At 42.3% G+C, this 72,089-nt stretch overlaps 1 protein-coding gene across 1 annotated transcript; it reads right to left on the bottom strand.

The window, feature by feature from the left end:
- Positions 1–40,371: 40,371 nt before the first annotated feature.
- LOC109880984 (transcription factor Sox-7-like) lies at positions 40,372–44,571 on the bottom strand. Its single transcript, XM_020473158.2, has 2 exons — positions 44,039–44,571; positions 40,372–42,428 (listed from the first exon to the last, which is right to left on the bottom strand). Exons 1-2 carry the CDS (start codon positions 44,268–44,270, stop codon positions 41,365–41,367), a joined length of 1,296 nt encoding a protein of 431 aa, XP_020328747.1. The 5' UTR covers positions 44,271–44,571; the 3' UTR covers positions 40,372–41,364.
- Between the last annotated feature and the right edge of the window lie 27,518 nt (positions 44,572–72,089).

Here is a 72,089-nt window from a genome sequence, read left to right as displayed (position 1 = left end):
CCTCTCTCTATGACCCTAACTAGCAGGAACACCTCTCTCTATAACCCTAACTAGCAGGAACACCCCTCTCTATAACCCTAACTAGCAGGAACACCTCTCTCTATTACCCTAACTAGCAGGAACACCTCTCTCTATAACCCTAACTAGCAGGAACACCTCTCTCTATAACACTAACTAGCAGGAATACCTCTCTCTATAACCCTAACTAGCAGGAACACCTCTCTCTATAACCCTAACTAGCAGGAACACCTTTCTCTATAACCCTAACTAGCAGGAACACCTCTCTCTATAACCCTAACCAGCAGGAACACCTCTCTCTATAACCCTAACTAGCAGGAACACCTCTCTCTATAACCCTAACTAGCAGGAACACCCCTCTCTATAACCCTAACTAGCAGGAACACCTCTCTCTATGACCCTAACTAGCAGGAACACCTCTCTCTATAACCCTAACTAGCAGGAACACCTCCCTCTATAACCCTAACTGTGCTACTGGCCTGAGACGATTGAAGTTCAACATGAAGCCTAGATGTAGCCTAGTAGGTTCACGTTAGCTAGCTAACTTAGCTTGTTCATTGTTGCCCCTGCGAGGAAGTTGGGCTAGAAATCGTTTTAGCTAAAAACCATAGACCATTTTTCCAACATGAAAGGAAGGAGGACGGCAGGAGGACGGCATTGGCGTTCAATTAGGGCGATTCCCTGATCCACCTCTATGCAGACGACACCATTCTATATACTTCTGGCCCGTCCTTGGACACTGTGCTATCTAACCTCCAAACGAGCTTCAAAGCCATACAACACTCCTTCCGTGGCCTCCAACTGCTCTTAAACGCTAGTAAAACCAAATGCATGCTTTTCAACCGTTCGCTGCCTGCACCCGCACGCCTGACTAGCATTACCACCCTGGATGGTTCCGACCTTGAATATGTGGACATCTATAAGTACCTAGGTGTCTCGCTAGACTGTAAACTCTCCTTCCAGACTCATATCAAACATCTCCAATCGAAAATCAAATCTAGAATCGGCTTTCTATTCCGCAACAAAGCCTCCTTCACTCACGCCGCCAAACGTACCCTAGTAAAACTGACTATCCTACCGATCCTCGACTTCGGTGATGTCATCTACAAAATTGCTTCCAACACTCTACTCAGCAAACTGGATGCAGTTTATCACAGTGCCATCCGTTTTGTCACTAAAGCACCTTGTCATCCGTTTTGCCATCCGTTTTGTCACTATACCACCCACCACTGCGACCTGTATGCTCTAGTCGGCTGGCCCTCGCTACATATTCGTCACCAGACCCACTGGCTCCAGGTCATCTACAAGTCCATGCTAGGTAAAGCTCCGCCTTATCTCAGTTCACTGGTCACGATGGCAACACCCACCCGTAGCACGCGCTCCAGCAGGTGTATCTCACTGATCATCCCTAAAGCCAACACCTCATTTGGCAGCCTTTCGTTCCAGTTCTCTGCTGCCTGTGACTGGAACGAATTGCAAAAATCGCTGAAGTTGGAGGCGATATGTGTAACTCTGTGTTGTCTGTTCACACTGCTATGCTTTATCTTGGCCAGGTCGCAGTTGCAAATGAGAACTTGTTCTCAACTAGCCTACCTGGTTAAATAAAGGTGTTCTCAACTAGCCTACCTGGTTAAATAAAGGTGTTCTCAACTAGCCTACCTGGTTAAATAAAGGTGTTCTCAACTAGCCTACCTGGTTAAATAAAGGTGTTCTCAACTAGCCTACCTGGTTAAATAAAGGTGTTCTCAACTAGCCTACCTGGTTAAATAAAGGTGTTCTCAACTAGCCTACCTGGTTAAATAAAGGTGTTCTCAACTAGCCTACCTGGTTAAATAAAGGTGTTCTCAACTAGCCTACCTGGTTAAATAAAGGTGTTCTCAACTAGCCTACCTGGTTAAATAAAGGTGTTCTCAACTAGCCTACCTGGTTAAATAAAGGTGTTCTCAACTAGCCTACCTGGTTAAATAAGGTGTTCTCAACTAGCCTACCTGATTAAATAAAGGTGTTCTCAACTAGCCTACCTGGTTAAATAAAGGTGTTCTCAACTAGCCTACCTGGTTAAATAAAGGTGTTCTCAACTAGCCTACCTGGTTAAATAAAGGTGTTCTCAACTAGCCTACCTGGTTAAATAAAGGTGTTCTCAACTAGCCTACCTGAGTTAAATAAAGGTGTTCTCAACTAGCCTACCTGGTTAAATAAAGGTGTTCTCAACTAGCCTACCTGGTTAATAAAGGTGTTCTCAAACTAGCCTACCTGGTTAAATAAAGGTGTTCTCAACTAGCCTACCTGTTAAATAAAGGTGTCTCAACTAGCCTACCTGGTTAAATAAAGGTGTTCTCAACTAGCCTACCTGGTTAAATAAAGGTGTTCTCACTTAGCCTACCTTTGCGTTAAATAAAAGGTGTTCTCACTAGCCTACCTGGATTAAATAAAGGTGTTCTCAACTAGCCTACCTGGTTAAATAAAGGTGTTCTCAACTAGCCTACCTGGTTAAATAAAGGTGTTCTCAACTAGCCTACCTGGTTAAATAAAGGTGTTCTCAACTAGCCTACCTGGTTAAATAAAGGTGTTTCTCAACTAGCCTAACCTGCGTTAAATAAAGGTGTTCTCAACTAGCCTACCTGGTAAATAAAGGTGTTCTTCAAACTAGCCAACCTGGTTAAATAAAGGTGTTCTCAACTAGCCTACCTGGTTAAATAAAGGTGTTCTCAACTAGCCTACCTGGTTAAATAAAGGTGTTCTCAACTAGCCTACCTGGTTAAATAAAGGTGTTCTCAACTAGCCTACCTGGTTAAATAAAGGTGTTCTCAACTAGCCTACCTGGTTAAATAAAGGTGTTCTCAACTAGCCTACCTGGTTAAATAAAGGTGTTCTCAACTAGCCTACCTGGTTAAATAAAGGTGTTCTCAACTAGCCTACCTGGTTAAATAAAGGTGTTCTCAACTAGCCTACCTGGTTAATAAAGGTGTTCTCAACTAGCCTACCTGGTTAAATAAAGGTGTTCTCAACTAGCCTACCTGGTTAAATAAAGGTGTTCTCAACTAGCCTACCTGGTTAAATAAAGGTGTTCTCAACTAGCCTACCTGGTTAAATAAAGGTGTTCTCAACTAGCCTACCTGGTTAAATAAGGTGTTGTGTTCTCAACTGGCCTACCTGGTTAAATAAAGGTGTTCTCAACTGGCCTACCTGGTTAAATAAAGGTGTTCTCAACTAGCCTACCTGGTTAAATAAAGGTGTTCTCAACTAGCCTACCTGGTTAAATAAAGGTGTTCTCAACTAGCCTACCTGGTTAAATAAAGGTGTTCTCAACTAGCCTACCTGGTTAAATAAAGGTGTTCTCAACTAGCCTACCTGGTTAAATAAAGGTGTTCTCAACTAGCCTACCTGGTTAAATAAAGGTGTTCTCAACTGGCCTACCTGGTTAAATAAAGGTGTTCTCAACTAGCCTACCTGGTTAAATAAGGTGTTCTCAACTAGCCTACCTGGTTAAATAAAGGTGTTCTCAACTAGCCTACCTGGTTAAATAAAGGTGTTCTCAACTAGCCTACCTGGTTAAATAAAGGTGTTCTCAACTAGCCTACCTGGTTAAATAAAGGTGTTCTCAACTAGCCTACCTGGTTAAATAAAGGTGTTCTCAACTGGCCTACCTGGTTAAATAAAGGTGTTCTCAACTAGCCTACCTGGTTAAATAAAGGTGTTCTCAACTAGCCTACCTGGTTAAATAAAGGTGTTCTCAACTAGCCTACCTGGTTTAAATAAAGGTGTTCTCAACTAGCCTACCTGGTTAAATAAAGGTGTTCTCAACTAGCCTACCTGGTTAAATAAAGGTGTTCTCAACTAGCCTACCTGGTTAAATAAAGGTGTTCTCAACTAGCCTACCTGGTTAAATAAAGGTGTTCTCAACTAGCCTACCTGGTTAAATAAAGGTGTTCTCAACTGGCCTACCTGGTTAAATAAAGGTGTTCTCAACTGGCCTACCTGGTTAAATAAGGTGTTCTCAACTAGCCTACCTGGTTAAATAAAGGTGTTCTCAACTAGCCTACCTGGTTAAATAAAGGTGTTCTCAACTAGCCTACCTGGTTAAATAAAGGTGTTCTCAACTAGCCTACCTGGTTAAATAAAGGTGTTCTCAACTAGCCTACCTGGTTAAATAAAGGTGTTCTCAACTAGCCTACCTGGTTAAATAAAGGTGTTCTCAACTAGCCTACCTGGTTAAATAAAGGTGTTCTCAACTAGCCAACCTGGTTAAATAAAGGTGTTCTCAACTAGCCTACCTGGTTAAATAAAGGTGTTCTCAACTAGCCTACCTGGTTAAATAAAGGTGTTCTCAACTAGCCTACCTGGTTAAATAAAGGTGTTCTCAACTAGCCTACCTGGTTAAATAAAGGTGTTCTCAACTAGCCTACCTGGTTAAATAAAGGTGTTCTCAACTAGCCTACCTGGTTAAATAAAGGTGTTCTCAACTAGCCTACCTGGTTAAATAAAGGTGTTCTCAACTGGCCTACCTGGTTAAATAAAGGTGTTCTCAACTAGCCAACCTGGTTAAATAAAGGTGTTCTCAACTAGCCAACCTGGTTAAATAAAGGTGTTCTCAACTAGCCAACCTGGTTAAATAAAGGTGTTCTCAACTAGCCTACCTGGTTAAATAAAGGTGAAACAAAAAAATATATATAAAAAAATAGTCTACAAGTCAATTGGAGGCTTCTGATAGGCTAATTGAATGAATATGAGTCAATTGGATGTGTCCCTGTGGATGTATTTTTCAAGGCCTACCTTCAAACTCAGTGCCTCTTTGCTTGACATCATGGGAAAATCTAAAGAAATCAGCCAAGACCTCAGAAAAAAAATTGCAGACCTCCACAAGTCTGGTTCATTCTTGGGAGAAATTTCCAAACGCCTGAATGTACCATGTTCATCTCTACAAACAATAGCACGCAAGTATTAACACCATGGGATCACGCAGCCATCATACTGCTCAGGAAGGAGACATGTTCTGTCTCCTAGAGATGAACGTACTTTTTCGCAAAAAGTGCAAATCAATCCCAGAACAACAGCAAAGGACCTTGTGAAGATGATGGAGGAAACAGGTACAGAAGTATCAATATCCACAGTCAAATTTGTCTTATATCGACATAACCTGAAAGATCGATCAGCAAGGAAGAAGCCACTGCTCCAAAACTGCCATAAAAAAAGCCAGACTACGTTTTGCAACTGCACATGGGGACAAATATCATACTTTTTGGATACATGTCCTCTGGTCTGATGAAACAAAAACAGAACTGTTTGGCCATAATGACCATTGTTATGTTTGGAGGAAAAAGGAAGGCTTGCAAGCTGAAGAACACCATCCCAACTGTGAAGCACTGGGGTTTGCAGCATCATGTTGTGGGGGTGCTTTGCTGCAGGAGGGACTGGTGAACTTCACAAAATAGATGGCAAATTGAGGAATGACAATTATGTGGATATACTGAAGCAACATCTCAAGACAAGGAGTTAAAGCTTGGTCGCAAATGGGTCTTCCAAATGGACAATGACCCCAAGCTTACTTCCAAAGTTGTTTCAAAATGGTTTAAGGATAACAAAGTCAAGGTATTGGAGTGGCCATCACAAAGCCCTGACCTCAACCCTATAGAAAATGTGTGGGCAGAACTGAAAAAGCGTGTACAAGCAAGGAGGAATGGGCCAAAATTCACCCAACTTATTGTGGGAAGCTTGTGGAAGGCTACCCGAAACGTTTGACCCAAGTTAAACAATTTAAAGGCAATACTACCAAATACAAATTGAGTGTATATAAACTTCTGACCCACTGGGAATTTGATGAAAGAAATAAAAGCTTAAATAAATTATTCTCTCTGCTATTATTTTGACATTTCACATTCTTAAAATAAAGTGGTGATTCTAACTGACCCTAAAATAGGCATAAGACAGGGAATTTGAGTATATCTTTTCATGTGACAACACTGAAGAAATGACACTTTGCTACAATGTAAAGTAGTGAGTGTACAGCTTGTATAAATTTGCTGTCCCCTCAAAATAACTCAACACACAGCCATTAATGTCAAAACCGCTGGCAACAAAAAGTGAGTACAGTGTAGATGAAGGGGAGGAGACGGGATAAATAATCGTTTTCAAGCCTTGAGACAAGGATTGTGTATTTTACCATTCAGAGGATGGATGAGTAAGACAAAAGATTTTGAACTGTGTATGGTAGTAGGTCCCAGGCGGTTTGAGTCGAGAACTGCAGCGCTGCTGGGTTTTTCACGCTCAACAATTTCTCATGTGTATCGAGAATGGTCTACCACCCAAAGAACATCCAGCCAACTTGACACAACTGTGGGAAGCATGGGAGCCAACATGGGCATCCCTGTGGAACGCTTTCAACACCTTTTAAGCGTCCTTGACCTGACGAATTGAAGCTGTTCTGGAGTGCAACTCAATATTAAGATGATGTTCTTAATGTTTTTGTCCGCTCAGTGTAAATATCAGGTAGAGAACCCCTCACCTCTTAATCCAATAAAACCATTTACACAATCCCACTACACAATACGGTGTTAGAGCAGTGTGCATCTTCACTGTGAGTCCTTAATAAACCCCTTAGAGTCTTAATTAACGTAATCACTAACAATCACCAGCTAAATCTGCCTGTTTAAGCTAGCTATTTTTGCAAGGGCTGCGTGTCAATCCATCGCATCTGTCGATGTTGGCCTTCAGCGTCTGCCGTGGAAAAGTGGCAGAATTACAGCATTGTTTGTCCGACCAGGAGACATCCAGAAAATTGGTTCTCTCACGAGAAGTCGGTACCGTTCAGCTTTTTGGGCTACAAACTATACTGAAAAAAATTATAAATGCAACAGGGCAATAATTTCAAAGATTTTACTGAGAGCAAGGAGCGCAGCCATGGGTGGGACTGGGAGGGCATAGGCCCACCCAGTTGGGAACCAAGCCCAGCTTTTTTATATTGTAGCAACATACCTCTATACTATAGAAGTATAGCTCTATACTGTAGCAACATAGCTCTATACTGTAGCAACATAGCTCTATATTGTAGCAATATAGCTCTATACTGTAGCAACATAGCTCTATATTGTAGCAAATTAGCTCTATACTGTAGCAACATACCTCTATACTATAGAAATATAGCTCTATACTGTAGCAACATAGCTCTATACTGTAGCAACATAGCTCTATATTGTAGCAATATAGCTCTATACTGTAGCAACATAGCTCTATATTGTAGCAAATTAGCTCTATACTGTAGCAACATACCTCTATACTATAGAAGTATAGCTCTATACTGTAGCAACATAGCTCTATACTGTAGCAACATAGCTCTATATTGTAGCAATATAGCTCTATACTGTAGCAACATAGCTCTATATTGTAGCAAATTAGCTCTATACTGTAGCAACATAGCTCCATACTGTAGCAACAAAACCATATACTGTAGCAACAAACTGTAGCTCCATGTTGTAGCAACATAGCTCTATACTGTAGCAATATAGCTCTATACTGTAGCAACATTACTCTATACTGGCGCAGCATACTGTAGCTCCATGTTGTAGCAACATAGCTCTATATTGTAGCAACAGAGCTCCATACTGTAGCAACATAGCTCTATATTGTAGCAAATTAGCTCTATATTGTAGCAATATAGCTCTATACTGTAGCAACAAACTGTAGCTCCATGTTGTAGCAACATAGCTCTATACTGTAGCAATATAGCTCTATACTGTAGCAACATAACTCTATACTGTAGCAACATTACTCTATACTGGCGCAGCATACTGTAGCTCCATGTTGTAGCAACATAGCTCTATATTGTAGAAACAGAGCTCTATACTGTAGCAACATAGCTCTATATTGTAGCCACATAGCTTTATACTGTAGCAACATAGCTCTATATTGTAGCAACATAGCTCCATACTGTAGCAACATAGCTGTATATTGTATCAACATAGCTCCATACTGTAGCAACATAGCTCCATATTGTAGCAACATAGCTCTATATTGTAGCAACATAGCTCTATATTATAGCAACATAATTCTATATTGTTTCAACATAGCTCTATATTGTAGCAACATAGCTCTAAATTGTAGCAACATAGCTCTATACTGTAGCAACATAGCTCCATATTGTAGCAACATAGCTCTATATTGTAGCAACATAACTCTATACTGTAGCAACATAGCTCTATACTGTAGCAACACAGCTCTATATTGTAGCAACATAACTCTAAACTGTAGCAACATACTGTAGCTCCATGTTGTAGCAACATAGCTCTATACTGTAGCAACATAGCTCTATATTGTAGCAACATAGCTCTATATTGTAGCAACATAGCTCTATATTGTAGCAACATAGCTCTATATTTTAGCAAAATAGCTCTATACTGTAGCAACATAGCTCCATATTGTAGCAACATAGCTCTATTTTGTAGCAACATAACTCTATACTGTAGCAATATAGCTCCATACTGTAGCAACATAGCTCTATACTGTAGCAGCATAGCTTTATACTGTAGCAATATAGCTCTATACTGTAGCAACATAGCTCTATATTGTAGCAACATAGCTCTATATTGTAGCAACATAGCTCTATATTGTAGCAACATAGCTCTATATTGTAGCAACATAGCTCCATATTGTAGCAACATAGCTCTATATTGTAGCAACATAGCTCTATATTGTAGCAACATAGCTCCATATTGTAGCAACATAACTCTATACTGTTGCAACATAGCTCCATATTGTAGCAACATAACTCAATACTGTAGCAACATAGCTCTATATTGTAGCAACATAGCTTTATACTGTAGCAACATAGCTCCATATTGTAGCAACATAACTCTATACTGTAGCAACATAGCTCCATATTGTAGCAACATAGCTCCATATTGCAGCAACATAACTCTATACTGTAGCGACATAACTCTATACTGTAGCAACATAACTATATACTGTAGCAACATAACTCTATACTGTAGCAACATAACTCTATACTGTAGCAACATAACTCTATACTGTAGCAACATAGCTCTATACTGTAGCAACATAACTCCATACTGTAGCAATATAGCTCCATACTGTAGCAACATAGCTCTATACTGTAGCAGCATAGCTTTATACTGTAGCAATATAGCTCTATACTGTAGCAACATAGCTCTATATTGTAGCAACATAGCTCCATATTGTAGCAACATAGCTCTATATTGTAGCAACATAGCTCTATATTGTAGCAACATAGCTCCATATTGTAGCAACATAACTCTATACTGTTGCAACATAACTCTATACTGTAGCAACATAACTCTATACTGTAGCAACATAACTCTATACTGTAGCAACATAGCTCTATACTGTATCAACATAACTCCATACTGTAGCAACATAGCTCTATACTGTAGCAACATAACTCCATACTGTAGCAACATAGCTCTATACTGTAGCAACATAGCTCCATGTTGTAGCAACATCTGCATTTTTGAGGACTGTGATATTTTAAGCCACATTGGTGTTTTATTTCAGTTGAAAAAACAAAACATTGAGCTAATTCTATATACAGTAATGAATGGCATCATCAGCTTTTAAAAAAAAGACTGAATTACAAAAGGTGTAGGATGGGTTTTGATCTGCTGATGCTTAAACAATGAGATACAACAGTGTGGGTAACAAGATTTGGTAGAGGAAAACTGGTGCTTATGTCTGTGTGTTTGACAAAGAAAGAGAGAGAGAGAAAGAGAGAGAGGGGTGGTGAGAGAGAGGGGCGAGAGAGAGAGAGATGGGGATGAGAGAGAGGGGAGAGAGAGAGAGAGAGAGATGGGGATGAGAGAGAGAGGAGAGATAGAGATTGAGGGGTGATGAGAGAGGGGGGGGAGTGTGAGAGAGAGGGGAGAGAGAGAGTGAAAGATAGAGATAGAGAGAGTGTGTGTTTTCTCCCAGTGATCTTGCCTGCCAACATGAAGACTTCTGACAAAGGAAGCATCTTTTGGAGGCTGACAAATCCTATTAGCAGGATCTAGAGTCTTTCTAACGGAACACGGAACACGGAACAGACTCTTCAGAGGGTTCTAGTAGTTCCATGGATTACGGATTATCATCATTCACATTCTGATGACTATTCTGTATCTGTATACCGTGCGTCAGCATTAAAACAAAAGGCCTTGCTAACAGCAGACAAATGAGGAAGAAAGTCAACGCCTCCTAATGACAATAGCTACCTACTGTATCATGTGTTGATGTAGACTCAAGGTTGTTGAAGTGTCATGTCTTAGAAAAACAAGTTGAACCCCATTGCAATTTCCTCTTGCAATGTCACGTTCAAATTGACCTGATTAGCTAAATCTTCGTGAAGGCAGCAATCCCAGCCTAACGGGATCGATATGACAACAGCCAGTGAAAGTGCAGGGCGCCAAATTCAAAACAACAGAAATCTCATAATTAAAATTCCTCAAACATCTTATACCGTCTTAAATGTATTCTTGTTGTTAATCCCACCAAAGTGTCCGATTTTCAAATGGGCTTTACAGCGAAAGCACCACAAACGATTATGTTAGGTCACCACCAAGCCAAAGAAAAACCCTGCCATTTTTCCAGCCAAAATAGAGGAGTCACAAAAAGCACAGATAGAGATAAAATGAATCACTAACCTTTGATGATCTTCATCAGATGACACTCATAGGACTTCATGTTACACAATACATGTATGTTTTTTTTGATAAAGTTTGATAAAGTTTACATTGGCACGTTCACTAGTTCCAAAAATATCCAGTGATTTTGCATAGCCACATCGATTAAACAGAAATACTCATCATAAATGTAGATGAAAATAGAAGTGTTACACATGGAATTATAGATATACCTCTCCCAAATGCAAAAGCTGTGTCAGATTTCAAAACGAAATTCTGGAAAAAGCAATCCAAAAACATTTCTGCAAAAAGCAATCCATAATCTGAGAACAGCGCTCAGAAATTTTATTTTTTATTCGCCATGTAGGAGTCAACAGAAATCAGAAATAACATTAAAAATATTCCCTTACCTTTGATGATCTTCATCAGAATGCACTCCCAGGAATCCCAGTTCCACCATAAAATGTTTGATTTGTTCGATAATGTCCATTATTTATGTCCAAGTAGCAACCTTTGTTAGGGCGTTAGGTACACAAATCCAAACGCGCGTTCAGATCCAGCCGAGCATCAGACAAAAAGTTCAAAAAGTTAAATTACAGGTCGTAGAAACATTTCAAACATCATAGGTACACTTCAACTATGATAGACAAAATGAGAAAACAAATCCAGAAAATCACATTATAGGATTTGTTATGAATTTATTTGCATATTATGGTGGAAAATAAGTATTTGGTCACCGACAAACAAGCAAGATTTCTGGCTCTCACAGACCTGTAACTTCTTCTTTAAGAGGCTCCTCTGTCCTCCACTCGTTACCTGTATTAATGGCACCTGTTTGAACTTGTTATCAGTATAAAAGACACCTGTCCACAACCTCAAACAGTCACACTCCAAACTCCACTATGGCCAAGACCAAAGATCTGTCAAAGGACACCAGAAACAAAATTGTAGACCTGCACCAGGCTGGGAAGACTGAATCTACAATAGGTAACCAGCTTGGTTTGAAGAAATCAACTGAGGGAGCAATTATTAGGAAATGGAAGTCATACAAGATCACTGAAAATCTCCCTCGATCCGGGGCTCCACGCAAGATCTCACCCCGTGGGGTCAAAATGATCACAAGAACGGTGAGCAAAAATCCCAGAAACACACGGGGGGACCTAGTGAATGACCTGCAGAGAGCTGGGACCAAAGTAACAAAGCCTAACAGCAGTAACACACTACGCCGCCAGGGACTCAAATCCTGCAGTGCCAGACGTGTCCCCCTGCTTAAGCCAGTACTTGTCCAGGCCCGTCTGAAGTTTGCTAGAGAGCATTTGGATGATCCAGAAGAAGACTGGGAGAATGTCATATGGTCAGATGAAACCAGAACTTTTTGGTAAAAACTCAACTCGTCGTGTTTGGAGGACAAAGAATGCTGAGTTACATCCAAAGAACACCATACCTACTGTGAAGCATGGGGGTGGAAACATCATGCATTGGGGCTGTTTTTCTGCAAAGGACCAGGACGACTGCAAAGGAAAGAATGAATTTGGCCATGTATCGTGCGATTTTGAGTGAAAACCTCCTTCCATCAGCAAGGGCATTGAAGATGAAACGCGGCTGGGTCTTTCAGCATGACAATGATCCCAAACACACCACCCGGGCAACGAAGCAGTGGCTTCGTAAGAAGCATTTCAAGGTCTTGGAGTGGCCTAGCCCATAGAAAATCTTTGGAGGGAGATGAAAGTTCGTGCTGCCCAGCAACAGCCCCAAAACATCACTGCTCTAGAGGAGTTCTGCATGGAGGAATGGGCCAAAATACCAGCAACAGTGTGTGAAAACCTTGTGAAGACTTACAGAAAACGTTTGACCTCTGTCATTGCCAACAAAGGGTATATAACAAAGTATTGAGATAAACTTTTGTTAATGACCAAATACTTATTTTCCACCATAATTTGCAAATAAATTCATTAAAAATCCTACAATGTGATTTTCTGGATTTCTTATTCTCATTTTGTCTGTCATAGTTGAAGTGTACCTATGATGAAAATTACAGGCCTCTCTCATCTTTTTAAGTGGGAGAACTTGCACAATTGGTGGCAGCCTAAGTACTTTTTTGCCCAAATGTAACTCCAGGGACAGGCAGTATGAATCATCTGGTTGGAGTGACCTAACTCTAGAGACAGGTTGGAGTGACCTATCTCCAGGGACAGGGAGTATGAATTATCTGGTTGGAGTGGCTTAACTCTAGAGACAGAGAGTATGAATCATCTGGTGGGAGTGACCTAACTCTATGGACAGACAGTATGAATCATCTGGTTGGAGTGACCTAACTACAGGGACAGGCAATATGAATCATCTGGTTGGAGTGACCTAACTCTAGAGACAGGCAGTATGAATCATCTGGTTGGAGAGACCTAACTCTAGGGACAGGCTGGAGTGACCTAACTCTAGGGACAGGCAGTATGAATCATCTGGATGGAGTGACCTAACTCTAGGGACAGGCAGTATGAATCATCTGGTTGGAGAGTCCTAACTCTAGGGACAGGCTGGAGTGACCTAACTCTAGGGACAGGTTGGAGTGACCTAACTCTGGGGACAGGTAGTGTGAATCATCTGGTTGGAGTGACCTAACTCTAGAGACAGGCAGTATGAATCATCTGGTTGGAGTGACCTAACTCTAGAGACAGGCAGTATGAATCATCTGGTTGGAGTGACCTAACTCTAGGGACAGGCAGTATGAATCATCTGGTTGGAGTGACCTAACTCTAGGGACAGGTTGGAGTGACCTAACTCTAGGGACAGGTTGGAATGACCTAACTCTAGGGACAGGTTGGAGTGACCTAACTCTAGGGACAGGTTGGAGTGACCTAACTCTAGGGACAAGCAGTATGAATCATCTGGTTGGAGTGACCTAACTCCAGGGACAGGTTGGAGTGACCTAACTCCAGGGACAGGCAGTATGAATCATCTGGTTGAGTGACCTACTGTAACTATAGAGACAGGCAGTATGAATCATCTGGTTGGAGTGACCTAACTATAGGGACAGGTTGGAGTCACCTATCTCCAGGGACAGGCAGTATGAATCATCTGGTTTGAGTGATCTAACTCTAGGGACAGGTTGGAGTGACCTAACTCTCGGGACAGGTTGGAGTGACCTAACTCTAGGGACAGGTTGGAGTGACCTAACTCTAGGGACAGGCAGTATGAATCATCTCATGGGAGTGACCTAACTCTAGAGACAGACAGTATGAATCATCTGGTTGGAGTGACCTAACTCCAGGGACAGGCAATATGAAATATCTGGTTGGAGTGACCTAACTCTAGAGACAGGCAGTATGAATCATCTGGTTGGAGAGACCTAACTCTAGGGACAGGTTGGAGTGACCTAACTCCAGGGACAGGCAGTATGAATAATGTGGTTGGAGTGACCTAACTCTAGGGACAGGTTGGAGTGACCTAACTCCAGGGACAGGCAGTATGAATAATCTGGTTGGAGTGGCTTAACTCTAGGGACAGGTTGGAGTGACCTAACTCTAGGGACAGGCAGTATGAATCATCTCATGGGAGTGACCCAACTCTAGAGACAGACAGTATGAATCATCTGGTTGGAGTGACCTAACTCCAGGGACAGGCAATATGAATCATCTGGTTGGAGTGACCTAACTCTAGAGACAGGCAGTATGAATCATCTGGGTGGAGAGACCTAACTCTAGGGACAGGTTGGAGTGACCTAACTCCAGGGACAGGCAGTATGAATAATGTGGTTGGAGTGACCTAACTCTAGGGACAGGTTGGAGTGACCTAACTCCAGGGACAGGCAGTATGAATAATCTGGTTGGAGTGACCTAACTCTAGGGACAGGCAGTATGAATCATCTGGTTGGAGTGACCTAACTCTAGGGACAGGTCGGAATGACCTAACTCTAGGGACAGGTTGGAGTGACCTAACACTCGGGACAGGTTGGAGTGACCTAACTCTAGGCACAGGTTGGAGTTACCTAACTCTAGGGACAGGTTGGAGTGACCTAACTCTAGGGACAGGTTGGAGTTACCTAAATCCAGGGACAGGCAGTATGAATAATCTGGTTGGAATGACCTAACTCTAGGGACAGGTTGGAGTGATCTATCTCCAGGGACAGGCAATATGAATCATCTGGTTGGAGTGACCTAACTCTAGTGATAGTCAGTATGAATCATGTGGTTGGAGTGACCTAACTCTAGGGACAGGTTGGAGTGACCTAACTCCAGGGACAGGCAGTATGAATAATCTGGTTGGAATGACCTAAATCTAGGGACAGGTTGGAGTGACCTAAATCCAGGGACAGGCAGTATGAATAATGTGGTTGAAGTATGTGTACTTACGTGTACTCTAGGGACAGGTTGGAGTGACCTAACTCCAGGGACAGGCAGTATGAATCATCTGGTGCGATGTGTTACAGGACGTGAGCCTGAGCAGGAAGAGAATAGATTCCTTCAACCTCAGACATCAACAACATACGTCATGTTCCACACATACAGAGATAACCATGTTTATAAGCACACACACACACACACACACACACACACACACACACACACACACACACACACACACACACACACACACACACACACACACACACACACACACACACTAACAGACACACACACTAACAGACACACACACTAACAGACACACACACACTAACACATACACACACACACACACACTAACAGACACACACACTAACAGACACACACACACACACACACACACTAACAGACACACTAACAGACACACACACACACAGCTCTTTCTCAACCTCCCCGTTGGTGGGGTGTGGTGGTGGGAGGGAAGATGGAAACAAAAGCCAGTCCATTCGTCAAGGACACCTGCTACTGTTCCTCCCTAACGCTGCTGTAGAGTCAACACCGGGACGCGTCCCAAACAGCACCCTATTCCCGATATAGTGCACTACTTTCATGAGCAGGGACCATAGGAACTCTGATCAAAAGAAGCATATTTTGTAGGGAATAAGGAACCATTTGGGATGCATATTTAGGATGAAAGCTGAGGAAACTCTTTGTGTCTCGGGTAGCGTTAGTACATCTCCACAGGAACACTGGAGGAGATCAGTTGTTTTCTCTCCTTCTGTAGGAATTGACTTCATTCGTCAGTCATCATAGCTTTTTACGTGTACATACTTACGTGTACATACTTGCGTATACATACTTACGTGTACGTACTTATGTGTACATACTTACATGTACATACTTACGTGTACATTCTTACGTGTACATACTTGCGTGTACAGACTTACATGTACATACTTACGTGTACATACTTACGTGTACATTATTACGTGTACATACTTACGTGTACATACTTACATGTACATACTTACGTGTAAAAACTTGCGTGTACAGACTTACGTGTACATACTTACGTGTACATTCTTACGTGTACATATTTACGTGTACATACTTGTGTACATACTTACTTGTACATACTTACGTGTACATTCTTACATGTACATACTTACATGTACATACTTACGTGTACAAACTTGCGTGTACATACTTACGTGTACAGACTTACGTGTACATACTTACGTGTACATACTTACGTGTACATACTTACATGTACATACTTACGTGTACATACTTACGTGTACATACTTACGTGTACAGTCTTACGTGTGCATGTGTACATACTTACGTGTACATACTTGCCTTTGGAAACATAAAAAGCTACGATGACTGAAGAATGAAGTCGGTTCATTCATTAACATTTAGTTGTATTGTACTTCTATTAAAAAGAGGTTCCATTGTAGGACTGAGGAAATATATAGTAGTTTACGTGCACTTATGATGTATGAGGAGTGGTACAAGATAGAACACTAGCAGTGGTACAAGACAGAACACTCGTAGTGGTACGAGACAGAACACTCATAGTGGTACAAGACAGAACACTCGTAGTGGTACTACACAGAACACTAGCAGTGGTACAAGACAGAACACTAGTAGTGGTACTAGACAGAACACTCATAGTGGTACTAGACAGAACACTAGTAGTGGTACTAGACAGAACACTAGTAGTGGTACTAGACAGAACACTAACAGTGGTACTAGACAGAACACTAACAGTGGTACAGACAGAACACTAGTAGTGGTACAAGACAGAACACTAGTGGTGGTACAAGACAGAACACTAGCAGTGGTACTAGACAGAACACTAGTAGTGGTACTAGACAGAACACTAGTAGTGGTCCTAGACAGAACACTTGCAGTGGTACTAGACAGAACACTCGTAGTGGTACTAGACAGAACACTAACAGTGGTACTAGACAGAACACTAGTAGTGGTACTAGACAGACAGAACACTTGCAGTGGTACAAGACAGAACACTAGTAGTGGTACTAGACAGACAGAACACTAACAGTGGTACTAGACAGAACACTAGTAGTGGTACTAGACAGAACACTAGAATTGGTACTAGACAGACAGAACACTAACAGTGGTACTAGACAGAACACTAACAGTGGTACTAGACAGAACACTAGTAGTGGTACAAGACAGAACACTAGTAGTGGTACAAGACAGAACACTAGTAGTGGTACAAGACAGAACACTAGTAGTGGTACTAGACAGAACACTAGTAGTGGTCCTAGACAGAACACTTGCAATGGTACTAGACAGAACACTAGTAGTGGTACTAGACAGACAGAACACTAGCAGTGGTACAAGACAGAACACTCGTAGTGGTACTAGACAGAACACTAACAGTGGTACTAGACAGAACACTAGTAGTGTTACTAGACAGACAGAACACTAGCAGTGGTACTAGACAGAACACTAGTAGTGGTACTAGACAGACAGAACACTAGCAGTGGTACTAGACAGAACACTAGTAGTGGTACTAGACAGACAGAACACTAGCAGTGGTACAAGACAGAACACTCGTAGTGGTACTAGACAGAACACTAACAGTGGTACTAGACAGAACACTAGTAGTGGTACAAGACAGAACACTAGTAGTGGTACAAGACAGAGCACTCGTAGTGGTACTAGACAGAACACTCGTAGTGGTGCTGATAGAACACTAGCAGTGGTACTAGACAGAACACTTGCAGTGATACTAGACAGAACACTAGTAGTGGTACTAGACAGAACACTAGCAGTGGTACAAGACAGAACACTAACAGTGGTACAAGACAGAACACTAGCAGTGGTACTAGACAGAACACTAGTAGTGGTACAAGACAGAACACTAGCAGTGGTACTAGACAGAACACTAGTAGTGGTACTAGACAGAACACTAACAGTGGTACTAGACAGAACACTAGCAGTGGTACTAGACAGAACACTAGCAGTGGTACTAGAAGGAACACTAGCAGTGGTACTAGACAGAACACTAGTAGTGGTACAAGACAGAACACTAGCAGTGGTACTAGACAGAACACTAGCTGTGGTACTAGAAGGAACACTAGCAGTGGTACTAGACAGAACACTAGTAGTGGTAGTAGACAGAACACTAGTAGTGGTACAAGACAGAACACTAGTAGTGGTCCTAGACAGAACACTTGCAGTGGTACTAGACAGAACACTAGTAGTGGTACTAGACAGACAGAACACTAGCAGTGGTACTAGACAGAACACTAGCAGTGGTACTAGAAGGAACACTAGCAGTGGTACTAGACAGAACACTAGTAGTGGTACAAGACAGAACACTAGCAGTGGTACTAGACAGAACACTAGCTGTGGTACTAGAAGGAACACTAGCAGTGGTACTAGACAGAACACTAGTAGTGGTAGTAGACAGAACACTAGCAGTGGTACTAGACAGAACACTAGCAGCGGTACTAGACAGACAGAACACTAGCACCATTCAAGGGACTGATGATCCCCTCAGTAATAACACCATTCAACAGGGACTGATAATCCCCTCAGTAATAACACCATTCATCAGGACTGATAATCCCCTCAGTAATACCACCATTCAATAGGACTGATAATCCCCTCAGTAATAACACCATTCAACAGGACTGATAATCCCCTCAGTAATAACACCATTCAACAGGACTGATAATCCCCTCAGTAATAACACCATTCAACAGGACTGATAATCCCCTCAGTAATAACACCATTCAACAGGACTAATAATCCCCTCAGTAATAACACCATTCAAGGGACTGATAATCCCCTCAGTAATAACACCATTCAACAGGACTGATAATCCCCTCAGTAATAACACCATTCAACCGGGCTGATAATCACCTCAGTAATAACACCATTCAACAGGGCTGATAATCACCTCAGTAATAACACCATTCAACAGGACTGATAATCCCCTCAGTAATAACACCATTCATCAGGACTGATAATCCCCTCAGTAATAACACCATTCATCAGGACTGAAAATCCCCCCAGTAATAACACCATTCAACAGGACTGATAATCCCCTCAGTAATAACACCATTCAACAGGATTGATAATCCCCTCAGTAATAACAGCATTCATCAGGACTGATAATCCCCTCAGTAATAACACCATTCATCAGGACTGATACTCCCCCCAGTAATAACACCATTCAACAGGACTGATAATCCCCTCAGTAATAACACCATTCAACAGGACTGATAATCCCCTCAGTAATAACACCATTCAACAGGACTGATAATCCCCTCAGTAATAACACCATTCAACAGGGCTGATAATCACCTCAGTAATAACACCATTCAACAGGGCTGATAATCACCTCAGTAATAACACCATTCATAGTGGGGAATACAGGGGTGGGGAATACAGGGGTGGGGGGGAATACAGGGGGGGGGGGAATACAGGGGGGGGGAATACAGGGGTGGGGAATACAGGGGTGGGGATTACAGGGGGGAGGGATTACAGGGGTAAGAATACAGGGGTGGGGAATACAGGGGTGGGGAATACAGGGGTGGGGATTACAGGGGTGGGAAATACAGGGGTGGGGATTACAGGGGTGGGGAATAGTTGGGGTGGGGAATACAGGGGGTGGGGAATACAGGGGTGGGGATTACAGGGGTGGGAAATACAGGGGTGGGGATTACAGGGGTGGGGAATAGTTGTGGTGGGGAATACAGGGGTGGGGAATACAGGGGTGGGGATTACAGGGGTGGGGAATAGTTGGGGTGGGGATTACAGGGTTGGGGAATAGTTGGGGTGGGGAATACAGGGGGTGGGGAATACAGGGGTGGGGAATACAGGGGTGGGGAATACAGGGGTGGGGAATACAGGGGGTGGGGAATACAGGGGGTGGGGAATACAGGGGTGAGGAATACAGGGGTGGGGAATACAGGGTTGGCACCATACAGAGGCCGACTGATGACTATTGTATATTTAGTTAATTATAGCATCACATCTTTGAAACGTGACATTTTTTTGCAGGTGAATATGATTTCTGAATTGGTTTGGCAGACAGTATATCTATAAAATCTAATCGGTCCTGTGGTTTGTCATTTGTCAGTCACTATACTTGAGGATGGTCCACATGTTACCTCCAAAATGTCACCATTTTTGCAGGACAATGTCATTTAAATAGCTGAGAGGGAAAGTTCTGGTCATTCCACTAGGACACCAAGGTTGAGGAAACTAATTGTGGCTGCTTTGCTGTACAGGAGATGGGGCAGAGGGAGGAGAAGGTCTGTTTTGGGGCACAGCCTGCTCAGGTCACGAAAACGGCACAGGAAGTTCACCGCTTGGTTTTCGGAACTACGACGGTATGGAGAGGAGTTCAGATCCTACTTTTGGATCAACAGATGATCTGCTTCGGAATATCGTGTCAATATCGTGTCCCCTGGTCATCTTCCATAACATCATTGGTGTGTCCTCATACAATGCCTTTGTGATATGGAACAAGATCAACCCTACCTGGATGCCTGATAAGCAGAACAAGAGGAGGGTGTTCCTGAAGCAGCTGGGAAAGGAACTTGTAACCCCACACATTCATAGAAGGGAGCACCTCCCCCGTCCTGCAGCGCTTGTGAAAGCTGTTCATGTGCTGCACATGTGAGAAATACATCTGCAAAGTCCGTGCACACACACTTGCATACTGTCCTACATGTGCTAATTAGAGTTGATTGATTTATGTTCTTCACGTTTCTGTTTTGTATACATTATCTTATTCTTATTTATTATTGTTGTTTATACACCTTGTGGGATCAAAAACTGTGAGAAGACTAGTATTTTGTAGTTTAATTCCTCATTGTACAGTATATAAGAATATATCACTATGTTGCCAAAAAAGTTCAAGATTATTTTTGTTAACCTTCAATCAAATTAATTCAAAACTACTTTCTGCCCATTTCCGTTACTTTCTTAGGCATTATTTACAAGTGGTATGTCTTGCTAAAAAAGGTATGTTTACACCTATGCAACCTTTGACCTTTAACCTTTAGCAATAACAACATTAATAATGAACCTCTGCTTTAGTAAAGAAAACAGTCAGGTGTGTTGTAATAAAAACGGTGTCCGTTGATTAAATGCCGTCTTTCTGCATTTTGAAAACCCACATATTCACAAAGTTTGTGATGAATGAAAGGTTGTTTCTTCATGCAAAATAGATTTCAAAATTCAATTAAGCTGCTTTCATGTTAGGGGTTTAATAATGAAGGCAGGTCATTTTTTACAGAATGTTAAGCTTACACAAGGGTTAAACAACAACTATCCCATTACTGGGATAGATTTGACAACATCCTGTGAAATTGCAGAGCGCGAAAATCAAACTACAGAAATATAAATATTTAACATTCATGAAAATACAAGTTTAATACATTACAATAAAGATTTACTTTTTGTTATTGTTGTTGCCGCTGTGTCAGATTTCAAAAAGGATTTACGGCGAAAGCACACCATGCGATTATCTGATAAACTTCTCCAAACAAGTCAAACAACATTTATAATCAAACCTTAGGTACCCTAATACGTAAATAAATGACAACATTTAAGACGGAGAACATTATGTTCATTGCCGGAGATAAATAACAAAGAACGCTCTTCATCTACCCGCTTGGAAACACTACAGTCAAAATGGGAGCCACTTAGAAAAACTACAACTTCTAGCTCATTTAAAAAACAAAAACAGCCTGAAACTGTTTCTAAAAACTGTTGACATCTAGTGGAAGCCCTAGGAACTGCAATCTGGGAGGACTTTGCCTCATAATAAACGTAAGAGCCATTGGAAACAGTGGTAGGCTGAACTACTAAAACACACGTTTTTCAGAGCTTTGGTTTTCCTGTGATTGACTCCTCCCGTGTATGATAGTTTTTGCCTGCCTCACTAACGACGCCTTTTGCCTATTTCATGCCTGTACTTTAGCCTATTGGATTTCCTGTTATCAACCGTTTGCCTGATCTCCTGGACTATTTTACTAGCCTTTTCCCTGCCTGTACTGTTGCTCTTTGGACCTCCTGTGTATGATCTTCTGCCTGCTCCTGGACCCAGCTACCTGCCTCCTCCTGTGGTCCTTTGCAATAAACAACTGCTGCGCCCTGCGCTTGAAACCAGCTCTCTGTCTCCCCTCGTGTTCATTACAGTAAGCACCTCCAGTGTAGATTTGGCCAATGTGTTTAAGGCTTTTGTCCTGCTGAAAGGTGAATTTGTCTTTTGGAAAGCAGACTGAAGCAAGTTTTCTTCTAGGATTTTGCCTGTGCTTATAGCTGTATTCCATTTATTTAATAAATAAATAAATATCTAGTCCTTGTCAAGCATACCCATAACATGATGCAGCCAGTAGCTTCCAGCTTGCTGTGTCTATGTTGCAGAGTAGAGCTGATTAAAGGGGCTCTCACAGGCGACTGACCTTATAGCTTCAATCAGAAGTGTCTTTACTGCGTCTGCTGCTCAAGAATCGAAAACCCGTTTAGGACAGACAGGATAATGGTGATTCCCGTATAGAAAGTAAGTAGGGATGATTAAAAGTAAATGTCTATAATTGTCACGCCCTGACCATAGAGACCTGTTTATTCTCTATGTCGGTTGGGGCGTGACAGTGACTAGGGTGGTTTATCTAGGTGAATTATATATCTACGTTGGCCTGGTAGGGTTCCCAATCAGAGGAAGCTGTTTATAGTTGTCTCTGATTGGGGATCATGTTTAGGTAGCCATTTCCCCATTGTGCTTGGTGGGATCTTGTCTAGGTATAGTTGCATGTGAGCATTATATTAGCTTCATGTTTACTCTGAGCTTCACGTTTCGTTTGTTCACTTTATTGTTTTTGTTCTTTAAGTTTATCTTCCAAATAAAAGGATGGAAACACCACGCAGCATCTTGGTCCCCTCCTTATAACGATCGTGAAAATAATTAACTAGTATATGAAAACATCCTGCTTTAGTTGTCAAAGGATAGGGACAAATACCACTTTGATTCACGCTGTCAGAGAGGCAAAATGTGTAATAACTGTGTATAAACATGGCTTCACCCCGAGCTCATGTTAACAGGGTCATAGTGACCATATTTCATATGTAAAATGAATGATCCACGTTGTAATTAAGAATCACAGTAGAAGAATCCTCCTCCACATCAGGGAAAGTAGTTATGTCACCCTGGGGAAATGCCGCAGCAACGCCAACAACAACACCCACACACTCAAACACACACACACATTTGGTTTGCTTGGAAGTTGTAGGAACATACGTTTTGGGTTTCCCATTAGTTCTGAGAAGCCTGGTTTTCCTGACCGGTAAAACGAAATGTCATTTTAAACGTTCTGAGAACGGAAGAGAAAATTTCACATGTTCTGAGAACATACTTTTGTTTTTAGGGTGCAGGAAGGTTCTGGGAACGTTTTACTCTGGTTCCAGGGAGGTTCTGGGAACGTTTTACTCTGGTTCTAGGGAGGTTCTGGGAACGTTTTACTCTGGTTCTAGGGAAGTTCTGAGAACGTTTTACTCTGGTTCTAGGGAAGTTCTGAGAACGTTTTACTCTGGTTCCAGGGAAGTTCTGAGAACGTTTTACTCTGGTTCCAGGGAAGTTCTGAGAACGTTTTACTCTGGTTCCAGGGAAGTTCTGAGAACGTTTTACTCTGGTTCCAGGGAAGTTCTGAGAACGTTTTACTCTGGTTCCTTGAAAGGTTTCCTAGGAGTTATTATTAGCGTTTTGAGAACAGAAAATGCCCATGTGTCAGTGCTTGGAGTCATTTAAAACTGCAAAGTAAACTTGTTTGGACTCCAAGCACTGACACATGGGCATTAATCATGCAAACACTCTTTTTTATTTGTGGCACATCAGTGAGATTTAAACCTATGATCTACTGTTCTCTATGCATGGAATTAGTCAATAGCACCACCAGGATGAAGCTAGCATGTCTGTTTTTTTTTACTCATTCGAAGCTGTTAACTTTTGTCTATTCAAACAGACCCCATTTCAAAGGAAACAAGCACTCATTAAGATCAGATGTGGCCAAGTAGTGGGCGCAGCTAACACACCTGGATGTGGCCAAGTAGTGGGCACAGCCAACACACCTGGATGTGGCCAAGTAGTGGGCGCAGCCAACACACCTGGATGTGGCCAAGTAGTGGGTGCAGCCAACACACCTGGATGTGGCCAAGTAGTGGGCGCAGCCAACACACCTGGATGTGGCCAAGTAGTGGGCGCAGCCAACACACCTGGATGTGGCCAAGTAGTGGGCGCAGCCAACACACCTGGATGTGGCCAAGTAGTGGGCGCAGCCAACACACCTGGATGTGGCCAAGTAGTGGGCGCAGCCAACACACCTGGATGTGGCCAAGTAGTGGGCGCAGCCAACACACCTGGATGTGGCCAAGTAGTGGGCGCAGCCAACACACCTGGATGTGGCCATGTAGTGGGCGCAGCCAACACACCTGGATGTGGCCAAGTAGTGGGCGCAGCCAACACACCTGGATGTGGCCAAGTAGTGGGCGCAGCTAACACACCTGGATGTGGCCAAGTAGTGGGCGCAGCCAACACACCTGGATGTGGCCAAGTAGTGGGCGCAGCTAACACACCTGGATGTGGCCAAGTAGTGGGCGCAGCCAACACACCTGGATGTGGCCAAGTAGTGGGCGCAGCCAACACACCTGGATGTGGCCAAGTAGTGGGCGCAGCCAACACACCTGGATGTGGCCAAGTAGTGGGCGCAGCCAACACACCTGGATGTGGCCAAGTAGTGGGCGCAGCTAACACACCTGGATGTGGCCAAGTAGTGGGCGCAGCCAACACACCTGGATGTGGCCAAGTAGTGGGCGCAGCCAACACACCTGGATGTGGCCAAGTAGTGGGCGTAGCTAACACACCTGGATGTGGCCAAGTAGTGGGAGCAGCCAACACACCTGGATGTGGCCAAGTAGTGGGCGCAGCCAACACACCTGGATGTGGCCAAGTAGTGGGCGCAGCCAACACACCTGGATGTGGCCAAGTAGTGGGCGCAGCCAACACACCTGGATGTGGCCAAGTAGTGGGCGCAGCCAACACACCTGGATGTGGCCAAGTAGTGGGCGCAGCTAACACACCTGGATGTGGCCAAGTAGTGGGCGCAGCCAACACACCTGGATGTGGCCAAGTAGTGGGCGCAGCCAACACACCTGGATGTGGCCAAATAGTGGGCGCAGCCAACACACCTGGATGTGGCCAAGTAGTGGGCGCAGCCAACACACCGGAACACACTTAACAAGATAGCGTTCCCTCCAGAAGTAAAACAGGAAATTACGTATATATATGTATATGTATATGTATGTATGTATGTATGTATATACTATTAGAATTTCAGTACTTCAGAATAACGTTTTCTACTGGTTTCCCCGCGGTTCTATTTAAAGTCATGTTTTCATAACATTAAGCAAACCACCTGTAACTTTTCATGAAAACCACAAGAAACCGTTAGTAACATTCAGAGAACATTCTAAGAATGTTATTTAAAAACATACATTCCGTTGTCACAAAAACACTCTCTATCCTTAAGTGTGTTCAGGTACTGTAGGTGTAATATATATACATATGTATGTATGTATGTATGTATGTATGTATGTATATATATACTATATATATATATATATACAAAATTTTGTGATTGTTTGTGAGAATGCCAACAGGTGTGGTTCCCGTTGGAGACAGATTCTATTGGGGAAAGGTTCCCGTGGGGGTTGCCATGGAAGCCAAGAAGGGGAGTGAGGTGTGTGTGTGTGCGTGCGTGTGTGCGCGTGCGTGTGGGGGTCTGGGAGAGGAAGTGTGTCCATCTGATGAATAGGCATTTGCCTGAACTCAATTGTATACACTAATTGTAGTCTCAACCATTAATTTCTAATGACCGGTCATTTTTGACCGGGAACACCACAGGTGTACAAAAGTGAAATAAAACACCCACAATGTAATGAAAATCATCTAAATGTATTTTGTGTGTTCAGATGCCCTGTGTGGACAAAGTCATGGAACCTTGTGACAATCAGATTAAATTAACTACATTTTACAGAGAGAGAACCTGTAAATCGGTCCAATTGGACCGGAACACAGCAGGAGAGACAATGCCTGAGAAGCCGGTGTTTGGGGGATTTATTGGCACGGGTTTTAGGCCAGAGAAGATGTTGACGGCTGTCAAACCGTGCCAATATATCCTCCAAACACCGGCTTCGAGGGCACTATCACTTTTATAAAACAGGTTAACAACATATTCAAATAATGATTGATATATTTTCATATTTAAAAAACATTTTTTAAATTAATTTATTCATACTATTTCATCCTTCCACAAGATATAGTCCCGACACAAATCTAGGGTTTCGGCCCAAACCGGTAGGTCGTTTGTTCTATCGCTTCGGTTGCCAAGAGACCCAGTGGTTCAGTCTTTTTGTTCCGTATCTATGGGCGCGACCCACTTGTTTTGAGTCGTATTGCCAATGTATTGCCTGGCAATGTTCTCATCGCTTGCTAGCTAGCCAACTACGGCTAACTTACAGTCACGTCAAACAGTGCAGCCAGAACAACAACACAGTAGCTGCATTTGCATTTGTTTAAGCTGTTGTCTTAGCAACCTTTATTTAGACACATCCCATAACAATGAGCTAACGAGGCACGATTTCACAACTTCGCACAGTCAGACGGAACAGAGTAAATACACATTTTAACGTCGTAGATTTAGCCGGTGGTAACTTGTGGAATAGACACTGGCTGGAATACGGTATTAACCAATCAACATTCAGGATTAGACTCACCTGTTGTATAAATGAATAATAACCACAGGACAACCACGCTCTCACCAAGCTCTAAGAAACACATGGTTCTCAGAACGTTATGCGTTAGCTGGGTCTCGTCCTAATTACATGTGGTCAAACAAACACCCCGGCAGAGTGGCGTTTAGAACCAGCCAGCCCTTATGGTAAAAGGAAACCTATTCCTTCCTTCCCTGGACTGACATCCATGCAGGCATTCTCCTCGGGACTCTGGACAAACACACACACACACACACACACACACACACACACACACACACACACACACACACACACACACACACACACACACACACACACACACAGCCTCTCTGTGCTAATGCCGACATTCTATTCTGTATCTGTTGAGAACAGGTGTGGGACCTTGTTCAGCTGCTACATTCAGCTGTAGGTACAGGTGGGTGGGCTCTGGCTGGCCGCTCCGATCGCAGCACTGTGCTCCATCCACCAAGATCTTCCAGGAGTCTCCATCTGTCTTCCCCCACGCCTCCCCACACCTCCTCCAAGCATCCACCACACCTCCGCGCCTCCCCTACACCTCCTCCGCTCCTCCCCCGCGCCTCCCCCCGCACCTCCCTCACATCTCCCCCTTGCCTCCCCCCCCTGGGACTCCCTCATGTCTCCCCCCTCTCCTTCCCCGCTTCCTCTGCCACGTGGCAGGCGTCCCTCGCCGAGTCTGGTCCATTCTTCGTCCCGCGTTGCCCACGCCTGCTTGCCACTGCACTCTGTGCCTGTTGTCTCGCAACAATGAGGCTGAGAATAGCTGCAACCATAATCCTTTGCTGTACAGAGTTTTTGGCGAGGGCTTATGCCAAGTACAAATTGGTTATTATTCCGCTGTAATGTAACAAACACACTCCAACTGGAAATGTGAAATGTACCTCAGATCTTGCACATTTCCTGGTTTGATGGTGACTGATGGAATGGTTTGTCTTGTCTTCTTCCTGTTGTCCTCTCATCGACTGAGTGTTGTCTTGTCTTCTTCATGTTGTCCTCTCATTGACTGAGTGTTGTCTTGTCTTCTTCCTGTTGTTCTCTTCCTGTTGTCCTCTTCCTGTTGTCCTCTCATCGACTGAGTGTTGTCCTCTTCCTGTTGTCCTCTTCCTGTTGTCCTCTCATCGACTGAGTGTTATCCTCTTCCTGTTGTCCTCTCATCGACTGAGTGTTGTCCTCTTCCTGTTGTCCTCTTCCTGTTGTCCTCTCATCGACTGAGTGTTGTCCTCTTCCTGTTGTCCTCTCATCGACTGAGTGTTATCCTCTTCCTGTTGTCCTCTCATCGACTGAGTATTTCACCGGAGGCCGAGGCCTCACACTTATTTATTATATATTGGGGGGGGGGACTCAGTCGGGGGCTCAACTGAACATTTTAGCAGTTTTTATTGTCATGTCAGCTGCATTTCTTTACATCGATAAATGAGTCCAGCTTCCAACCGAATTACCGACCGCTTAGGACCCCCAGAAGGCTGGGGCCGGCTGCATGTGTGGGTATGGATGTGGGTACGAAGACCAGTGAGCCACTGCTTGTCCAGTCCAGAAACAGGCCCTGTCCATGTGTAACGGATGTGAAACTGCTAGGTGGTTAGCGGTGGTGCACGCTAAATAGCGTTTCAATCGGTGACGTCACTTGCTCTGAGACCTTGAAGTAGTGGTTCCCCTTTGCTCTGCAAGGGCCGCAGCTTTTGTGGAGCGATGGGTAACGATGCTTCGTGGGTGACTGTTGTTGATGTGTGCAGAGGGTCCCTGGTTTGCGCCCGGGTAATGGGCGAGGGGACGGTCTAAAGTTATACTGTTACACATACACCCAACAGCATCCAGTCAGTGTCTGAAAGGGCAGCCATAAGCCAGCCTTCATGGAGAAGAGGAGCGGAGAGATTGTTGTTTGTTTGTCCAGGAAGGTGATGAGGCAGTGTGGAAACAGGAAGTAGATCAGACTACCTAACAGACCACAGTTTCCTTAAGGACAAGACACACCATAGAAAGCAGTAGATCACCGGCTGGGTGTGGAAATGAACACAAAACCATGGCTGATGTTCAGCTCTGATCTGGGATCTGTGACTATTCAGAAACTACAGACTACCTGACAGACTAGTTCCTAAGTGCTGATCTGGGACCGGGGACTATACAGAAACTACAGACTACCTGACAGGCTAGTTCCTAAGTGCTGATCTGGGACCGGGGACTATACAGAAACTACAGACTACCTGACAGGCTAGTTCCTAAGTGCTGATCTGGGACCGGGGACTATACAGAAACTACAGACTACCTGACAGGCTAGTTCCTAAGTGCTGATCTGGGACCGGGGACTATACAGAAACTACAGACTACCTGACAGGCTAGTTCCTAAGTGCTGATCTGGGACCGGGGACTATACAGAAACTACAGACTACCTGACAGGCTAGTTCCTAAGTGCTGATCTGGGACCGGGGACTATACAGAAACTACAGACTACCTGACAGGCTAGTTCCTAAGTGCTGATCTGGGACCTGTGACTATACAGAAACTACAGACTACCTGACAGGCTAGTTCCTAAGTGCTGATCTGGGACCTGTTTATTTGTTCAACTCTTCAATCCTTTCAAAACCTCAAATACATCTCCTGCACAAACAGCTTGATGTGGAATGGAACTAGAGTTGATGTAGCCTACTTACCTGACAGAATCATCAAATCAAATTTATTTATATAGCCCTTCTTACATCAGCTGATATCTCAAAGTGCTGTACAGAAACCCAGCCTAAAACCCCAAACAGCAAGCAATGCAGGTGTAGAATCCTACCTAGTCTGATTAAGCAGCCATAACCTCAGTATATACGGAATTACCCGCTCAGATTTGACCTTAATAATAAGTCGGTAGCATCTACAGAGTGTGACTTTATGTACGTATTCTGTATACAGTTTAAGTTCCGTCAGTCAAACCAAAATGTTGTGTGTGAGTCAGCTCATGCTTTTGTATTGGGTCTGTGGACAAAAGAGGTTGTAATGTTATGTTAGTCAGAGTACTGTGGACAGAGAGGTTGTAGTGTTATTTTAGTCAGAGTACTGTGGACAGAGAGGTTGTAGTGTTATTTTAGTCAGAGTACTGTGGACAGAGAGGTTGTAGTGTTATTTTAGTCAGAGTACTGTGTAGTGGTATGTTAGTCAGAGTACTGTGGACAGAGAAGTTGTAGTGTTATGTTAGTCAGAGTACAGTGTAGTGTTATTTTAGTCAGAGTACTGTGTAGTGTTATGTTAGTCAGAGTACTGTGTAGTGTTATTTTAGTCAGAGTATTGTGTAGTGTTATGTTAGTCAGAGTACAGTGTAGTGTTATTTTAGTCAGAGTACTGTGTAGTGTTATGTTAGTCAGAGTACTGTGTAGTGTTATTTTAGTCAGAGTATTGTGTAGTGTTATGTTAGTCAGAGTACTGTGTAGTGTTGTTAGTCAGAGTACTGTGTAGTGGTATGTTAGTTAGAGTACTGTGGACAGAGAGGTTGTAGTGTTATGTTAGTCAGAGTACTGTGTAGTGTTATGTTAGTCAGATTACTGTGGACAGAGAGGTTGTAGTGTTATGTTAGTCAGAGTACTGTGTAGTGTTATGTTAGTCAGAGTACTGTGTAGTGTTATGTTAGTCAGAGTACTGTGTAGTGTTATGTTAGTCAGAGTACTGTGGACAGAGAGGTTGTAGTGTTATGTTAGTCAGAGTACTGTGTAGTGGTATGTTAGTCAGAGTACTGTGGACAGAGAGGTTGTATTGTGATGTTAGTCAGAGTACTGTGTAGTGTTATGTTAGTCAGATTACTGTGGACAGAGAGGTTGTAGTGTTATGTTAGTCAGAGGTCTGTGTAGTGTTATGTTAGTCAGAGTACTGTGTAGTGTTATGTTAGTCAGAGTACTGTGGACAGAGAGGTTGTAGTGTTATGTTAGTCAGAGTACTGTGTAGTGTTATGTTAGTCAGAGTACTGTGTAGTGGTATGTTAGTCAGAGTATTGTGTAGTGTTATGTTAGTCAGAGTACTGTGTAGTGGTATGTTAGTCAGAGTACTGTGTAGTGTTATGTTAGTCAGAGTACTGTGTAGTGTTATTTTAGTCAGAATACTGTGTAGTGTTATGTTAGTCAGAGTACTGTGTAGTGGTATGTTAGTCAGAGTACTGTGGACAGAGAGGTTGTAGTGTTATGTTAGTCAGAGTACTGTGTAGTGTTATTTTAGTCAGAGTACTGTGTAGTGTTATGTTAGTCAGAGTACTGTGTAGTGTTATGTTAGTCAGAGTACTGTGTAGTGGTATGTTAGTCAGAGTATTGTGTAGTGTTATGTTAGTCAGAGTACTGTGTAGTGGTATGTTAGTCAGAGTACTGTGTAGTGTTATGTTAGTCAGAGTACTGTGTAGTGTTATTTTAGTCAGAATACTGTGTAGTGTTATGTTAGTCAGAGTACTGTGTAGTGGTATGTTAGTCAGAGTACTGTGTAGTGTTATGTTAGTCAGAGTACTGTGTAGTGGTATGTTAGTCAGAGTACTGTGGACAGAGAGGTTGTAGTGTTATGTTAGTCAGAGTACTGTGTAGTGTTATTTTAGTCAGAGTACTGTGTAGTGTTATGTTAGTCAGAGTAATGTGTAGTGTTATTTTAGTCAGAGTACTGTGTAGTGTTATGTTAGTCAGAGTACTGTGGACAGAGAGGTTGTGATGTTATTTTAGTCAGAGTACTGTGTAGTGTTATGTTAGTCAGAGTACTGTGTAGTGTTGTTAGTCAGAGTACGGTGTAGTGGTATGTTAGTCAGAGTACTGTGGACAGAGAGGTTGTATTGTGATGTTAGTCAGAGTACTGTGTAGTGTTGTTAGTCAGAGTACTGTTTAGTGGTATGTTAGTCAGAGTACTGTGGACAGAGAGGTTGTAGTGTTATGTTAGTCAGAGTACTGTGTAGTGTTATGTTAGTCAGATTACTGTGGACAGAGAGGTTGTAGTGTTATGTTAGTCAGAGTACTGTGTAGTGTTATGATAGTCAGAGTACTGTGTAGTGTTATGTTAGTCAGAGTACTGTGTAGTGTTATGTTAGTGAGAGTACTGTGTAGTGTTATGTTAGTCAGAGTACTGTGTAGTGGTATGTTAGTCAGAGTACTGTGTAGTGTTATGTTAGTCAGAGTACTGTGTAGTGGTATGTTAGTCAGAGTACTGTGTAGTGTTATGTTAGTCATAGTACTGTGTAGTGTTATGTTAGTCAGAGTACTGTGTAGTGGTATGTTAGTCAGAGTCCTGTGGACAGAGAGGTTGTAGTGTTATGATAGTCAGAGTACTGTGTAGTGTTATGTTAGTCAGAGTACTGTGTAGTGTTATGTTAGTCAGAGTACTGTGTAGTGTTATGTTAGTCAGAGTACTGTGTAGTGTTATGTTAGTCAGAGTACTGTGTAGTGTTATGTTAGTCAGAGTACTGTGTAGTGTTATGTTAGTCAGAGTACTGTGTAGTGTTATGTTAGTCAGAGTACTGTGTAGTGTTATGTTAGTCAGAGTACTGTGTAGTGGTATGTTAGTCAGAGTACTGTGTAGTGTTATGTTAGTCAGAGTACTGTGGACAGAGAGGTTGTAGTGTTATGTTAGTCAGAGTACTGTGTAGTGTTATTTTAGTCAGAGTACTGTGTAGTGTTATGTTAGTCAGAGTACTGTGTAGTGTTATTTTAGTCAGAGTACTGTGTAGTGTTATGTTAGTCAGAGTACTGTGTAGTGTTATGTTAGTCAGAGTACTCTGGACAGAGAGGTTGTGATGTTATTTTAGTCAGAGTACTGTGGCCATAGAGTTTGTAGTGTTATGTTAGTCAGAGTACTGTGTAGTGTTATGTTAGTCAGAGTACTGTGTAGTGTTATTTTAGTCAGAGTACTGTGGACATAGAGGTTGTAGTGTTATGTTAGTTAGAGTACTGTGTAGTGTTATGTTAGTCAGAGTACTGTGTACAGAGAGGTTGTAGTGTTATATTAGTCAGAGTACTGTGTAGTGGTATGTTAGTCAGAGTACTGTGTAGTGTTATGTTAGTCAGAGTACTGTGTAGTGTTATGTTAGTCAGAGTACTGTGTAGTGTTATTTTAGTCAGAGTACTGTGTAATGGTATGTTAGTCAGAGTACTGTGTATTGTTATGTTAGTCAGATTACTGTGTAGTGTTATGTTAGTCAGAGTACTGTGTAGTGTTATGTTAGTCAGAGTACTGTGTAGTGTTATGTTAGTCAGAGTACTGTGTAGTGTTATTTTAGTCAGAGTACTGTGTAGTGTTATGTTAGTCAGAGTACTGTGGACAGAGAGGTTGTGATGTTATTTTAGTCAGAGTACTGTGTAGTGTTATGTTAGTCAGAGTACTGTGTAGTGTTGTTAGTCAGAGTACTGTGTAGTGGTATGTTAGTCAGAGTACTGTGGACAGAGAGGTTGTGATGTTATTTTAGTCAGAGTACTGTGTAGTGTTATGTTAGTCAGAGTACTGTGTAGTGTTGTTAGTCAGAGTACTGTGTAGTGTTATGTTAGTCAGAGTACTGTGTAGTGTTATGTTAGTCAGATTACTGTGGACAGAGAGGTTGTAGTGTTATGTTAGTCAGAGTACTGTGTAGTGTTATGTTAGTCAGAGTACTGTGTAGTGTTATGTTAGTCAGAGTACTGTGTAGTGTTATGTTAGTCAGAGTACTGTGTAGTGTTATGTTAGTCAGAGTACTGTGTAGTGTTATGTTAGTCAGAGTACTGTGTAGTGTTATGTTAGTCAGAGTACTGTGTAGTGTTATGTTAGTCAGAGTACTGTGTAGTGGTATGTTAGTCAGAGTACTGTGTAGTGTTATGTTAGTCAGAGTACTGTGGACAGAGAGGTTGTAGTGTTATGTTAGTCAGAGTACTGTGTAGTGTTATTTTAGTCAGAGTACTGTGTAGTGTTATGTTAGTCAGAGTACTGTGTAGTGTTATTTTAGTCAGAGTACTGTGTAGTGTTATGTTAGTCAGAGTACTGTGTAGTGTTATGTTAGTCAGAGTACTCTGGACAGAGAGGTTGTGATGTTATTTTAGTCAGAGTACTGTGGCCATAGAGTTTGTAGTGTTATGTTAGTCAGAGTACTGTGTAGTGTTATGTTAGTCAGAGTACTGTGTAGTGTTATTTTAGTCAGAGTACTGTGGACATAGAGGTTGTAGTGTTATGTTAGTTAGAGTACTGTGTAGTGTTATGTTAGTCAGAGTACTGTGTACAGAGAGGTTGTAGTGTTATATTAGTCAGAGTACTGTGTAGTGGTATGTTAGTCAGAGTACTGTGTAGTGTTATGTTAGTCAGAGTACTGTGTAGTGTTATGTTAGTCAGAGTACTGTGTAGTGTTATTTAGTCAGAGTACTGTGTAATGGTATGTTAGTCAGAGTACTGTGTATTGTTATGTTAGTCAGATTACTGTGTAGTGTTATGTTAGTCAGAGTACTGTGTAGTGTTATGTTAGTCAGAGTACTGTGTAGTGTTATGTTAGTCAGAGTACTGTGTAGTGTTATTTTAGTCAGAGTACTGTGTAGTGTTATGTTAGTCAGAGTACTGTGGACAGAGAGGTTGTGATGTTATTTTAGTCAGAGTACTGTGTAGTGTTATGTTAGTCAGAGTACTGTGTAGTGTTGTTAGTCAGAGTACTGTGTAGTGGTATGTTAGTCAGAGTACTGTGGACAGAGAGGTTGTGATGTTATTTTAGTCAGAGTACTGTGTAGTGTTATGTTAGTCAGAGTACTGTGTAGTGTTGTTAGTCAGAGTACTGTGTAGTGTTATGTTAGTCAGAGTACTGTGTAGTGTTATGTTAGTCAGATTACTGTGGACAGAGAGGTTGTAGTGTTATGTTAGTCAGAGTACTGTGTAGTGTTATGTTAGTCAGAGTACTGTGTAGTGTTATGTTAGTCAGAGTACTGTGTAGTGTTATGTTAGTCGGAGTACTGTGTAGTGTTGTTAGTCAGAGTACTGTGTAGTGGTATGTTAGTTAGAGTACTGTGGACAGAGAGGTTGTAGTGTTATGTTAGTCAGAGTACTGTGTAGTGTTATGTTAGTCAGATTACTGTGGACAGAGAGGTTGTCGTGTTATGTTAGTCAGAGTACTGTGTAGTGTTATGTTAGTCAGAGTACTGTGTAGTGTTATGTTAGTCAGAGTACTGTGTAGTGTTATGTTAGTCAGAGTACTGTGTAGTGGTATGTTAGTCAGAGTACTGTGGACAGAGAGGTTGTATTGTGATGTTAGTCAGAGTACTGTGTAGTGTTATGTTAGTCAGATTACTGTGGACAGAGAGGTTGTAGTGTTATGTTAGTCAGAGGTCTGTGTAGTGTTATGTTAGTCAGAGTACTGTGTAGTGTTATGTTAGTCAGAGTACTGTGGACAGAGAGGTTGTAGTGGTATGTTAGTCAGAGTACTGTGTAGTGTTATGTTAGTCAGAGTACTGTGTAGTGGTATGTTAGTCAGAGTACTGTGTAGTGTTATGTTAGTCAGAGTACTGTGTAGTGGTATGTTAGTCAGAGTACTGTGTAGTGTTATTTTAGTCAGAATACTGTGTAGTGTTATGTTAGTCAGAGTACTGTGTAGTGTTATGTTAGTCAGAGTACTGTGTAGTGTTGTTAGGCAGAGTACGGTGTAGTGGTATGTTAGTCAGAGTACTGTGGACAGAGAGGTTGTATTGTGATGTTAGTCAGAGTACTGTGTAGTGTTGTTAGTCAGAATACTGTTTAGTGGTATGTTAGTCAGAGTACTGTGGACAGAGAGGTTGTAGTGTTATGTTAGTCAGAGTACTGTGTAGTGTTATGTTAGTCAGATTACTGTGGACAGAGAGGTTGTAGTGTTATGTTAGTCAGAGTACTGTGTAGTGTTATGTTAGTCAGAGTACTGTGTAGTGTTATGTTAGTCAGTGTACTGTGTAGTGTTATGTTAGTGAGAGTACTGTGTAGTGTTATGTTAGTCAGAGTACTGTGTAGTGGTATGTTAGTCAGAGTACTGTGTAGTGTTATGTTAGTCAGAGTACTGTGTAGTGGTATGTTAGTCAGAGTACTGTGGACAGAGAGGTTGTAGTGTTATGATAGTCAGAGTACTGTGTAGTGTTATGTTAGTCAGAGTACTGTGTAGTGGTATGTTAGTCAGAGTACTGTGTAGTGTTATGTTAGTCAGAGTACTGTGTAGTGTTATGTTAGTCAGAGTACTGTGTAGTGGTATGTTAGTCAGAGTACTGTGTAGTGTTATGTTAGTCAGAGTACTGTGGACGGAGAGGTTGTAGTGTTATGTTAGTCAGAGTACTGTGTAGTGTTATTTTAATCAGAGTACTGTGTAGTGTTATGTTAGTCAGAGTACTGTGTAGTGTTATGTTAGTCAGAGTACTGTGGACAGAGAGGTTGTAGTGTTATGTTAGTCAGAGTACTGTGTAGGGTTATTTTAGTCAGAGTACTGTGTAGTGTTATGTTAGTCAGAGTACTGTGTAGTGTTATTTTAGTCAGAGTACTGTGTAGTGTTATGTTAGTCAGAGTACTGTGTAGTGTTATGTTAGTCAGAGTACTGTGGACAGAGAGGTTGTGATGTTATTTTAGTCAGAGTACTGTGGACATAGAGGTTGTAGTGTTATGTTAGTTAGAGTACTGTGTAGTGTTATGTTAGTCAGAGTACTGTGGACAGAGAGGTTGTAGTGTTATATTAGTCAGAGTACTGTGTAGTGGTATGTTAGTCAGAGTACTGTGTAGTGTTATGTTAGTCAGAGTACTGTGTAGTGTTATGTTAGTCAGAGTACTGTGTAGTGGTATGTTAGTCAGAGTACTGTGTAGTGGTATGTTAGTCAGAGTACTGTGTAGTGTTATGTTAGTCAGAGTACTGTGTAGTGTTATGTTAGTCAGAGCACTGTGTAGTGTTATGTTAGTCAGAGTACTGTGTAGTGTTATGTTAGTCAAAGTACTGTGTAGTGTTATTTTAGTCAGAGTACTGTGTAATGGTATGTTAGTCAGAGTACTGTGTAGTGTTATGTTAGTCAGAGTACTGTGTAGTGTTATGTTAGTCAGAGTACTGTGTAGTGTTATGTTAGTCAGAGTACTGTGTAGTGTTATGTTAGTCAGAGTACTGTGTAGTGTTATGTTAGTCAGAGTACTGTGTAGTGGTATGTTAGTCAGAGTACTGTGGACAGAGAGGTTGTAGTATTATATTAGTCAGAGTACTGTGTAGTGGTATGTTAGTCAGAGTACTGTGTAGTGTTATGTTAGTCAGAGTACTGTGTAGTGTTATGTTAGTCAGAGTACTGTGTAGTGTTATTTTAGTCAGAGTACTGTGTAATGGTATGTTAGTCAGAGTACTGTGTAGTGTTATGTTAGTCAGAGTACTGTGGACAGAGAGTTTGTAGTGTTATGTTAGTCAGAGTACTGTGTAGTGTTATGTTAGTCAGAGCACTGTGTAGTGTTATGTTAGTCAGAGCACTGTGTAGTGTTATGTTAGTCAGAGTACTGTGTAGTGTTATGTTAGTCAGAGTACTGTGTAGTGGTATGTTAGTCAGAGTACTGTGTAGTGTTATGTTAGTCAGAGTACTGTGTAGTGGTATGTTAGTCAGAGTACTGTGTAGTGTTATGTTAGTCAGAGTACTGTGTAGTGTTATGTTAGTCAGAGTACTGTGTAGTGTTATGTTAGTCAGAGTACTGTGGACAGAAAGGTTGTAGTGTTATGTTAGTCAGAGTACTATGTAGTGTTATGTTAGTCAGAGTACTTTGTAGTGTTATGTTAGTCAGAGTACTGTGTAGTGTTATGTTAGTCAGAGTACTGTGTAGTGTTATGTTAGTCAGAGTACTGTGTAGTGTTATGTTAGTCAGAGTACTGTGTAGTGTTATGTTAGTCAGAGTACTGTGTAGTGTTATGTTAGTCAGAGTACTGTGTAGTGGTATGTTAGTCAGAGTACTGTGTAGTGTTATGTTAGTCAGAGTACTGTGTAGTGTTAAGTTAGTCAGAGTACTGTGTAGTGTTATGTTAGTCAGAGTACTGTGTAGTGTTATGTTAGTCAGAGTACTTTGTAGTGGTATGTTAGTCAGAGTACTGTGTAGTGGTATGTTAGTCAGAGTACTGTGTAGTAGTATGTTAGTCAGAGTACTGTGGACAGAGAGGTTGTAGTGTTATGTTAGTCAGAGTACTGTGTAGTGGTATGTTAGTCAGAGTACTGTGGACAGTCCTAACTGGAGAAGTGTAGACCAGTAAGTGTTGTGGTCTTGGAAGCAGATATTCTTTCATTGCGGAGGTTCAAACTGATCTGACAAAGTACGGAATCTGTGTCCGCCCGGGCCGTGTGTGCGTGTGCGTGTGTGTGTGTGTGTGTGCTCCCCTCTGTTCCCATCTCTTTACTTCTCCAGCCCAGGCAACCCCAAACATCCTGATGCAGAGAGACTCAGTTCTTATCAGCCAGGAAACACCGCGCCACAGCCACATCCTCTCCACTAGGACCACGACTCAACTGCTCCCAGAAAACCACAATGCAGGAAGACCGAGCCAGACTCTAGGATTTGTCAAAAGCCCCCTGAATTCCTTTTATCGAAACAGAGTGAAGAATTCAGGTAGGGAAAAAAGAGAGAGGGAAAGAGATAGGAGAAAAATGAGAAAGGTTATATAGTAAATGGTGAAGAGAACAGATGTATTTGTTTATCTATTTACAAAAGGGCTGCATCAGCAAGATACTGTAGGGTGACGGGGGGGTAGCGTGAGGGGTGTGGGGGTAGGGTGACGGGGGGATGGGGGGGTAGCGTGAGGGGGGGTGGGGGTAGGGTGACGGGGGGATGGGGGGGTAGCGTGAGGGGGGGTGGGGGTAGGGTGACAGGGGGTAGCGTGAGGGGGGTGGGGGTAGGGTGACGGGGGATGGGGGGTAGGGTGAGGGGGTGGGGGTAGGGTGACGGGGGGATGGGGGGTAGCGTGAGGGGGGTGGGGGGTAGCGTGAGGGGGGTGGGGGTAGGGTGACAGGAGGTAGCGTGAGGGGGGTGGGGGTAGGGTGAGGGGGGGTGGGGGTGGGGGTAGGGTGACAGGGGGTAGCGTGAGGGGGGTGGGGGTAGGGTGACGGGGGGGTTCCCGTAAGCTTAAAGAAAGGCATCCAGAATAAGACTGCATGGGAACACAAAGGGCGATTGAGATGGAGGGAGGTGGTGGCTGTTTTACACTAATACTCTGAGCAGGGGAAGAATGAAATAAAGGAGAGACTGTTGGAGAGTGAGATAGAGAGAGAGAGATGGGGAGATGTGGAGAGAGAGATGGGGATATGTGGAGAGATGTCGAGAGAGATGGAGAGGGGGATGGAAAGAGAGGTGGAGAGAGAGAGATGGAGAGATGTAGAGAGAGATGGAGAGAGATGTAGAGAGAGTGATGGACAGGGGGATGGAGAGAGAGGTGGAGAGAGAGATGGAGAGAGAGATGGAGAGAGAGATGGACAGGGGGAAGGAGAGAGAGGTGGAGAGAGAGATGGAGAGGGGGAGGGAAAGAGAGGTGGAGAGAGAGATGGAGAGAGATGTAGAGAGAGATGGACAGGGGGAGGGAGAGAGAGGTGGAGAGAGAGGTGGAGAGAGAGGTGGCGAGAGAGATGGAGTAAATGGCAGCGACAGAGTGGACCACGAGTAACAATGAGGCTTCAGACTGCTGGGAATGGCCTAAACGACACACTGATACCAAACTGCAGGGGTCAGCAACAGACAGTAGATACCTACCCTAGTGCAGGGGTCAGCAACAGACAGTAGATATGTACCCTAGTGCAGGGGTCAGCAACAGACAGGAGATATGTACCCTAGTGCAGGGGTCAGCAACAGACAGTAGATATGTACCCTAGTGCAGGGGTCAGCAACAGACAGTAGATATGTACCATGGTGCAGGGGTCAGCAACAGACAGTAGATATGTACCCTAGTGCAGGGGTCAGCAACAGACAGTAGATATGTACCCTGGTGCAGGGGTCAGCAACAGACAGTAGATATGTACCCTGGTACAGGGGTCAGCAACAGACAGTAGATATGTACCCTAGTGCAGGGGTCAGAAACAGACAGTAGATATGTACCCTAGTGCAGGGGTCAGAAACAGACAGTAGATATGTACCCTGGTGCAGGGGTCAGCAACAGACAGTAGATATGTACCCTATTGCAGGGGTCAGCAACAGACAGTAGATATGTACCCTAGTGCAGGGGTCAGCAACAGACAGTAGATATGTACCCTGGTGCAGGGGTCAGCAACAGACAGTAGATATGTACCCTAGTGCAGGGGTCAGCAACAGACAGTAGATATGTACCCTAGTGCAGGGGTCAGCAACAGTCAGACACACTTGTGTTAAAATCAATGCCAGAAAATTGTGTCTTTAGTTTTTTGGTCAAAAATATAATCTTCGGCAAAATCATTCGAAAGGAGATTCCTGCAAAAATATTATTTGAAGATGATCAGGAATTGAGTTAAATATGAGTTGAATTTCAGGAAAACCTGTACCAAATAGTAAAGAAAGAGACATATGTAATTAGTCAGTTAGTTGTCAGTTAGTTGTGTTACAGCTGCAGAGAAACCCCCCTGGAATCTAGTTGCTTTCTCCTGCTCAGTGTCTGTGTGTGAGGGCATATCCAAGTTACATGTACGTCAAAATAGAAAGTGGAACTTTATTTCAAATTTATTCACAAACCTAAAATCAGCATACAGTAATTATTATTTTAATTGTAAAGATTATGATTTATATATTAAGTACTTGAAAATAAGAAAGTAATGTAAAGTATTTTTTCTTCGTGATATTTCCTCGGCTTCGTCTCAAAACGACGCAGTTTTTTTCCCTTTCTAGTACACTAGTTTTGACATGAACCCTGTGGTACCTGGGCAAAAGTAGTGCACTTCATAGGGACTAGAGTGCCATTTGAGACTCGCATTAACTTCATAAGAAATGTCCCTCTAATCCTCATTTAAATAGACACTACTGAGGTAAAAATAAAACTAATGCCGACTAATACAAACATTCAAACTGAAATAATTCATAACAATAAAATAAAGCATTTAGTTGAAACATCAAAGTGCTTCAATAAGTGATGAGAGCATCTGTACAACACGCTTTACAGCAACACGTTAAAGACAACTGGACAACGACTGGCAACACGTTAAGACAAGAGGACAACGACTGGCAACACGTTAAGACAAGAGGACAACGACTGGCAACACGTTAAGACAAGAGGACAACGACCGGCTGTAATTCAGTTCTGGAAATAGACAGATAGAATTGATGAACTAGTTGACCTATTTGAGCATCCCTGAGGTGTCCTTCAATCTTCTCTCTCTTTCTCTCATTTATACCCTCTTGTTTCCTTCCTTGGCCCCAAACAATCATCTTGCTATGTGATTGGTTCTGGTGTCGCCCCCCCCCCCTAACCCATCTTCAGCCTACCTGGGGTCATAGGTATCAAGCGTCTCAAAGTTTTGCCTTATAGATCACAATTTAATAAGATTACACGGACATAGACACCTGACGCGAGATCAACAGTCCTCCTCTGAGACGCGTGATGACACATTAATGGCCCCCAGGTCAGTTCCCAGGTGTGATGGCGTGAGCTGTCGGTGTCGGCATGGTGACCAGGTAACTCGACGACCCGTCTAAGAGATGCCGTAATTGTTGTAGTACGCTGCCGTGGCGTCCGCTAACACGGAGATCAGGCTGGTTTCCGCGACAACGCTGCTCCCAGACGTCACCTGAATGTGACCCGTCACAGTCCTTCCTCCTCCGTGTTCGGAGTGGAATACCCCTACCCCCGCTGCCGCCGCACCTGCCGCAGTCGAGTTCAGGTACTGGTCGAACTCATCACGGTCGACCTCCCCTAGAAGCTCTACCTGACTCAGCTGGTCCAGTGTCTCCAGTTGACCGTGGTTCTGGCCATGGTTCTGCTCTGGAGGAGGAGAGAGCTGACCCAGGTGGTGCTGGTGGTGGTGACCTGGGGAGAGGTGCCCCAAGTGGGGGTGATGGTGGGGCTGGAGGCCCGGGTGGACCTGGAGCTGGGAGGACCATGAGGATGGGCTGTAGTAGGACAGAGGATGCCCAGGGATGAGGCCTCCGGACTGAGCCTGGGACATGTGGGAGAGGTGGGTTAGGTGGGAGTGGGAGCCACAGTGGATGGAAGTCTGGGTGTAGTCAGGGTGGTAGGGCGGAGGACTCATGTGACCTCCACCACCACCTCCTCCGGGGGCCTGACCCTGACACTGGTGCTGGTGGCGCTCCTCTGAGCAGGAGACGGATGAAGAGGAGGAAGAAGAGGAGGGGTAGTAGGAGGGGTAGTCGTGGTCCAGGGCCGAATCCAGGGGGGACATCTCAGGTGGGGTGGGGAGGCCGTAGGGGTAGGTGCTGCTGGACGGTAAATCTCTTAAGGATCTAACCGGGCTGAGGGAAGAGCGTGATGAAAACCCAACACCACCATCCCCTTCTTTATCCAAACCCAGAGAGAGGCAGAGGCCCCGGGAGTCAGTTAGGGCATTCTGGTCAGGCCCCCCCAGACTGCTCAGTAGGAACCCTGGGTCCACACGCTTACAGATGCGCTTCAGCTGCTTCTTACGACGAGGGCGATACTTGTAGTTGGGGTAGTCCTGCATGTGCTGCACCCGCAGCCTCTCGGCCTCCTCCACGTAGGGACGTTTCTGAAGAGGGGTCAGGGCCTTCCACGACTTGCCTGGCAGAAAGAACAAGAAACAGGACTAGTTTAATCCTCCACTATAATCATTGATTTCTTGTTAGAAAAAAATATATATATATATTATATATATACATACATATATACAGAAATAGTTTATGGAGGAAAAACGAACTTATATTATTATTATTAGTATACTATTATTATATTATATTGCATTAGTTGACTGAAACATTGGTGTGGGATACAAAGAAACAGAATATCAGTTCATCTTTTCATATAAAGAAAAACGTATAACGTTGTATTTGTACTATGTCTTTAAAACATCCAGGATCACCAGTGTGCCGGAGTTTCTACCTTTAAAAAAAAATGAGTTTATCAATAATAAACACTTATTTTCCTGCTTATGTTCAGTGGAATGTTCGTTTTTCTTTTTAAAGCATATATCAGAGTAATAGCGCAACCATATTAAAATGTTACATAGTGTTGCGTTGACATTGCTTATGATTACATATTTATTTGCATTCAAAACGAAAAGCAACTCCCAAATATCATTGAGATAATGAATGAATATCTAGCGAGGATTAAAACAACCAAAGGTTGCAATGCCATCACTTTAAAGACGCAATTTCCACATGATGGCTTCATTGAATGCGTAATCTTCGTTCTGACAATGGACAAACAATAGCATATATTTATGGAAAACATTTTCAATTTCCCCTTCGAGGTGAATATGTAAATGAAGAATAAACTATGATATCGCTCTCTCCCATGTTGACTGGATGAATGCATGATATGCTTATTTTCACACTGTAAGACGTGGTACATTTTATTAAAGAGCAACATAATATGAATCATCATTTAATAATATGAATCACGATCAATTTAACGAAATAATTCATTATTGGTATATCAGTTATACCCGAAGGTCAAACTGAAATGAAATGTAAATGTTAATCCCGAGCCATATAAAGTACCCCCCCGTCAATTCGATATAGGGAATGGATAGGCCTACGCTTTCTAAATGTAAACACATTTCACATGTATTTAACCTCCTAATATAGTTTGACCGTTTTTATATCATTGTAATGAAATAATAGAATAAACCATAACGGCGCGCGAGCCCAGCGCCAGGACGCACGCGGAGATTTATGCACTAATGCAAGTGACCCACAGGCCTCCTGATAAACTACTACTACTGGTAGAGAACATGCAATGGAATTGATTGTATTTTAATTGAATTTAGCGACGTTCAATCATGAACTAACTGCCACTAGAAATGTTGATCAGGTGAGGAGTTATTTTTGTTTTCATTTTAAGATGTGGATGATGCTCAAAATCGCCCCCCCCCCGTTTAAAAATATATATATATTTTTTTATAAATCTATGTTTTTAATGTAATGTATTTTCTTTACATACTTTTAAATATCAAAACAGAAACAAATGTTATGATTTGATATCTCAATTAATTTTGAAAAGGTTTAGGCTTTGGTTTTGATTTGACGTAGGCTAACTTTTGGCAGAGCATGTGTGGGCCTATAGCGCAATAATACTAATAATAAGAAGAATCCTAATCATAATAATAATAATATCAAAATATGTAATTATAAAATATGAAATAAGTCCGTAAAAATAAACGTGAATCTCACCCAGCATCTTGCTAAGCTCTGCGTTGTGCAGGTCTGGGTTTTGGACAGCCAGGCGCTTCCTCTCATCTTTAGCCCAGACCATGAACGCATTCATGGGCCGTCTGATGCGCGGCTCCGACGCTTTGTCCGCGGGAGTCCTGTGCGAGCCGTGTCCGTCAGGCACGTCCCCATCTCCCGTTGAGCACTCAAAGCTCTCCGGCCATGACGAGTACACGCTGATAAGTGCAGACATGCTCTCTCTTCACTCTCAGCAAAAGTTCGGTTGAGCTTCTCTCCTCACGCTCCCGCGGCTCAGTGAAAACTTTTCTCTCTCTCTAAATGTGACTATAACAGTGAAATGTTCCGTGACAAATACGTACTATATAAGTACATACAAAAAAACCTTTGTTAAAATAGAGAAATGGTTTGATTCTTCAACTGTCTAAATTGGTTGAGATGTTGCCTGGGTTAAACTGGTTGCCTCTGTTGGTTATTGAGAGGGACGGTGTGTCTGGTCGCTGTTCCGCTATGACGTTGTAATTCAGCGTTTCCTTGCGTTTGGAAGGCAAACACCTCTTTATATTTGAGGAGCAGGTTCCAACATTAAAGCCCGGAGGACTCTCAGCTCCTCCTTGACTGCAACTTGAGACCTGCGTGGAAACAAACAAAAAAAAAGGGGACAGGGACATTTATACTATTCCATTTACTACTCATGTCTTACAGCAAAACAGAAACGGCTTTTACTGTAACGCTGGTATTGTTAGTAATAACATAAAGATATAGGCCTAATTGGTTCTTATAGAATAAAAATATAACTTTATATTCTCCAATGTGCATGACACTGCTTTCAGCTAATATTTGTATTGTAGGTTATCTGTTGATAAGACACAGGTAAAAGCTTTACATGTCAATAGATACTTGATACATAATGATGGGAAATACCCTTTTCATTTGTTAATATTTCCTTGACTTCTAATGAAGTAGTAGACCTAGTCTGTTGACTTCTACATCGTGTTTCTAAGGATAGTCTACATCACCTGGAGTGTTTCTAAGGATAGTCTACATCACCTGGAGTGTTTCTAAGGATAGTCTACATCACCTGGAGTGTTTCTAAGGATGGTCTACATCGTGTTTCTAATTATCGTCTACATCGTGTTTCTAAGGATAGTCTACATCACATGGAGTGTTTCTAAGGATAGTCTACATCACCTGGAGTGTTTCTAAGGATAGTCTACATCACATGGAGTGTTTCTAAGGATAGTCTACATCACCTGGAGTGTTTCTAAGGATAGTCTACATCGTGTTTCTAATTATCGTCTACATCGTGTTTCTAAGGATAGTCTACATCACCTGGAGTGTTTCTAAGGATAGTCTACATCGTGTTTCTAAGGATAGTCTACATCACCTGGAGTGTTTCTAAGGATAGTCTACATCACATGGAGTGTTTCTAAGGATAGTCTACATCACATGGAGTGTTTCTAAGGATAGTCTACATCGTGTTTCTAAGGATAGTCTACATCACCTGGAGTGTTTCTAAGGATAGTCTACATCACATGGAGAGTTTCTAAGGATAGTCTACATCACATGGAGTGTTTCTAAGGATAGTCTACATCACATGGAGAGTTTCTAAGGATAGTCTACATCACATGGAGTGTTTCTAAGGATAGCCTACATCACCTGGAGTGTTTCTAAGGATAGCCTACATCACATGGAGTGTTTCTAAGGATAGTCTACATCACCTGGAGTGTTTCTAAGGATAGTCTACATCGTGTTTCTAAGGATGGTCTACATCCCCTGGAGTGTTTCTAAGGATAGTCTACATCACATGGAGTGTTTCTAAGGATAGCCTACATCACCTGGAGTGTTTCTAAGGATAGTCTACATCACCTGGAGAGTTTCTAAGGATAGTCTACATCACATGGAGTGTTTCTAAGGATAGTCTACATCACATGGAGTGTTTCTAAGGATAGTCTACATCACATGGAGTGTTTCTAAGGATAGTCTACATCACATGGAGTGTTTCTAAGGATAGCCTACATCACATGGAGTGTTTCTAAGGATAGTCTACATCGTGTTTCTAATTATCGTCTACATCGTGTTTCTAAGGATAGTCTACATCACATGGAGAGTTTCTAAGGATAGTCTACATCGTGTTTCTAAGGATAGTCTACATCACATGGAGTGTTTCTAAGGATAGTCTACATCACATGGAGTGTTTCTAAGGATAGTCTACATCACATGGAGTGTTTCTAAGGATAGCCTACATCACATGGAGTGTTTCTAAGGATAGTCTACATCGTGTTTCTAATTATCGTCTACATCGTGTTTCTAAGGATAGTCTACATCACATGGAGAGTTTCTAAGGATAGTCTACATCGTGTTTCTAAGGATAGTCTACATCACATGGAGTGTTTCTAAGGATAGTCTACATCACCTGAAAAGTAGAATTTTAAATCCACATTTAATCTGCTGGCAGGCTGTATCAATAAGGTCTGTCAACACATGCCTTTGTTTGAAAACTTTATCTTGAGCTACATCTCAAATCTCACCCTATTCCCTATTTAGTGCACTACTTTTGACCAGATACTTATGGGTCCTGCTTTAGACCAGAGCCCTACTCCCTATATAGTGCACTATATAGGGAATAAGGTGCCATAGGGCTGTGGTCTAAAGTAGTGCACTATATAGGGAATAAGGTGCCATAGGGCTGTGGTCTAAAGTAGTGCACTATATAGGGAATAAGGTGCCATAGGGCTGTGGTCTAAAGTAGTGCACTATATAGGGAATAGGGTGCCATTTAATTAAGCCTAATACGTATAAAATGTAATAATCAAGAACAGTTATAATCTCCAAACTGAACCAATTATCTTATATTATATGTGTGTGTGTGTGTGTGTGTGTGTGTGTGTGTGTGTGTGTGTGTGTGTGTGTGAGTGTGTGTGTGTGTGTGTGTGTGTGTGTGAGTGTGTGTGTGAGTGTGTGTGTGTGTGTGTGTGTGTGTGTGTGTGTGTGTGTGTGTGTGTGTGTGTGTGTGTGTGTGTGTGCGTGTGCGTGTGTGTGAGTGTGTGTGAGTGTGAGTGTGTGTGTGTGTGTGTGTGTGTGTGTGAGTGTGTGTGTGTGTGTGTGTGTGTGACAAATCAGTTTCCTTCACTGGTCTGTGGTCAGCTCTGCGGCAGAGTGGAGAGGATGTCAGACCTAGGAGTTCCTGTTGACAGGACATTCTTAGGCTGCCTGCGGCCATTAAGTAGGCTACACACACCCCTGCAGGACGCCCCCCTCCCCACCACCACCACCACCCACAGTAGTCTTATTAAGTAGGCTACACACCCCTGCTGGACGCCCCCCTCCCCACCACCACCACCACCCACAGTAGTCTTATTAAGTAGGCTACACACACCCCTGTAGGACGCCCCCCTCCCCACTACCTGAGTCTGTCTGTCTGTCTGTCTGTCTGTCCGTCCGTCAAAGTTAAGTGCCGGTGTCAGACACATCTCAAAGTGTGTCCAAAATGACTCTACTCCTTATATAGACCAAATACCTATGGGTCCTGAGTCAAAAGTAGTGCACTAAACTCAGCAACAACAAAAAAACGTCCTCTCACTGTCAACTGCGTTTATTTTCAGCAAACTTAACATGTGTAAATATTTGTATGAACATAACAAGATTCCACAGCTGAAACAAAAACTGAACAAGATCCACAGACATGTGACTAACAGAAATGGAATAATGTGTACCTGAACAAAGGGGGTGTCAAAATCAAAAGTAACAGTCTGTATCTGGTGTGGCCACCAGCTGCATTAAGTACTACAGTGCATCTCCTCCTCATGAACTGCACCAGATTTGCCGGTTCTTGCTGTGAGATGTTACCCCACTCTTCCACCAAGGCACCTGCAAGTTCCCGGACATTTCTGGGGGTAATGGACCTAGCCCTCACCCTCCGATCCAACAGGTCCCAGACGTGCTCAATGGAATTTAAATCCGGGCTCTTCGCTAGCCATGGCAGAACACTGACGTTCCTGTCTTGCAGGAAATCATGCACAGAACGGGCAGTATGGCTGGTGGCATTGTCATGCTGGAGGGTCATGTCAGGATGAGCCTGCAGGAAGGGTACCACATGTGTGAGGAGGATGTCTTCCCTGTAACGCACAACGTTGAGATTGCCTGCAATGACAACAAGCTCATACCGATGATGCTGTGACACACCGCCCCAGACCATGACGGACCCTCCACCTCCAAATCGATCCCGCTCCAGAGTACAGGCGTCGGTGTTACGCTCATTCCTTCAACAATAAATGTGAATCCGACCATCACCCCTGGTGAGACAAAACCGTGACTCGTCAGTGAAGAGCACTTTTTGCCAGTCCTGTCTGGTCCGGTGATGGTGGGTTTGTGCCCATAGGTGACGTTGTTGCCGGTGATGTCTGGTGAGGACCTGCCTTACAACAGGCCTACAAGGCCTCAGTCCAGCATCTCTCAGCCTTTTGCGAACAATCTGAGCACTGATGGAGGGATTGTGCGTTCCTGGTGTAACTCGGGCAGTTGTTGTTGCCATCCTGTACCTGTCCCGCAGGTGTGATGTTCGGATGTACCCATCCTGTGCAGGTTTTGTTACACGTTGTCTGCCACTGCGAGGACAATCATCTGTCCATCCTCTCCCTGTAGCTCTGTCTTAGGCGTCTCACAGTATGGACATTGCAATGTATTGCCCTGGCCACATCTGCAGTCCTCGTGCCTCCTTGCAGCATGCCTAAGGCACGTTCACGCAGATGAGCAGGGACCCTGGGAATCTTTCTTTTGGTGTTTTTCAGAGTCAATAGAAAGGCCTCTTTAGTGTCCTAAGTTCTCACAACTGTGACCTTAATTGCCTGCCGTCTGTAAGCTGTTAGTGTCTTAACGACCGTTCCACAGGTGCATGTTTATTAATTGTTTATGATTCATTGAACAAGCATGAAGAACAGTGTTTAAACCTTTTACAATGAAGATCTGTGAAGTTATTTGTATTTTTACGAATTATCTTTGAAAGACAGGGTCCTGAAAAAGGGATGTTTCTTTTTTTTGCTGAGTAGTTGAGATTGCCTGCAATGACAACAAGCTCATACCGATGATGCTGTGACACACCGCCCCAGACCATGACGGACCCTCCACCTCCAAATCGATCCCGCTCCAGAGTACAGGCGTCGGTGTTACGCTCATTCCTTCAACAATAAATGTGAATCCGACCATCACCCCTGTAGGGAATAGGGTACCATAGGGCTCTGGTCAGAAGTAGTGTACTATATAGGGAATAGATTTCCATAGGGCTCCGGTCTAAAATAGTGCACTATATGTAGGGAATAGGATGCCATTTGAGACACGTATCAATGTGGGGACTTACCCCTCAGGAACAGGAAACAGCACCTGATGCCCCAGATTGCATAGAGCTGACAACATGACACGACATCACTGATATACATGCCTCCACTTCCTCCTGCAATCCTGACGGGTGTGTGTGTGTGTGAGAGAGAGAGAGTGAGAGAGAGAGAGAGAGAGAGACAGAGAGAGAGAGAGAGACAGAGAGAGACAGAGAAACACACAGAGAGAGAGAGAGTGTGAGAGAGAGACACAGAGAGAGAGAGAGAGAGTGTGAGAGAGAGAAAAAGAGAGACAGAGAAAGAGTGTGTGTGAGGGAGAGAGAGAGTGTGAGTGAGAGTGTGTGAGAGAGAGTGAGTGAGTGAGTGAGTGAGTGAGACAGTGTGAGAGAGAGAGTGGGTGTGAGAGTGTGAGAGAGAGAGTTAGAGAGAGAGACAGAGAGAGACAGAGAGACACAGAGAGAGAGAGAGAGAGCGTGTGAGAGTGTGAGAGAGAGACAGAGAGAGACAGAGAGAGAGAGAGAGTGTGAGAGAGAGACACAGAGAGAGAGAGAGCGAGCGTGAGAGAGAGAGAGAGAGAGACGGAGAGAGACAGAGAGACACAGAGAGAGAGAGAGAGTGTGAGAGAGAGACACAGAGAGAGAGAGAGAGAGAGAGAGAGTGTGTGAGAGAGAGAAAAAGAGAGACAGAGAAAGAGTGTGTGTGAGGGAGAGAGAGAGTGTGAGTGAGAGTGTGTGAGAGAGAGTGAGTGAGTGAGTGAGTGAGTGAGTGAGACAGTGTGAGAGAGAGAGAGAGAGTGGGTGTGAGAGTGTGAGAGAGAGAGTTAGAGAGAGAGACAGAGAGAGACAGAGAGACACAGAGAGAGAGAGAGAGAGAGAGCGTGTGAGAGTGTGAGAGAGAGAGACAGAGAGAGACAGAGAGAGAGAGAGAGAGTGTGAGAGAGAGACACACACAGAGAGAGACACACACAGAGAGAGAGAGCGAGTGTGAGAGAGAGAGAGAGAGAGAGAGAGAGAGAGAGAGAGAGAGAGAGGAAGAGAGAGACAGAGAAAGAGAAAGAGAAAGAGTGAGGGAGAGAGAGAGAGAGAGTGAGTGAGTGAGTGAGTGAGACAGTGTGAAAGAGAATGAGAGAGTGTGAGAGAGAGAGAGAGAGAGAGAGAGAGAGAGAGAGAGGAAGAGAGAGACAGAGAAAGAGAAAGAGAAAGAGAAAGAGTGAGGGAGAGAGAGAGAGAGTGAGTGAGTGAGTGAGTGAGACAGTGTGAAAGAGAATGAGAGAGTGTGAGAGAAAGAGGGAGAGAGAGAGCGAAGGGCAACCAGTGAAGAACAAACACCATTGTAAATAAAGCCCATAATTATTTTCCCTTGTGTACTTTAACCATTTGCACATCGTTACAACACTGTATATATAAATATCATGACATTTGAAATATCTTTATTCTTTTTGAGTGTATTGTTTACTATTCATTTGTATTGTTTATTTCACTTTTGTATATTATCTACTTCACTTGTTTTGGCAATGTTAACATGTGTTTCCTATGCCAATAAAAAACCCTTGGATTGAGAGAGAGAGACTTTGACTTTCTGTCTTTCTTAAAGTCCAACAAGTCCTCCAGACCCCCTTGCCAGTCCCCAGTCTCTGCCATCACCTGCCGTGGCAGAAACATTGGAGCTCCCTAACCCTTTGGCTACTCAAACAACCCCCTTACCAGGTCAGACGGTGCCTCCTGGACCTCCCCAGGAATCTCTCCAGCAGCCTAAGAGATGTTAGTCCTGTTTGTTGAGCCAGGAATTCCGGGATTTTTCACCCCTCCTCCCCCAGCAGCCGCAGGTCACCCAGCTTTAGAAAAATCCCTGCCATCAGTCGCTTCTGCATCGTGGCCGATTGAGCCAATCTCAAAAGCATGGTTGGATTGTGGAAGATAGGCTCCACCCACACCCACAGCCCAGGCTCCACACCCCCTTCTCATGTGGGCCTTAGCAGCTGCCAGGCCCTCAGCACCGCAGAGTAAAAAATCAGAGAGACCTGCTGTACTCAGCCTCTCCAGCCTCATGAGGAGCAGCTGCCGGTCCAACTCTAATCCACCAGATCTCCTCAGCAGCGCCCATGCTTGTTCCCTCCAGCCGATATCAGTATGGTGCAGCAGTCTCTGCTGCGTTTGGTCGGAATGTCGCCACCCTGCTCTCCAGTTCCACCCTGTTCTGTCTTCCTTCCTCCTTCAACACTAACGCCCTCAGCCAGTGATGGCCTGACCAGAAAAAACCCACCAGCTTGAGTTGCAGGTCTGAGTAACCGACCGGCGGGAGGGTTTAGGACAGCAAGTATATGCCACAGGTAGGATGCCACCAGGTTGTTGATTATCACCTCCCTTTATATGACAGGTGTAGACACCTCCAGCTGGCCTGTCTTGACACCACTGCCCCTCCAAGTCCTTCCTGACTCACCTCTCCGAGCCCAGGTAAACCCACAAAATGTTAAGCCCTTCACAACCCCACTGCAACCCCCAGGGGGCCCTATCCCTCCATGGCCCACATAACAGGGCTTTGCTCTTGACCCAGTTCACCTTTGCTGATGAAGCTCCCTCGTACACCTTCAGACTAGTATCTAGTGCCTGCATATGCCCATCCCTGACCATCACAGAAACGTAAACGTAAACTCCGACACTGCTATGCCTGTCAACACACTCATGTTGTCTAGCACACTACCCGCTGTCTCCTGCGTAGCAGGCCCCAAAAAGACTCAATGGTTAGTGTATATATCTGCTCCGATAGAGGGCATCCTTGTCTAATGCCCCGTCTCACCCAGACTGCCCCGTCTCACCCAGATAAGCCCTCCTCCCACCTTGACTGTACATGATGCCCCAGCATACAACATCTTCACACAGGTCAAAAACCTTTCCCCAAACCCAAATACAGACATCACATTAAACAGATACTCATGGTCCACTCTCTCAAAAGCTTTCTCTTGGTCTAAAGAGACCAGTCCGAAGTTCACATTAGAACCTCTCGACAAGTCCAACATGTCCCTGATTAAGAACAAGTTGTCCATGATTGAGAGTCCCGGTAGACAATATATAATATAATAATAATAATACTAGTCCCCGTTTTTGTGCACAAGATTTATAGCAGTTTGACGGTAGCTGATCGGCAACCCCCCAACGCATTCACGCAACATGCAAAATAAGTCCAGTCCCAGTCAGACTTTTACCGAAGGTAACTCCTCTCCCTGTTCGGGCGGCGCTCAGCGCTCGGCGTCGCCGGTTTACTAGCCGCCACCGATCCCTTTCTCCTTTTCTGTTTGTTTTGTCTGTGATTCTTTTCACACCTGGTTTCATTTGCGTTTATTTCTGTGTGTATAACCTGCTGCCTGCCTTAGTTCGTACGGGATTAGACTTGTGTGTATTGTGCTCGATTGTATTTGATGTTTGTTGTTTTCACGGTTACTCACGTGTATGTAAAGTTTAGGAAACTCCATGCGTTTGCACGAGTGCTGAGTATCGAGAGCGTAGTTTTGTATTTTCGTCTGTGCCATTTTTGTATTGGTGGACTATATGATTAAAGACGCTTCTCAGACATCCCTGCTCTCCTGCGCCTGACTCCTACACCTCTCACCGAGACGCACGCTTGGGACAGGAGCCGTCTCAACCTGGCCAATCTTGGCACCACTGCTTGTGACAGCATTAGAAACTCTCGACAAGTCCAACATGTCCCTGATTAAGAACAAGTTGTCAGTGATTGAGCATCCCGGTACACAATATGTCTGGTCCTTGTCCAGATGGGACTTCAGTCTATTACCGAGGACCCTGGCAAATATATTGTAGTCCAAACAGAGCAATGCCATAGGCCTCCAGTTCTTACATTCACACAAGTCCTCTTATTTTGGGCAGGAGAGTCAGAGCTGCACGATGGCAGCTCATCGAAAACTCTCCTACCTCGACTCACTCACGCAAAACGTTAAAGAAATCCAAGCCAATTATTCCCCAGACTGTTTTATAAAACTCCACAGGTAGTCCATCGACCCCCGGTGCACGGCCGGGGTGACATATGGGTTACTGACTCTGCCAGTTCATGGGACAACAGGGGAATATCCATTTCATCCCTCTGTACCAGAGAGAGCTTAGGGAGTTCTGCAAACTAGACCTGAGCACACATAGGATAACACACTTCTGCCCTATACAATTCAGTATAAATCTCCACAGTCCGCTCCCGCATCTCCCCCACCACAGAGGTCACCCGCCCATCAGACAGCCATAGACAATGCATACCCTTGGCTTCACTGCTCTGTCTTTCCAAACGAAAGAGGAAGGAGCTGGGAGCATCCATCTCTCTGAGCATGGAGATCCTAGCTCTTACAAGTGCTCCCTTTGCTTTAACCTGGAAAAAACTGCCCAGGACCCTACATAATTGAGCTAAATTAGCCTGGAGGCCTACTTTGCCTTGCCCCACCATCTCTACCTCCACTTCATTTATACTACGCCCGAGTTCCCCCAACACTCCCCTAGCCTCTGAGGATGAGAGAGCTGTAAACTGTTGACAGAAATGCCAAATTTGGACTTTCCCCACATCCCACCATTGACTCATACTCCGCTCTTCGCTGTCCCCGCTTTTCCCAAAAAGTCTGGAAACGTGAGCAAAAAGTCACATCTTGTAAGAGCTTTACATTAAACATCCAATAGGATGCCAGCCGAGGCCCTGGTGAAATAGATAGCCGAGTCATGGTTATGTTATGAACCAAAAAGCCCACCGGGAGAATGGTAGCGCTCAACCGCCTATTGCTCTGATTCCTGGACATGAAAAAACGATTTAGTCGGGCTGCACTCACCCTAGCCTCAAAAACCTTCACCCACGTATACTGTCTTGTGTTGGGATGTCTAGTTCTCCAAACATCCACCAGGTCAAACTGCTAAATTATGTCCCTTACCACACCCACTGAGCCTGAATGAGGCTCCTCCCCATTTCTGTCTTTCATAAAATCCATTGTATAGTTCCAGTCCCCGCCGACCACCAGCGTCTCCTCAGGCCCCACCTGTGAGAGTTCCTGTCTAAGAAACCCAAACACACACACCCCACTCTCCCTGTGTTAGGCGCTTACACATATATATAAGAACAAAAAACCTGTTGTTATTTTCTGCTTTTACTACAAGCAGTCTACCCCTACACACCTCCTTTGTGGAAGCAAATTTGTACGGCCAGGCCCAGTGTAAAAAGTACTGCCACCCCTGCACTAACATATGTCCCATGGCACAACACACTTGCCCCTTTCCACCAGAGCCCCCAATCGACTTCATTCACTACATCACTTTCCCGCATCTCTGGCACCATTTTTATTAAGCGAACCTATACAAAGTCTCCATATGAAGTGGGAGAAACGCACGCCAAGAAAGTGACCAATAGCAAATCTCAAAAAGCCACAGTACCAGAAAGACACTCTTCATCTAAACAGCGCCTGAAGGTCGACCTTTATGTTGTGATCTACTTCCTCAACCTAAACCGTTTCCTGGGTGAGAGGACGCCAGGCCCCTCATTTTTCATAGCGTGTTGTACTGATTTTTCAAACTTTTCCGGAACGGAAAGATTGACCTTTTTTCACTTTAGTCTCATTCAGGAACTTTGACCTTTGAGCTCTGACTGACTCCCTCACCGTGTACTTTGACCCCTCTGCCTGACTGACAGTCAACTCTGGATCCACTGAGGAGGAGTCTGAAAATAAAGCCTCATCGTCCTCTTCCTCAGACTCCCTTTCCTCCTCCTCATGTTCATCTCCCATCCTGAGATGGACCTGTCCTTTCTCTCTAGTTCCTCCCCTCCTTTCTCTCTAGCCTCTCCCCTCCCAGACTCTCCCCTCCCAGCCTTTCCCCTCCCAGCCCCTCCGCTCCCAGCCTCTCCCCTCCCAGCCTTTCCCCTCCCAGCCTCCCCTCCCAGCCTCTCCCCTCCCAGACGCCCCCCTCCCAGACTCTCCTCTCCCAGCCTCCCCCCAGCCTCTCCCCTCCCATACTCTCCCCTCCCAGACTCTCCCCTCCTAGCCTTTCCCCTCCCAGCCTCTCCCCTCCCAGCCCCTCCGCTCCCAGCCTCTCCCCTCCCAGCCTTACCCCTCCCAGGCTCTCCCCTCCCAGCCTCTCCCCTCCCAGACTCTCCTCTCCCAGCCTCTCCCCCCAGCCTCTCCCCTCCCACATCCTTTCTTCTCCCCCTTTTTCCTCTTCCTCTTCCACTTGACACCCTCCTCCACCCCCTTAGTCGCTTCCCCTTCCCCACTATACTCTCCTCATCCACTAGCATAACCTGACTAGACCCAGCCTCATCTACATCACCATCTATAGCATGACTAGGCCCAGCCTCATCTACACCACCATCTATAACCTGACTAGACCCAGCCTCATCTACACCATCCATAACCTGACTAGACCCAGCCTCATCTACATCACCATCTATAGCATGACTAGACCCAGCCTCATCTACACCACCATCTATAACCTGACTAGGCCCAGCCTCATCTACACCACCATCTATAACCTAACTAGACCCAGCCTCATCTACACCACCATCTATAACCTGACTAGACCCAGCCTCATCTACACCATCCATAACCTGACTAGACCCAGCCTCATCTACATCACCATCTATAGCATGACTAGACCCAGCCTCATCTACACCACCATCTATAACCTGACTAGGCCCAGCCTCATCTACACCACCATCTATAACCTAACTAGACCCAGCCTCATCTACACCACCCTCCATAGCATGACTAGACCCAGCCTCATCTACACCACCATCTATAACCTGACTAGGCCCAGCCTCATCTACACCACCATCTATAACCTGACTAGACCCAGCCTCATCTACACCACCATCCATAGCATGACTAGACCCAGCCTCATCTACACCATCTATAACCTGACTAGACCCAGCCTCATCTACACCACCCTCCATAGCATGACTAGACCCAGCCTCATCTACACCATCTATAACCTGACTAGACCCAGCCTCATCTACATCACCATCTATAACCTGACTAGACCCAGCCTCAGCTACACCACCATCTATAACCTAACTAGACCCAGCCTCATCTACACCACCATCTATAACCTGACTAGACCCAGCCTCATCTACATCCCCATCTATAACCTGACTAGACCCAGCCTCATCTACATCACCATCTATAACCTGACTAGACCCAGCCTCAGCTACACCACCCTCCATAGCATGACTAGACCCAGCCTCATTTACACCACCATCCATAGCATGACTAGACCCAGCCTCAGCTACACCACCCTCCATAGCATGACAAGACCCAGCCTCATCTACACCACCATCTATAACCTGACTAGACCCAGCCTCATCTACACCACCATCCATAGCATGACTAGACCCAGCAACATTTACACCAGCATCCATAGCATGACTAGACCCAGCCTCATCTACACCACCATCCATAGCATTACAAGACCCAGCCTCATCTACACCACCATCTATAACCTGACTAGACCCAGCCTCATCTACATCACCTTCTATAACCTGACTAGACCCAGCCTCATCTACATCACCATCTATAACCTGACTAGACCCAGCCTCATCTACATCACCATCTATAACCTGACTAGACCCAGCCTCATCTACACCACCATCTATAGCATGACTAGACCCAGCCTCATCTACATCACCATCTATAGCATGACTAGACCCAGCCTCATCTACACCACCATCTATAGCATGACTAGACCCAGCCTCATCTACATCACCATCTATAGCATGACTAGACCCAGCCTCATCTACATCACCATCTATAGCATGACTAGACCCAGCCTCATCTACACCACCATCCATAGCATGACAAGACCCAGCCTCATCTACATCACCATCTATAGCATGACTAGGCCCAGCCTCATCTACACCACCATCTATAACCTGACTAGACCCAGCCTCATCTACACCATCTATAACCTGACTAGACCCAGCCTCATCTACACCACCATCCATAACCTGACTAGACCCAGCCTCATCTACATCACCATCTATAGCATGACTAGACCCAGCCTCATCTACACCACCATCTATAACCTGACTAGACCCAGCCTCATCTACACCATCTATAACCTAACTAGACCCAGCCTCATCTACACCATCTATAACCTAACTAGACCCAGCCTCATCTACACCACCCTCCATAGCATGACAAGACCCAGCCTCATCTACACCACCATCTATAGCATGACTAGACCCAGCCTCATCTACACCACCATCCATAGCATGACTAGACCCAGCCTCATCTACACCACCATCCATAGCATGACAAGACCCAGCCTCATCTACACCACCATCTATAACCTGACTAGACCCAGCCTCATCTACACCACCATCCATAGCATGACAAGCCCCAGCCTCATCTACACCACCATCTATAACCTGACAAGACCCAGCCTCATCTACACCACCATCTATAACCTGACAAGACCCAGCCTCATCTACACCACCATCTATAACCTGACTAGACCCAGCCTCAGCTAGTAAACTTACCAAACCGGATTTGATCATCCGTAATAAATGGAGGCAGACTTTCAACTACCACTCTAGTCAAAGGAGTCGAAAGAGGATAAATCAGCACCAACACATCCCTTACAAATATTCCACTAGCAAATCAGCCTACCCACCAAATGTACTCTTTTCATGAACATAACCACTGCTTTGGTCATTCTGGATGCGGAATGTATAAATGCAGGTCCTACTTGTTTGCTGACCGTGAGCACAACCTCCTCCACCTTTTCTCCAATCTCAGGAACACACCTGAAACCATGGCGTAACGACAGTGTCTCCTCCGCGCTAAACCCCAAGAAACTAAAACACTGTCCTCTACCTCTCTATCTTTGAAAAAAAACAGTGGTCACCGCTAAACTAACCCTCCACCATAGAATAGAAAAATTGAAAGAAAAGACCAATAAAATAATCAATCAAATAAGTAATGACAGGGCCCTCCACACAGGCCTCTCAACTAAGAAACACTCCCAGCATGCACTGAGAGAGAGTACTAGTGTGGGATATGCGTCACCAGGAACCTTAGGAATATCCTCTGCACTATCATTAACAGCAGATTCGTACATTTCCTCAGTGAAAACAATATACTGAGCAAATGTCAAATTGGCTTTTTACCAAATTACTATACGACAGACCGCGTATTCACCCTGCACACCCTAATTGATGAACAAACAAACCAAACAATGTCTTATCATGCTTTGTTGGTAAAAAAAAATGCTTTGACTCAATTTGGCATGAGAATTTGGCATGAGAATTTGGCATGCTATACAAATGGATGGAAAGTGGTGTTGGGGGAAAAACATACGACATTATAAAATCCATGTCCACAAACAGCAAATGTGCGGTAAAATTGGTAAAAAAACACACATTTCTTTCCACAAGGCCGTAGGATGAGACAGGGATGCTCCTTAAGCACCACCCTCTTCAACATATATATTAACGAATTAGTGGGGGCATTTAAATAGTCTGCAGCACTCGGCCTGACCCTACTAGAATCTGAAGTCAAACGTCTGCTGTTTCCTGATGATCTGGTGCTTCTGTCACCAATCAAGGAGGGCCTACAGCAGCACCTAGATCTTCTGCACAAATTCTGTCAGACCTGGGCCTCTCATTGAGACAGAACTGCCCCTACACCCACCTCTGAAGCGTCCACCTCCACCACAAAGGATATCATGGGATCTGGGTGTTTGAGCAATGGGGCGGAAGTGAAACGTCCCTTGAGTAGACAAAGGGCCCCGTTGACTTCTGGGCTCCAGACCAACCTACAGGCAGGGCACACCCTTGAGGAGAGAGGTGAGAGGGGCGATGACGGTGCTGAAGTTCTTGATGAAACGATGGTTTCAGAAGTTGGCAAACCCCAAAATACTGTTGTAACCCCTTTATGATGGTTGGGAATGGCCGCATCTACCTTCTTGTTGCCCATCCTTTTGGGCTGATTTTGTAGCCTAAGAAGGATACAGCCTTCTGATGAAATTGGCACTTCTCAGCCTTGATGAACGTGAGTGACGTGATCCTCCAGGGTAGCCAAGTAGACCAGGATGTTATCAATATACACGACCACCTGGTGTCCGAGCATGTCCCCAAACACCTCATTAACGAATGCCTGGAACACTGAGGGAGCACTGGCTCAACCAAATGGCATCACCAAGTACTCGTAGTGACCAGACATCATGCTAAATGCAGTCTTCCACTCATCCCACTCCCGGATGCGGATGAGATTGTATGCACTCCGCAGGTCTAGCTTGGTAAAGAACTGGGCCCCGCGGAGCTGTTCGATGGCTGCCGGCACCAACGGGAGAAGATAATGGTGATTTTCATGGTGATTTTACTGAGTCCTCGGTAATCAATATATGAATGTAACCCTCCATCCTTCTTGGCCACAAAGAAACCAGGTGACGCAGGACAAGTGGACCTTACGGATGAAACCCTCCATGGCCTGGGTCTCAACCACCGACAGAGGGTAGATGCGCCTGAAACATTTCCTGTTCACATAGTTGAACTCGTTTTAAGTTGGTGTTTTTATGGCCATGTGGGGCCTGTCTATTACTCCGTTCATATTTGAAACCGATGTTGACTTCAACCTGCTGTGTCATTGAGTGTGGACATTTTATGTTACAGATCGTTTTACTGATGATTGCATAATAAACATTGGCTCATTGAAGGCTGAGAGATGCCCGATCAGCAAGCTCCCTCTACTAAGAACCAGGACAGCAACGGAATGACACGTTTGCCTTTTTTTACAAAATAGGTCTTAAATCCTCACCAAAATCATATAAGATGGGTTTTGGGAAACGATATTTAATACAATCTGTACTTTCTGCAACAAAAAAAAGTCCCGAAGCCTCTAAAAAATGTGTTCTCTTGTGAAATGCAGCGTGAGCCAAATCTTCCAACAGAGCAAGATCAGACTTATTCCATTTCCCATGGTCTTTTATAGTATTTCAACAATGGTTTCACTCTCTAATTTAAGAAACAAATCTTCTTTATTTGGGTTAATATTGTAACAAATGAACTGGTCAAATTATATATTAAGATATAAATGACATATTAAGATATATTGCATGAATTCCCAGTGGAAATATAATGGATTCGAAAAATTATTATATTATTACTATCAAAATGATATTTCCAGCCTATTCTACGCATGACAACCAGTTCCCTTCTTCCACCACTTGCCACTGTGCGTGTATGCATGGTCATGGCTTTCCATAGATTTACGTTCATATTGAAACATCTCACACTTTGTGTGGGAATGAGCCCACACATGGTTTATACACAGATTTGTGCCTACGCGTGATTGGTAAATGAGCCCTCTGATCTGTTTTCCTGTAGCCAATTAAATCCTGTCAATCAGGGGACAAAATGTGATTATGCTGAGCTTCACGGCACCAGGAAAAGGCCATCACGTCACCTGGCGAAAGTGTGTAGGGAGGAGCGCCATTTTCCAATCGAACAGTAATCTGTGCAGCTCTGTTGTTTTTGTAAAAAAAAATCAGAATGGTGCATCGTCCAGAAAAATACAACATAATTTTTCCTTAAATTTTTTTTAATCAAAAGCAAAATCATTTCCATGAGAAAACACTACTATTTACTGTGTTTAATTACATCACTTTTGATTTGAGTCAACTTTGCATCTCTATTTCAGCCTGACACTAGCATCTCTATTTCAGTCGACAACTGCAACCTCTATTTCAGTCTGAAACTACCATCTCTATTTCAGTCTGAAACTACCATCTCTATTTCAGCCTGACACTACCATCTCTATTTCAGTCTGAAACTACAACCTCTCTTTCAGTCGGCCACTACCATCTCTATTTCAGTCTGAAACTACAACCTCTCTTTCAGTCGGCCACTACCATCTCTATTTCAGTCTGAAACTACAACCTCTCTTTCAGTCGGCCACTACCATCTTTATTTCAGTCTGAAACTACAACCTCTCTTTCAGTCGGCCACTACCATCTCTATTTCAGTCTGAAACTACAACCTCTCTTTCAGTCGGCCACTACCATCTCTATTTCAGTCTGAAACTACAACCTCTCTTTCAGTCGGCCACTACCATCTCTATTTCAGTCTGAAACTACAACCTCTCTTTCAGTCGGCCACTACCATCTCTATTTCAGTCTGAAACTACAACCTCTCTTTCAGTCGGACACTACCATCTCTATTTCAGTCTGAAACTACAACCTCTCTTTCAGTCGGCCACTACCATCTCTATTTCAGTCTGAAACTACAACCTCTCTTTCAGTCGGCCACTACCATCTCTATTTCAGTCTGAAACTACAACCTCTCTTTCAATCGGCCACTACCATCTCTATTTCAGTCTGAAACTACAACCTCTCTTTCAGTCGGCCACTACCATCTCTATTTCAGTCTGAAACTACAACCTCTCTTTCAGTCGGCCACTACCATCTCTATTTCAGTCTGAAACTACCATCTCTATTTCAGTCTGAAACTAGCATCTCTATTTCAGTCTGAAACTAGCATCTCTATTTCAGTCTGAAACTACCATCTCTATTTCAGTCTGAAACTAGCATCTCTATTTCAGTCTGAAACTACCATCTCTATTTCAGTCTGAAACTACCATCTCTATTTCAGTCTGAAACTAGCATCTCTATTTCAGTCTGAAACTACCATCTCTCTTTCAATCGGCCACTACCATCTCTATTTCAGTCGGCCACTACCATCTCTATTTCAGTCTGAAACTACCATCTCTATTTCAGTCGGCCACTACCATCTCTATTTCAGTCGGCCACTACCATCTCTATTTCAGTCTGAAACTAGCATCTCTATTTCATCCTGGAATAGTTTGTTTTTCTTAAATTGTCTTGTTTGCGACGTTGTATTTAAGGGTATTGCGTTGTCCATTCCCAACGGGCTTTAGGGGATTCTTTTTTACCATACATAGTTCATTAGGTGGCGTTTTGAAATATATACAGCCAAGGTTGTGCATGAACACTGAGGATGAGAACAATTTGTATTTATCAATGGTTATCTCCTACCAGTGTGCTATAACGCTCGTAGGATTGTTTAATAAATCCCACATTTTCTATGCTTACCAACATTCTACAGTTGAAGTCAGATGTTTACATACACCTTAGCCAAATACATTAAAACTCATTTTTACACAATTCCTGACATTTAATCCTAGTAAAAATTCCCTGTTTTAGGTCAGATAGGATCACCACTTTATTTTAAGAATGTGAAATGTCAGAATAATAGTAGAGAGAATTATTTATTTCAGCTATTATTTCTTTCATCATATTCCCAGTGAGTCAGAAGTTTATATACATTCAATTAGTATTTGGTTGCATTGCTTTAAATTGTTTAACTTGGGTCAAACATTTTGCGTAGCCTTCCACAAGCTTCCCACGATAAGTTGGGTGAATTTTGGCCCATTCCTCCTAACAGAGCTGATGTAACTGAGTCAGGTTTGTTGGCCTCCTTGTTCTCACATACTTTTTCAGTTCTGCCCACAAATATTATATAGGATTGAGGTCAGGGCTTCGTGATGGCCACTCCAATACCTTGACTTTATCGTCCTTAATTTGCCACAACTTTGGAAGTATGCTTGGGGTCATTATCCTTTTGGATGACATTTGAGACCAAGCTTTAACTTTCTGACTGATGCCTTGAGATGTTGCTTCAATATATCCACAAAATGTTCTTTCCTCATGACGCCATCTATTTTGTGAAGTGCACCAGTCCCTCCTACAGCAAAGCACCCCCACAACATGATGCTGCCACCCCTGTGCTTCACGGTTGGGATGGTGTTCTTCGGCTTGCAAGCCTCCCCCTTTTTCCTCCAAACATAACGATGGCCATTAAGGCCAAACAGTTCTATTTTTGTTTCATCAGACCAGAGGACATTTCTCCAAAAGAACGATCTTTGTCCCCATGTGCAGTTGCAAACCGTAGTCTGGCTTTTTTTATGGCGATTTGGGAGCAGTGGCTTCTTCCTTGCTGAGCGACCATTCAGGTTATGTCAATATAGGACTCATTTTAGAGCACCTCCTCCCCACTGCACTGAGGCTAGGAAACACTCACTGTCACCACCGATAAATACACTATAATTGAGAATTTCAACAAGCATTTTTCTATGTCTGGCCATGCTTTCCACATGGCTACCCCCTTCAGCAACTCTCCCAAACTTCCCCCACTTCTCCTTCACCCAAATCCAGATAGCTGATGTTCTGAAACAGCTGCAAAATCTGGACCCCTACAAATCAGCCAGGCTAGACAATTACCCTTCGAAATTGTTGCCACCCCTATTACTAGCCTGTTCAACCTCTCTTTCGTATCTTCTGAGATCCCTAAAGATTGGAAAGCTGCCGCTGTCATCCCCCTCTTCAAAGGGGGAGACACTCTAGACCCAAACTGTTACAGACCTAAATCTATTCTACCCTGCCTTTCTATATTTTTCTAAAGTCAAGTTAACAAACAGATTACCGACCATTTCGAAATCCCACCGTACCTTCTCCGCTATGCAATCTGGTTTCCGAGCTGGTCATGGGGGCACCTCAGCCACGCTCAAGGTCCTAAACGATATCATAACCGCCATCGATGAGAGACATTACTGTGCAGCCGTTTTCATCGACCTGGCTAAGGCTTTCGACACCGTCAATCACAACATTCTTATCGGCAGACTCAACAGCCTTGGATTCTCAAATGACTGCCTCGCCTGGGTCACCAACTACTTCTCCGATAGAGTTCAGTGTGTCAAATCGGAGGGCATGTTGTCCGGACCTCTGGCAGTCTCTATGGGGGTGCCACAGGGTTCAATTCTCTTGCTGCTGGTGATTCTTTGACCCACCTCTATGCAGACGACACCATTCTGTATACTTCTGGCCCTTCTTTGGACAATGTGCTAACTAACCTCCAGATGAGCTTCAATGCCATACAACTCTCCTTCTGTGGCCTCCAATTGCCCTAAAATGGAAGTAAAACTAAATGAATGCTCTTCAACCGATCGCTGCCCGTACCTGCCCGCCCTTCCAGCATCACTACTCTGGACGGCTCTGACTTAGAATATGTGGACAGCTACAAATACCTAGAAGTCTGGTTAGACTGTAAACTCTCCTTCCAGACTCACATTAAACATCTCCAATCCAAAATTAAACCTAGAATCGGCTTCCTATTTCGCAATAAATCATCCTTCACTCATGCTGCCAAACATACCCTCGTAACACTGACAATCCTAACGATCCTCGACTTCGGCGATGGCATTTACAAAATAGCCTCCAACACTCTACTCAACAAATTGGGTGCAGTCTATTACAGTGCCATCAGTTTTGTCACCAAAGCCCCATATACTACCCACCACTGCGAGCTGTACGCTCTCGTTGGCTGGCCCTCGCTTCATACTCGTCGCCAAACCCACTGGCTCCAGGTAATCTACAAGTCTTTGCTAGGTAAAGCCCTGCCTTATCTCAGCTCACTGACCACCATAGCAGCACCCACCCGCGCTCCAGCAGGTATATCTCGCTAGTCACCCCCAAAGCCAATTCTTCCTTTTGCTCATTCTAGTTCTCTGCTGCCAATGACTGGAACGAACTGCAAAAATCACTAAAGCTGGAGACTCTTACCTCCCTCACTAGCTTTAAGCACCAGCTGTCAGAGCAGCTCACAGATCATTGCACCTGTACATAGCCCATCTGTAAATAGCGCATCCAATCTTCCTCATCCCCATACTGTATTTATTTTTTTATCTTGCTCCTTTGCACCCCAGTGTCTCTACTTGCACATTCATCTTCTGCACGTTCTACCATTCCAGTGTTTAATTGCTATATCGTAATTACTTCACCACCATGGCCTATTCATTGCCTTACCTCTCTTATCCTTCCTCATTTACACATGCTATATATAGATTTTTCTACTATATTATTGATTGTATGTTTGTTTATTCCATGTGTAACTCTGTGTTGTTGTATGTGTCGAACTGCTATGCTTTATCTTGGCCAGGTCGCAGTTGCAAATGAGAACTTGTTCTCAACTAGCCTACCTGGTTAAATAAAGGTGTTCTCAACTAGCCTACCTGGTTAAATAAAGGTGTTCTCAACTAGCCTACCTGGTTAAATAAAGGTGTTCTCAACTAGCCTACCTGGTTAAATAAAGGTGTTCTCAACTAGCCTACCTGGTTAAATAAAGGTGTTCTCAACTAGCCTACCTGGTTAAATAAAGGTGTTCTCAACTAGCCTACCTGGTTAAATAAAGGTGTTCTCAACTAGCCTACCTGGTTAAATAAAGGTGTTCTCAACTAGCCTACCTGGTTAAATAAAGGTGTTCTCAACTAGCCTACCTGGTTAAATAAAGGTGTTCTCAACTAGCCTACCTGGTTAAATAAAGGTGTTCTCAACTAGCCTACCTGGTTAAATAAAGGTGTTCTCAACTAGCCTACCTGGTTAAATAAAGGTGTTCTCAACTGTCCTACCTGGTTAAATAAAGGTGTTCTCAACTAGCCTACCTGGTTAAATAAAGGTGTTCTCAACTAGCCTACCTGGTTAAATAAAGGTGTTCTCAACTAGCCTACCTGGTTAAATAAAGGTGTTCTCAACTGTCCTACCTGGTTAAATAAAGGTGTTCTCAACTAGCCTACCTGGTTAAATAAAGGTGAAATAAAAATACATTTTTTTTTTACTGTGTATATAGATACTTCTGTACCTGTTTCCTCCAGCATCTTCACAAGGTCTTTTGCTGTTGTTCTGGGATTGATTTGCACTTTTCGCACCAAAGTACGTTCATCTCTAAGAGACAGAACGTGTCTCCTTCCTGAGCAGCGTGACGGCTGAGTGGGCCCATGGTGTTTATATTTACATACTATTGTTTGTACAGATGAACGTGGTACCTTCAGGCATTTGGAAATTGCTCCCAAGGATGAACCAGACTTGTGGAGGTCTCAATTTCTTTTCTGAGGTCTTGGCTGATTTCTTTTGATTTTCCCATGATGTCAAGCAAAGAGGCACTGAGTTTGAAGATAGGCCTTGAAATGCATCCACAGGTACACCTCCACTTGACTCATATTCATTCAATTAGCCTATCAGAAGCTTCTAAAGCCATGACATAATTTTCTGGAATTTTCCAAGCGGTTTAAAGGCACAGTCAACTTAGTGCATGTAAACTTCTGACCCACTGGAATTGAGATACAGTGAATTATAAGTGAAATAATCTGTCTGTAAACAATTGTTGGAAAAATGACTTGTCATGCACAAAGTAGATGTCCAAACCGACTTGCCAAAACTATAGTTTGTTAACAAGACATTTTTTGAGTGGTTGAAAAACAAGTTTTAATGACTCCATCCTAAGTGTATGTAAACTTCACACTTCAACTGTATATTCCTTTCATAAGTGCCAATTTAGAATAGTTTCTACATAACATCGATAAATGAGACCCTGGATCTTTGTGAGGATGTTTTTAAAGATTTTTTTTAATGAATGTTCAGAATTGATCAAAGGGACGTTCTAAAATGATAAATGGGCCACGGGCCGCCAGTTGAATAGCCCTGCTATACAAGGTGAACACTTTGTCATGCCGTCCCAACCATCCAGATTGCATTGGGTCGCATGGACCGCAGGAGGGTTATCTCATGTTGTATCTGGATTAAACTGTTCAGAGGCCAAGACAACGCCATCTAGGACCACAATGTTACAGTCTGTTTAAAACAGCTACAACTACAGTACTTTATCAGGATGCCACAACGACTCATCGGTCTTCATTTTCCTAATGGCCTACTCAATAGCCCGTCTCAATGCTTAATGATTGGTCCTTTTAAATAAAACCTAGTCCATGGAGGACTGAACAATGCTACTGGGTAATTACTGTACATTTGACCGTAGATCAGGGTCCCCCAAAATGGCGGCCCGCGAGCCAAATTTGGCCCCCCCAAGTTTTTTTGTGTAAAATTTTTTTTTTTGCAGAAGATATTGTAAAAACATCAGCAAAACATTTAAATATATTTTATATTTGAGATATCTTCCAAAGTACTCCGAAATTATATTTTGCACATACTTCATAATTGTGTGTGTGTGTGTGTGTGTGGGGGGGGGGGGGGGGGGGGGGTTGTTGGGGAAAACAGAAAATGTATTTCTGGACAATAAAGTATATATTCTATTCTATTCAACAACGTCAGTAATAATTACTGAGGTAAATGAGTGAGTAGGGAGTTAGACAAGCATATTGATGGTTTGAAGTAAGTATCATGTCTAGAAATCATTAGGCAAACACATTGTAATATGGAGTTATAAACACATTGTAATATGGAGTTATAAACACATTGTAATATGGAGTTATAAACACATTGTAATATGGAGTTATAAACACAATGTAGTATGTAGTTATAAACACATTGTAATATGGAGTTGTAAACACAACATAATATTTAGCTATAAACACATTGTAATATGGAGTTGTAAACACAACATAATATTTAGCTATAAACACATTGTAATATGGAGTTATAAACACAATGTAGTATGTAGTTATAAACACATTGTAATATGGAGTTATAAACACATTGTAATATGGAGTTATAAACACATTGTAATATGGAGTTATAAACACAATGTAGTATGTAGTTATAAACACATTGTAATATGGAGTTGTAAACACAACATAATATTTAGCTATAAACACATTGTAATATGGAGTTGTAAACACAACATAATATTTAGCTATAAACACATTGTAATATGGAGTTATAAACACAATGTAGTATGTAGTTATAAACACATTGTAATATGGAGTTATAAACACAATGTAGTATGTAGTTATAAACACATTGTAATATGGAGTTATAAACACAATGTAGTATTTAACTATAAACACATTGTAATATGGAGTTGTAAACACAACATAATATTTAGCTATAAACACAATGTAATACAGTTATAAACACAACATAATATTTAGCTATAAACACAATGTAATTATAAACACAATGTAATTATAAACACAATGTAATATGTAGTTATAAACACAATGTAATTATAAACACAATGTAATATGTAGTTATAAACACAACGTAATATGTAGTTATAAACACAATGTAATATGTAATTATATCAAATCAAATCAAATCAAATGTATTTATAAAGCCCTTCGTACATCAGCTGATATCTCAAAGTGCTGTACAGAAACCCAGCCTAAAACCCCCAAACAGCAAGCAATGCAGGTGTAGAAGCACGGTGGCTAGGAAAAACTCCCTAGAAAGGCCAAAACCTAGGAAGAAACCAGGCTATGTGGGGTGGCCAGTCCTCTTCTGGCTGTGCAGGTGTAGAAGCACGACAAACATGACAAAGATTATTTGAGAAAATGAATTACAATTTTTAAAGAAACTGTTTGACTTTGTCTTAGCTAGCTAGGTCTTTTTATTTTGTCTAAATTTGCACTAAGAATGGCATAATCAAGTTACTTGTAACACTTGTTACATTGTAATATGTAGTTATAAACACAATGTCATATGTAGTTATAAACACAATGTAATATGTAGTTATAAACACAATGTAATATGTAGTTATAAACACATTGTAATATGTAGTTATAAACACATTGTAATATGTAGTTATAAACACAATGTAATATGTAGTTATAAACACATTGTAATATGTAGTTATAAACACAATGTAATATGTAGTTATAAACACAATGTAATATGTAGTTATAAACACAATGTAATATGTAGTTATAAACACAATGTAATATGTAGTTATAAACACAATGTAATATGTAGTTATAAACACATTGTAATATGTAGTTATAAACACAATGTAATATGTAGTTATAAACACATTGTAATTTGTAATTATAAACACAATGTAATATGTAGTTATAAACACATTGTAATATGTAGTTATAAACACAATGTAATATGTAGTTATAAACACAATGTAATATGTAGTTATAAACACATTGTAATATGTAGTTATAAACACATTGTAATATGTAGTTATAAACACAATGTAATATGTAGTTATAAACACATTGTAATATGTAGTTATAAACACAATGTAATATGTAGTTATAAACACAATGTAATATGTAGTTATAAACACAATGTAATATGTAGTTATAAACACAATGTAATATGTAGTTATAAACACAATGTAATATGTAGTTATAAACACAATGTAATATGTAGTTATAAATACATTGTAATATGTAGTTATAAACACAATGTAATATGTAGTTATAAACACATTGTAATATGTAGTTATAAACACAATGTAATATGTAGTTATAAACACAATGTAATATGTAGTTATAAACACAATGTAATATGTAGTTATAAACACAATGTAATATGTAGTTATAAACTCAATGTAATATGTAGTTATAAACACAATGTAATATGTAGTTATAAACACAATGTAATATGTAGTTATAAACACAATGTAATATGTAGTTATAAACACAATGTAATATGTAGTTATAAACACAATGTAATATGTAGTTATAAACACAATGTAATATGTAGTTATAAACACAATGTAATATGTAGTTATAAACACAATGTAGTATGTAGTTATAAACACAATGTAGTATGTAGTTATAAACACAATGTAATATGTAGTTATAAACACAATGTAATATGTAGTTATAAACACAATGTAATATGTAGTTATAAACACAATGTAATATGTAGTTATAAACACAATGTAATATGTAGTTATAAACACAATGTAATATGTAGTTATAAACACAATGTAATATGTAGTTATAAACACAATGTAGTATGTAGTTATAAACACAATGTAGTATGTAGTTATAAACACAATGTAATATGTAGTTATAAACACAATGTAATATGTAGTTATAAACACAATGTAGTATGTAGTTATAAACACAATGTAATATGTAGTTATAAACACAATGTAATATGTAGTTATAAACACAATGTAATATGTAGTTATAAACACAATGTAATATGTAGTTATAAACACAATGTAATATGTAGTTATAAACACAATGTAATATGTAGTTATAAATACATTGTAATATGTAGTTATAAACACAATGTAATATGTAGTTATAAACACAATTGTAATATGTAGTTATAAACACAATGTAATATGTAGTTATAAACACAATGTAATATGTAGTTATAAACACAATGTAATATGTAGTTATAAACACAATGTAATATGTAGTTATAACACAATGTAATATGTAGTTATAAACACAATGTAATATGTAGTTATAAACACAATGTAATATGTAGTTATAAACACAATGTAATATGTAGTTTAAACACAATGTAATATGTAGTTATAAACACAATGTAATATGTAGTTATAAACACAATGTAATATGTAGTTATAAACACAATGTAATATGTAGTTATAAACACAATGTAGTATGTAGTTATAAACACAATGTAGTATGTAGTTATAAACACAATGTAATATGTAGTTATAAACACAATGTAATATGTAGTTATAAACACAATGTAATATGTAGTTATAAACACAATGTAATATGTAGTTATAAACACAATGTAATATGTAGTTATAAACACAATGTAATATGTAGTTATAAACACAATGTAATATGTAGTTATAAACACAATGTAGTATGTAGTTATAAACACAATGTAGTATGTAGTTATAAACACAATGTAATATGTAGTTATAACACAATGTAATATGTAGTTATAAACACAATGTAATATGTAGTTATAAACACAATGTAATATGTAGTTATAAACACAATGTAATATGTAGTTATAAACACAATGTAATATGTAGTTATAAACACAATGTAATATGTAGTTATAAACACAATGTAGTATGTAGTTATAAACACAATGTAATATGTAGTTATAAACACAATGTAATATGTAGTTATAAACACAATGTAGTATGTAGTTATAAACACAATGTAATATGTAGTTATAAACACAATGTAATATGTAGTTATAAACACAATGTAATATGTAGTTATAAACACAATGTAATATGTAGTTATAAACACAATGTAGTATGTAGTTATAAACACAATGTAATATGTAGTTATAAACACAATGTAATATGTAGTTATAAACACAATGTAATATGTAGTTATAAACACAATGTAATATGTAGTTATAAACACATTGTAATATGTAGTTATAAACACATGTAATATGTAGTTAAACACATGTATATGTAGTATAAACACAATGTAATATGTAGTTATAAACACAATGTAATATGTAGTTATAAACACAATGTAATATGTAGTTATAAACACAATGTAATATGTAGTTATATGTAGTTATAAACACAATGTAATATGTAGTTATAAACACAATGTAATATGTAGTTATAAACACAATGTAATATGTAGTTATAAACACAATGTAATATGTAGTTATAAACACAATGTAATTATAAACACAATGTAATATGTAGTTATAAACACAATGTAATATGTAGTTATAAACACAATGTAATATGTAGTTATAAACACAATGTAATATGTAGTTATAAACACAATGTAATATGTAGTTATAAACACAATGTAATATGTAGTTATAAACACAATGTAATTATAAACACAATGTAATATGTAGTTATAAACACAATGTAATATGTAGTTATAAACACAATGTAATTATAAACACAATGTAATATGTAGTTATAAACACATTGTAATATGGAGTTATAAACACAATGTAATATGTAGTTATAAACACAATGTAATTATAAACACAATGTAGTATGTAGTT

This window comes from Oncorhynchus kisutch, linkage group LG12, assembly GCF_002021735.2.
Source record: "Oncorhynchus kisutch isolate 150728-3 linkage group LG12, Okis_V2, whole genome shotgun sequence".
Lineage (NCBI taxonomy): Eukaryota > Metazoa > Chordata > Actinopteri > Salmoniformes > Salmonidae > Oncorhynchus > Oncorhynchus kisutch.
The sequence above is the reverse complement of the archived record's forward strand: the minus strand, read 5'-3'. Positions and strand labels throughout refer to the sequence as shown.

Bases quoted from the DNA above. Each gene is read 5' to 3' on its own strand.
- LOC109880984 (XM_020473158.2), bottom strand. From the start codon at position 44,270: ATGTCTGCACTTATCAGCGTGTACTCGTCATGGCCGGAGAGCTTTGAG. The intron at 42,429-44,038 runs GTGAGATTCACG...TCTTTCTGCCAG, and splicing joins AGAGCTTAGCAAGATGCTGG to GCAAGTCGTGGAAGGCCCTG.